The sequence below is a fragment of the Anolis carolinensis genome, chromosome 4 (genome assembly GCF_035594765.1).
Source record: "Anolis carolinensis isolate JA03-04 chromosome 4, rAnoCar3.1.pri, whole genome shotgun sequence".
Classification (NCBI taxonomy): Eukaryota; Metazoa; Chordata; class Lepidosauria; order Squamata; family Dactyloidae; genus Anolis; species Anolis carolinensis.
In genome coordinates this window covers 95,899,330-95,957,935 of record NC_085844.1, presented here as the reverse complement: position 1 = coordinate 95,957,935, position 58,606 = coordinate 95,899,330, and the positions used below count along the sequence as shown (strand labels likewise).

Sequence of the window (58,606 nt, the reverse complement as noted above, 5' to 3'; positions counted from 1 at the left end):
GGAGATGGGATGCAAGTCTAAACAAAAAAAAATCGGGCCAACTAACACCTCCCAACAAAGGATTCCCGCAGGCAGGATTTGAAGCTGCAAGATCATTCAATACTAATCAAGGTAGCCAATTCCAACATTCACACTTGCCTCTAACAGACAAAAGTTCTTTCTCCCACCCTGGACATTCCACAGATATATAAACCCCACTTGCCTAGTTTCCAACAAACCTCACAACCTCTGAGGATGTCTGCTATAGATGTGGGGGAAACGTCACGAGAGAATGCTTCTGGAACATGGCGACACAGCCCAGAAAATTCACAGCAACCCCCAAAAATGTGTTTGATAAATACCATGTATACATAGCCAGAAGGTAATTTTATGATGAGATAGTCAAGTTGATTTGGATTGCTGTTGTGTGCCTTCAAGTTATTTCAGACTTAGGGCGACCCTAAGTTTAAGGTTTAGGGCAGGGGGTGGGTAAATCATCATCATCATCATCATCATCATCATCATCATCATCATCATCATCATCATCATCTTTATTTATAGACTGCCCTATCTCCCCAAAGAGACTCAGGGTGGTTTCCAACATACGGCAACCATTCAATGGCTGAAGAAAACCCATTAAAACAGTATACATCAAGACAAGGCACATTAGACAATATAAACAACCTAAATGCAACTTAACAAACGAAATGATGACAAATAAAATAATGACTAAAAAATAAAAATAAAATAAAAACAAAAACATCATAAAATATAAAAATCCTGATAAAACATATTCATATATATATATATATATATATAAACTATGGGCCTCCAGTGGTGCAGAGGTTTAAACTGCTGAGCTGCTGAACTTGTTGACCGAAAGGTCAGCAATTCAAATCCAGGGAGTGGGGTGAGCTCCCCGTTAGCCCCAGCTTCTGCCAACCTAGCAGTCCGAAAACATGGAAATGTGAGTAGATCAATAAGTACTGCTCCGGCAAAAAAGTAACTGCGCTCCATGCAGTCATGCCAGCTATATGACCTTGGAGGTGTCTACGGACAACGCTGGCTCTTCGGTTTAGAAATGGAAATGAGCACCAACCCCCATAGCCGGACACGACTAGGGGAAAATCTTTACCTTTACCTATATATAAAACTGAGTACATCAAAACACCAACGCTATGGAGATTTCTGGTTCTCCAAGAGGTTATGATCTGTAAAAGGTCATGTGTAATGGATCTCGCCTACCTTACAAGGTTGGTATGTGGCCCACCTCGCAGCACTGGTGTGCAGCCATTTTGTAGGCAGGGCTAGTGGGCGGCCATTTTACAGGTCTTACTTGCAACAGCTCAGCATAGCAAGGGGGAGGAGCAGTCAAGCAGCCATTGCCATATGTGCAATCTGATTGGCTGAATGTAAATGAGAAGTTGCTTAGCAACTGGAGATAGGCGGAGCCAAAGTGACAGCCAGAGCATTCTTTTTCAGTTAAGGGCTTGGAATCCAGTCAGTGAGCAGTTAAAGTCTGAAAGTCAGTCAGTTAGGTGTGGGTTTTTGGAACTCAGTCAGTTGGGAACTGTGTTTTAAAAAGGAAGCCTCTTTGAGGAAATATAGTTAGAGCTTTTAAAAAGAAAAAGTCTAAGAACTATATTGTGAAGCCTAGAGAGTTGCTATTTCAATTCCAGAAGTGGATTTAAAGGTAAATTGTCCTGTTGGTAAAAAAAACCAAAACAATCCTCCATATCATGTCTTTCCAAAACATCCAGCCTCTGCTTAAAAAGAAGAAGGGGCCTCTATCGGACTCTGAGGAAGATTTTGGAGGGCCACATCTGGCTTGTGGGCCTTATTTTGAGAACCCATGTTCCAGATCCTTGAGCCAGCCCTGATGTAAACTCACCTCTTAAACAGTTTTGTTGGGACAGGATTCTCTGTGTTGGCTGTGTTTGGAACACTTTGGCCTATTTTAAGCAAATGTAACAATTGTGTGTGAAATCCTTCCCGTACCCTCCCACCCCCATTCTCTGTCTGAATGCCTTCAGAGAGAATATAAAATTAGGTTGCATTATGAAAATAAAGGGTTTCAAAGCCACTGAAATGCAAAGTATTCTAAAAACAATTAAAAATTAAATGAATTATACTGTCTGTGTCATGTTGCTAATTGAGTGCATTTCTTTGTTCCTTTTAAAAGAGGATGGATGTTTCTCTTCTGAATGACAACCTTCCCTTAAAGGAGAACCACAGTGACAAGAGAAAGTAGATGCCGCGGACTTGTAATCACCCGTCAGACACAATGTACCAATTTTGCCCTTTCTCCGCAGTAGGAATTGTGAGGAAATTGGACCGAATGGGTTCTGCAAATTGTTTTCCATGACAGAAGTTAATTCTAAACGAAGTATTCCCTGAAACAGGAACAGAGAAAACATTTTTACATGTCTATCATTTGTCCTTAGAGGACATGAAACAAATATGTTTTATAAAGCTTGGCACTGGTATTATTCCGTGTGGCCTCCGGCTATATGCTTTTCGTTCCCGGTTTGCAGAATTGAAGGGATAAGAAAACAGCTTCGCATTAAGAGGAACAGAGTGTACAGGTTAATCATACCATGCAGAAATCAAAATGCTGCCAAGAGAAAGAATGGTATGTGAGCAGCAAGGGAATAGAAATAAAATAAAATAAAATAACCAAGTTTTGCAGGGGAAGCAATGGGATGCTAGTTCTTCTGTTGCATTTCAGACATACATTTCTCAATGAATAATTGATGTGGCTGTATGGGGAAGTTTTTACGACTGTTGACAACAGAAAACACTTGTAAAAATTTCATCGGCTAAAAAGTTAATTCATGCACTTCTTAATCAAGAAATCCACTAATTGGGGTTGGAAGTGAGATTCTAGATGATGTTTGAATTTTTAAAAGGAAGTCAATTAAAAGCAGAACAAGACGGGAATTTAGTGAATGTAATAATGCCTTCAGATATAAAAGTCATTAGTCAATCTTTCAAGAATTCATAACTCTCTTGTTTGCCATAAAAGCAAAACAGACAAATGTATGGCACTTATGGAATCCCCGAATAACTTCTTAGCTGTATTTTTAACAAGATAACCAGGTCGTCAGTCCATTCTTTTCAAGGCCTATCTGTGATTCTCTAATCTATAATTTGTTATCTTATGATCACATAATTGGGAATAAGTCCTTTGAATTCAATTGTGTTTGCCTCTGAATAAACATGCAGTAGAGTCTCACCTATCCAACATAAATGGGTCAGCAGAACGCTAGATAAGCGAAAATGTTGAGTAATAAGGAGGGATTAAGGAAAAACCTATTAAATGTCAAATTACATTATGATTTTACAAATTAAGCACAAAAACATCATGTTTTACAACAAATGGGCAGGGCTGTGTTGTACCACTTTTGCAACAAAACAGTGGCGCAACGGGTTAAACCCTTGTGCCGGCTGGACTGCTGACTGAAGGTTGGGTTGCTGACCTGAAGGTTACCGGTTCAAATCCGGTTTGAATCCGTGAGACGGGATGAGCTCCTGTCTGTCAGCTCTAGCTTGTGGGGACATGAGAGAAGCCTCCCAGCAGGATGGTAACACATCTAGGTGTTCCCTGGGTAATGTCTCTGTAGACAGCCAATTCTCTCACACCAGAAGAGACTTGCAGGATGTTCTCAAGTCGCTTCTGACATGATAAAAAAAACATGTATACTGTCATAAACTCACTGTAGGAGAAGCGGAATATATTAAACTAGCCAACAAGAAATAAATAAAAAAACTAATCTGTTAAGTATTCCACTCAAATACAATTCAGTAATAGTATTCATTTATAATGGTTTATAGTTGTGATTACTGTTCTGTCTGATAGATTTGTCTTAACGGAGAACATGAGCTCTACACATAAAATTACATAGTCTAAATCCCATAACTGACTACTTACCACTAGCAGAATCTCTTTCAGTATGGACTTTAAAGTAGCCATCTGAGGTGCTGAACTTAGATTTAGGATACGTTTCAGCACCTTGGATTATCCAAGTAACTCTTACAGAGAAGCCACTGGCTGCAAAGGGGTGACCATAAACAAGCAGTTCCAGACATATGTAATCTGTAAACTACCTCTAAGAGTTACTGAGCTACTTATCACTTTCAAAATGATTGTGTACCCACAACTACTATTATTTCATGCAATTGTTTTGATCTTAAATGAAGGCTGTATAGTGTCCAAACTTCAGAGGTTCATTGGCGTCGAGTATGGGGTTAGCCCTAGAGTAAGGCAAGGTTGCAGGTGTAGAAGTGCAAGAATTAACAGCGAAGTGTTGAAAAACAATTATACTGACATCTGCAACAGAGTAATACACTTATTTCTCAACATGTAGACATGAGGTATGTCATGTACTTGCCTTTGCTTCAGTCTTTCCAAAACTTTAAAGGATGCTTCAGCAACCTTCACCAAGGAGTTGGCAGCGATGAAGCGAAAGAAGAGGGAACTAGAGTGTGTGTGGCGTTCGAAGCAGAACGAATCAGACCAAACACGACTGTGTTCCTACCTAAGGACATATGCCGCAGCAATAGATGCTGCAAAGAATGCTTTCTTCGCAGCTAATATTGCGTCTGCAAAAAACCGTCCGGCGGAGCTGTTTCGGGTTGTCAGAGGTTTGTTAAATCCCATCTCTCAAGATGGGATCCCTGACATCTCGGCAGCCCGCTGTGAAGCATTTGCTCGGTTTTTTGCGGACAAAGTTGCTCTGATCCGTTCTGGCTTTGACACCATATTAACGGCAGTCTCCGGGGATGTAACACGAGCATCTTCTTGTCCCATTTTGATGGATTCTTTTCAATTGGTTGAGCTCAAGGATGTGGACAAGGTGCTTGGAGAGGCGAGGGCTACCACATGCATCCTAGACCCCTGCCCATCCTGGCTGGTGAGAGAAGCCAGAGGGGGATTGGCCGAGTGGGTGAAGGTGGTGGTGAATGCCTCCCTTCGGGATGGCATTTTTCCAGCGAGCCTTAAATTGGCTGTGATCAAACCGCTGTTGAAGAAGCCATTACTGGACCCCACTCAATTGGAGAACTATCGGCCTATTTCCAATCTTCCCTTTCTGGGCAAGGTCATGGAACGTGTGGTGGCCGCGCAACTCCAGGCATTCTTGGTTGACACTGATTTTCTATATCCGGCACAGTCTGGTTTCAGGCCGGGGCATGGTACTGAGACAGCCTTGGTCGCCTTAGTCGATGATCTACGCCGCGAGCTGGACAGGGGGAGTGTGTCCCTGCTGGTTCTGCTGGACCTCTCAGCGGCCTTTGATATCGTCGATCACGGTATCCTTCTGGGGCGCCTTGCTGGGAGGGGGTTGGAGGTACTGTTCTGCAGTGGCTCCGGTCCTTCCTGGAGGGTCGATCCCAGATGGTGTCATTGGGGGACACCTGCTCGACCCCACAACCATTGACTTGTGGGGTCCCGCAGGGTTCAATACTGTCCCCCATGTTGTTCAACATATACATGAAGCCGTTGGGAGAGATCATCCGGAGTTTCAGGGTGAGGTGTCATCTGTACGCAGATGATGTCCAGCTCTGTCACTCCTTTCCACCTGTCACTAAGGAGGCTGTTCAGGTCCTGAACCGGTGTCTGGCCGCTGTGTCGGACTGGATGAGGGCTAACAAATTGAAATTGAATCCAGACAAGACAGAGGTCCTCCTGGTCAGTTGTAAAGCTGAACAGGGTATAGGGTTACAGCCTGTGTTGGACGGGGTCGCACTCCCCCTGAAGACACAGGTTTGCAGTCTGGGGGTTCTCCTGGACTCATCGCTGAGCCTGGAACCCCAGGTCTCTGCGGTGGCCAGGAGAGCCTTCGCACAACTGAGACTTGTGCGCCAGCTGCGCCCGTACCTTGGGAAGTCTGACTTGGCCACTGTGGTCCACGCTCTGGTCACATCCCGGCTGGATTACTGCAACGCGCTCTACGTGGGGCTGCCTTTGAAGACGGCCCGGAAGCTCCAATTAGTACAATGGGCGGCAGCCAGATTGTTAACTGGGGCGGCTTACAGGGAGCATACTACTCCCTTGTTAAGCCAGCTCCACTGGTTGCCGATATGCTACCGAGCCCAATTCAAAGTGCTGGTCTTGGCCTACAAAGCCCTAAACGGTTCTGGTCCAATTTACCTGTCCGAACGTATCTTCCCCTATGAGCCCACAAGAACCTTAAGATCTTCTGGAGAGGCCCTGCTCTCGGTCCCACCCGCCTCACAGGCACGGCGGGTGGGGACGAGAGACAGGGCCTTCTCGGTGGTGGCCCCCCGGCTGTGGAACTCCCTCCCCAGTGACATTCGGTAGGCCCCATCCCTTTTGGGGTTCAGAAAAAAACTGAAGACCTGGCTATGTACGCAGGCATTTGAAGAATAAGCATGTGTTGGCTTCGACTCGGTCTGAATTACGGCTCTTGTATAACGTCTGGTGGATGAATGGCATAAGCACTTTGCATTGTTTTAAACTTTTTATATTGTATTTTATGACTATTTTATGACTATTTTATGATTGTTTTAACTGTTTTAATCATTTTAGTTTATTTTATATCAGTGTAACGGCATCAATTGCCACTTGTAAGCCGCCCTGAGTCCCCTCGGGTGAGAAGGGCGGGGTATAAATAATTGAAATAAATAAATAAATAAATAACAGACTACTTAACACTGGTGTCTGCACTTCCATTTCCTCACTGCTTTGGTTCACAGAGAAGGAAGAAGGTTGTGTTGCTCAGGAATAGAATGTTCTTTAAAAGACTGATCAGTTATTTCATCTAGAACAGAGGTGAGAAAGTGTTGGCTGTTAGGCCTCAAAGATCACCAGGGTCCCCAAATTGTGGAATATCCTTTTTTGGAGGGGAGGAGATATTTTTGCCCCCAGATGTCTTCTAAGTGGTGTGGGGAGCAAATGTCTAATTTACACATTTTTCTCATCTGGGCTTCTTAAGGCCACAGAGAAGACTTCTTTGTATTAGATAATTGTTTCCAGGTTACTTCCTATTAACTATGAGGGATCTCGTAGATCGAAAATGGTGAAGGAGGCACACATATATGGCAAAATACAGAAGATGCATAGGGGAATTTTATTGGGGGTGTGGCTAAGGTCTCATCGTCATCATAGGCGATCCCTCGTGGCCGAACAACGTTGCCAATCCAGAGGAGTTGATGGCATAATCATTGCTTTAATGCTAGTGGACGCTGACATTTGTCCACCTGTCTTCCTAAGAGATTTGCAAGATTTTTCCGAGGCAACACTGATGTAATTGTTTTGTAAGTTGAACGTGACGTTTGTCGACGGTCCATGTTTTGCAGGCATATAACAGGGTTGGGAGGACAATAGCTTTATAAATAAGCATTTTGGTATCCCTACAAATGTCCCTGCTTCATTCAAACACTCTGCTTCATTCAAAAAATGTTGCACTCGCAGAGCTCAGACAGTGTTGTCAGTGTCGATGTTGACTTTTTGTGGAGAAGTGGCTGCCAAGGTAGCGGAAATGGTCAACATTTTCTAATGTTACACCATTAAGTTGTATTTCTGGCATTGCAGAAGGATTGACTGGTGCCTGCTGAAAGACCACTTTGGTTTTCTCAGTGTTCAGTGAGGGGCCAAGCTTTTTGCATGCTTCTGCAAATGTGTTTAGAATGGCTTGTAGGTCTTCTTCTGAATGAGCAGACTACACTATCACCAGCATATTGGAGTTGTATAACCGATATTGTTGTGACCTTGGTTTTGGCTTTTAGTCTGCTGAGGTTAAACAGCTTGCCATCTGTCCGATAGATGATTTCCACACCAGTAGGAAGCTTCCCATCAACAAGAGGAAGTATCATAGCACTGAAGATAAAATAAAAATTGTTGGGGCAATATCACATCCCTGTCTGACACGTGATTCCAACTTAAATGGGTTACTTTGGGAGCCATTGCTGTCCAAGACTGTTGCCATCATGTCATCATGAAGGAGCTGCAGGATGTTCACGAATTTGTCAGGGCATCTGATTTTTGGAGCATGGTCCAGAGAGTACTTCAATTCACGGTGTCAAATGCCTTTGCAAGGTCAATGGATGCCATGTACAGAGGTTGATTTTGTTCCCTGCATTTTATTTGTCTGTAGTGCAACAAACAGGCATGAAAGTATAGGTGATTGTGGTTAAGGCCATTATAATAATCTAACTAGGATTATGCATGATCAATTCTCAGTTTATTTTGGGGTATTTCTTCCCCTGAGAAACACAACGTGCAAATGTGCATTTTTTGAAAGTGCTGTTAGGCACCATTATGCCAAACACCATTCATCTTCCTTCAAAGCGTGACCCCCAACCCAATGTAGGATGGCCAGATGAACTGAAAGAGGACCCTATTCTCCCATATTTCTAGTTCTCCCGGAAGACCATGCACACAGAGGTCTATCTGTATCAGTTTCCCCTTTCCCCAAATTAATTCAACAATATGTGTAATATGTATAATGGCTGGAGAAACTGGGGGCATTATTTGAATTTCTACTATTTCAATTTGAGTAACTAAGAACAGAGGCAATTAAAATAAATGGACAAACGTGTTTTCAGACTCTCAAAACCCTGTTAAAGAGGGGAGATTTTTTTCACTTTGATAAATGTTAGTGAAATGCAGTAAGGATTTTGGATTCTGATCTCAAGAGCACATGGCAATTTTTCATCCAAACATCGTAGGACTGTGTAGAAGTAGGAAATATGGATGTTTGTCTAATAAGAAACAAGTCATTTATCCATCATCTATCTACTTATCCATCTATCCTAGCAACTTATAGTAGAAAATATAAAGTCTAGTACTGAATGTAACTAGGAAAGACATGTTTCCTGCTGAATCAGGCTTGGCTTACTTATTAATAGAGTAGGTTTAGGAACTAGCAATTTATGAGTGCCTAGGCACAGCTTTTTGTGTAGAAAACCAGCTTGGTGGGTTAATACATTCACCTATAAATAAAAGCAGTGACAGCTCTCCTGTCAGTACAGGCTGATGTACGGTTCCTTTTTTTTGCCATTATAGCCTTGTGAATGTGGGAAAATTAATTTAAGTGGTAGTTAATTTCTAATGAATTCCATTCAACCGGTTAATATGGTCCCTTGATGTTATGGTAACCTTCATGGATCATTGCATTATGCAAATATATTCTACTTTATTCTGGTTTAATACAACGAAAAACAGATTGTTGAGTTTTGTCAAACCATGCACAAATACAAATATATACATGCAGAGGGGAAAAAATTAAATCACTGTAAGCTAAGTTATTTAATATGCTTAATAGCTAATGACACTTCTTTAAACTAATCCCAAAAGGAGAAAATTCTTCATTTTTCAGGCGACCACAATTCGTTTATCAGTGAAGTATTTTGCCATTACTTTTACTCTGTGCAAGAATTGAACTACTCCTAAAAGCATCTAGAACAATTTCCCCTTAGAACCTTAATAGCATGAATCTAAGCATGTTTGCTCAGGACACTGCAGTGAGTTTAATGGGATTCAGTTCCAAAAATGTACATCAATTCAGAATAAGTCAGTCTGGAAAAATCAAGTGCCTCAGTCATTATGAAGTTCTTTTGTGTTGGGTTCTTAAGAAGGAGAGCAGACTGTGGCAAAATATGGAGTTCTAGATTACTTATCATATCAGAAGTGAATTGAGGATACAGTTATAATACAGTATTTAAGAACACAAAGTTAAAAACTTGGCATTATACAAGATTTCCTTTAACTAGGAGCTGGCCACTTGGAGTGCCTCTAGTGTCACTGTGGGAAGGTCCTCCATTGCGTATGTGGCAGGGCTCCGGTTGCATTGTAGTATGTGGTCTGTGGTTTGCTCTTCTCCACACCCGCATGTCGTGGACTCCACTTTGTATCCCCATTTCTTAAGATGGGCTCTGCATCTTGTGGTCTGTTCAGCACCTTCCAAGTCACCCAATCTTATGTGTGCCCAGGGGGGAGTTTCTCATCTGGTATCAGCCATGGCTTGAGGTTCCGGGTTTTAGCCTGCCACTTTTGGACTCTCACTTACAGAGGTGTTACTGTATTTCTGTGGATCTTAGGAAGCTGTTTCTTGATTTAAGGCATTGGCATACTGGCTGATATGCAAACAGATGATGGGCTGGAGATGTCACTGCCATGGTCCTTTCATTACTGGCTGCTACCTCCCGATGGATGTCAGGTGGTGCAATACCGGCTAAACAGTACAATTTCTCCAGGGATGTAGGGCATAGACATCCTGTGACAGTGTGGCATGTCTCATTAAGGGCCATATCCACTGTTTTAAAGTGCATGCGTATTCTGGAGTACTGGATGAAAACTACTGATTCTGTTAAGTCTTGTTTTTTTCCTTCAGAAAGCTCTGGAAGTGGCATACATAGGATTCACATGCAATCCCCATCCCATAATTGATTACATTAAAATTTACCTTTTTCATGGTCTCAGAATGTGTATTATGATACTCATAAAGGCTTCTTGGAGGTCTTTGGTGACTGTCATAATGCACATCCATGTCATCTATACAGACAGAAAGATATGAATAAGAATCGATCTCTCTGACCAGATTGGAGTGATTGCCTTTTCCACCAACCAGCCTATGTGTACATAGGTTTAAAACCACCACCTGAATTTGTTATCAGATGCACACCTATACATTCTGCCCACCTGGAAATAATATTTCTAGTTCTGTAAGATATTTAATATGCACAACAAAAGGAAGGAACCCAAGGCTTTTTTTTTTTGCCATGCATGGAAACGGCTGGGGCCAGGTGTCTGGAAAGGAGTCATCTGTCAGTTAGCTAACCTCAGCGTATCCCCTACTGATCCAGTCAGACAGAGCTCCCCAAGCAGTAAGGTTCAGACAGATTTTCCCCTCACCTGTCATTATTAAAGAGACATTGTCCTTACTTCAGCAACTAGAGCGCTGTTCCTTATGCACTCGGCTGCCGTTGAAGCCTTACACTCATTAATATACATAAGCTGCAGGATTCTTTCAGTTGACCTAGTTACATATCCACCTGTTGGAGGGCAGAAAGTTGGAGTGGGAGGGAAAAACCCCTTCCTTGGAACAAGCACATACCACATTGATCTCATTATACTAAGACATAGTATTGATTAGGGGTTGGCAACCCAAATCAATACAGTGGGATTGTCAATATCATTGCAATTAATCTTTCAATTAAAATACACCAAAAACAGAGCCGCACTTGTGGTAAGAAAAGCCACTTCCCATTTATGTTAAAATACCTTTTATTTCCCTATTCCTTGGTAATGAAGGTTATCTCCCGAAAGTTTTAAAATTCATCTGAAAAACACAAAAACCGAGACTTAAGAGATTCATAGGAGATGGAATATCCACCATGGTGAAGGGACTTCCAAGAGGGATTATCAATATATCAATATCATTGCAATTATACTCAGTTCTTCACATTTGTTTCACTTATTTATTATCCTTTTTGGATTTGAGTGAAGTGTTCTAAAACTTTCTAGGTCCTCCTATGTGACTTTATAGTTAATTTCTGGTGGATGTTAACCACAGTTGAGCTGAAGGATTTAGAAATTTCCAGAGAGGTTTTTTTTCAGTTACAAAAACTTGCATTTTTATTTGGTTTTCCCACTTTTTTGTAGGCCTGTTACCCCTAACTCTGGTGAATGTGGAGACCTGACAGTCTTTTGTCATTTTCAAAGCAAATACCAAAAACAACTTTAAAATTATTCCTACTTTGTATCTTTGCCAATTTTGCTATTCCCCTGTCCCCAAGGTGAAGAATCCCCCTCAATCTCTATGCAAATTGTATATTTCTGTATTTCAACTGATGTAATTACCTTGCATTTACTTTATTGTACTGGCCTATTTCCATCTACCTGGTAGTGGGAATATTGCCCTACATTTTTCTGGAGCCTACATTTCTTCTCTTTTTTGCCTAGCACCTTGAATGCTACATTCGAAATTTTGTTGCTGCTAGGCTCTCTTGCAAACACTGTATTCCAGAACACCAGTATTTGTTATATGGTTGTCAGGTAACTAAATGTTCCAATGTTTCTTAGATTTGGGTTGCATCAAAGTAAATACAAGGAAACTGGAGACACATCCTAACTATGATGCATTGTAACCAAGACTCCCATACCATGGACAACTTATATTTCCATGGACAGAATCTGAGCTAGCTCATGACTATCTTCTGCACATACATTCAGTGTCTCCTCCTTTTCACCCTGTTGAGTGCAATCTACGTTTGTAATTTGAACACACTGAAGTAAGTTGGGACATAGAGGAAATGTAAGAGGAGGAAATGGGACATTTCAAAAGCAACTGAAAAAAGTGGGACGACAGAACCGATTGGGATTTTCCTTGCTAAATTGGGGCAGGCTGAGGCTATGTGATCCAGGATTGCAGGTAGGTTTCTTTTTCCAGTCCCACCTGGAAATGTCAGGAACTGAGGAGCTTTTGCATGCCAGCAGACTACAACAGAACTCCATTTCCACTTAGCCATCTTCTTTCTTTTGTAAGCACTTTACTGCTAAGATCAACTGGGAATGTCTTATTGACTATAACAACTACATTTCTGGTTCAAATAGCAACAGCATGGAAACCTCTTAGAAGTCCCTCCACCATTGTGGAGATTCCATCTCCTACGAATCACTTAAGTCTCAGTTTTTGTACTTTTCAGATGAGTTTTAAAACTTTCAAGAGATAACCTTCATCACCAAGGATTAGGGAAATAAAGAGTATTTTAACATAAATGGGAAGTTGCTATTCTTACCACAAGTGCAGCTCTATTTTCTGGTGTATTTTAATTGAAAGATTGACACAAGGAGTGCTTCCGTAACTGGTTAAAGCCTGTCTTGTGCCAGACATCTCTATGCCAACTTAAAGGCCTAGATTCTGAGATATTAATGATTCATTAATAGAGGGTACTGGGGTTAATGTTAAGGTCAATATGTTCTACTGCCAAATCTATTCATCCTTATTCAACATTTTTTTCATTTAGGACTTAGCTCTAAATGCTGTAGTGGTAAATATGTGCTCAAAAGAGACTTCTTCACAAAAATAATGCAAAAGTAACACCACAAAATGTAATACAAAATATGGTTTTATTGCCATGATTGGATTGCATAAGCATACAATATAAAGATGCAAATGATTAAACTCTTGACAGATTCTAGTTTTTAATGATCTAACAAAATGTCTGACCTCTTTTTGGAAAGTTCATTTCACTCCTTCAAGCAGGTGAACAGCATAAACCCAAATCCCATTATTACAGGAAAACAATATTGAAGGTTATTATATACAAACTATTTTGGGATTTTGCTTTGTCAATCCATTCATTATTATTTATTGATTTAGAGATTTTTAACCCCACTCATCAGCTACAAAGTCATTCAAAGCGGCTTAAATTTTTTTACATTTTCCCTCAGGCTTACAATGTAAATTATTATGTAAATATTACATAACATATGATTTGTATGTATCTTGCCGGCTGCCTCCTTCCCACTTAATAGTGTTTCACTCCACTGAAAATATAATGCTATACAATCAACTTGAAATGTAAAACCTACTCATTTCAATGGGAGGTACCCCCAGGTAATAGATAAGGTGTGCAGATCACTTTTCAATTTTCAGCCTCAGGAGTTATAGGAAATAAATGGCATTAAACTTTGCTAAAAGTACCTCTTCCTTTTCTAAAGCCATAATCTTAATATAGAAAGAATCTTTGTAATTGTCCTGTGTATCAAGATCGAACTCCCAGACCTGATTACTGGGCAAGTGCAAGCCATGCCTATGACTTTGGACACCAGGGTTCAAATCCCTACTTGGTCATGGAAACCTACTGGGTGACATTGAGAAAGACAGTCTCTCTGCCTTAGAGGAAACGAAACGCAAACCTGTCTGAACCTCTTAGCTCTATGAAGAGCTAAAAACCACTGGGATAGGTTTTTCTTAAGATCAGCAAAAGTTGCAAGCAATTTAGAAGACGTACAACCGTAATAAAGGGGGGGGGGGGAGGTTAACATTACATGGAGACCTTCATTTCTGTTCTTACAGAAGCAGGCACAACCAAAGTAGAAATATCACTTCCCCTCCCTCTTTATGCCTCCTTTTCTACTCTCACATACAACCATGGACCCCCATCTATTCATTAACTCTTCCACCTGCTTTCCTGCACATCATGATTTTTTTTTTCTTTTATGACTTCTACCAGTACAATGGCTAGTTGGACATTCACTTGGTCTCTGGTTCTGCGTTCTTGATCCAAAATGCTTGCATTTAAAGCACTTGGCACACAAGTGAGAGAAAGTATATCTCAAGGGTCTCAGGCAGCCCTATCAGACTACAAATTCAGAACACCTCACTGCTGTGTGCAGGTAGGACAATTTCACCATGTTATTTGGGGAGGGCCTGAACTTTTTAAAGCCTAGGGCAGGTCTTCATTTAAACAGTATGTGAACAGGAAGCTGATTTATGGTTTACTTCCGGGTAAATATAGGACTCTCCTGAGGCTAAATAATTCAAGAGAAGATTTGGGGACACAGGGTGTTTGTGTGTGACCAGTCTAAGGTTTTGTAGGGTGACATCGGCACAATCTCAGCAGTTATCCGCTATATAGCCTAGTGGGCAATCATCCTAACATATTGTTAATTTCAGATGCACTATTTTTGCAATTCTACTAAAAATAAAACAGAAAGATTACAGCCCAGATCTAACAGAGATGGTTTAAAAGGAACAGGTGTGAACATTTGGATCTTGAACCAAAATTCGGAGGCAAAAAGTGTTTAACTCTCGCTGAACCATATCATTTAATGTTGATTCAGAGCACATTACTTGATCATTGAGATGAATAAGCAACAGTTTCTAATATGGTTTTGATTATGGTAATGGCACCTTAAAAGGTTTTTTGAAAACAGAGTAACTGATAAGGTCTGACTACATACAAAATACAGTTCTTGGAATAAGTAACACTTCAAAACTGAATGATTTTTTCATTTCTATTTTGTTAATAATGGGGTTTATACAGAAAATGTCTTTTCCAGGCAAGTTTTATCATAATGTTCCTCTGTGAGAAGCAGTGCAACTTCTTTATTCCATGAACTAGCAGGGTTACAACTTCCTCTGCTTATGCCGAGGGTGAGTCTTACAGTATACATACATGCGCCCACGCCTGCGGACAAAGAAGCAGTCCTTGCAGCGCCTTTTGAGGACACCCTTGGTTTTCATGCCAGCAACAGGTTGAAAGTTGAGAGCAGGGCAACCTGTGAAAACAGGAGTCAGATCCATGCTCTGTGGCTTGATGGCACAGAGCAATGGGCTAACAAGCTTTGAGCGTCCCAGTAGCCAAGAAGAGAAGAAGCAGGAGGATGGATGGCCATTCAGGAGCCGGACTGACTTGACTGCAGAGGTCATTGCATTCCGCAAGAGCAGAGCTGCCATTGTGTTGAATCTTAGAAAAGGAGAAAAGATAATATTGATATTGGGGCTGTGCAATCAATGAAAAAAATGTTTCAATATTACTAAATTGGGGAGGGGGTGAATTGTTTTTGAGGGTGTTTCTGAAATTATGGACCTACATTTTTTTGTAATTATAACCAAGTAATGAATTTTTCATTACTTTTTTCGTTAAGTAATTGAGCAAGTGGGGAAACTTCAGGGGCTCATTTCTCCGTCATTTTAAAAACTGTCATGATGAAACTTGCTATAATTGTATCACGCATTTTCTACTGTTAGCCCACCAAGTATTCAAACGTTACACTCATCCACTAATTTTTGGGGACTTTTTGATTTTTTTTACAAACAATACCTAAAAAAAAAACTACAAGAGTTACTTACTTCAATTTTAATACAATGCACAAGATAACCAGGGCATCAGTCCCCAGAAGTTTCAGAAAGATTCACACATCTACTGATTTTTTGGGATTTTTAGAAATTTAGACAAAAAACATTTATGTCTATATGACATACAAGAATATCAATTTAGCACAGATTTATACTTTTACTTACTTACTTTAGCCCTCTTTGCAGATACAATAATTTTATTTATTATTATTAGACTGATTCTAAACAGCTGCCTGCTAAAGCCCTCATTGGGTCTTTCTGATGTTGATCACGGCATTATGGGAAATGTTAGGGTGGGGCCTTTTGAATTCTCTGCCACAGGGGTCCTCGCCTCCCCAAACTACATTTCCCAGAATGCTGTGTTCTCAGTCTCCCGCCCAGCGCAGGTAGCTGCCCTTACTTATGGTGACCGGCAAGCAGCCTTGGTCTAGCAATTTGCCTCTTTGGTTTTACCAAAGTTGCTTAATGCTTATACTGAAAATTAAACTCACTTTGGGAGACTTCTGAATGTTACAGAATCTTAACAAAAATGGTTGGTGAGTGCTTTCTTAAAATTTTCTCCCCCCTTTCCTGCATGTTTCTTAACAGTGATTCGTTTCAACAAATCTAACGAATTACTAACGACTTACGAGGACTAACAATAGTTTTGCACAGCCCTAATTGATATCCAATTCAACACCAAAAACAGTGTAGTCCGAACAATCACAATTCAAACTCTTTGCATTTCCACCTGAAAATAAATCCTACTAAGTCTTACTTTTGAAGAAGTAAGTGTAGCATCAGAGAGTAAAGTTGAAGTGAGACACCTGGGGATACTATAAATCCTAATGAACCCAGCACATGCACACTATGCAGAAGTCAATTCAGCATTTCCCACATTATTATTATTATTAAACTTTATTTGTACCCCGCTAGCATCTCCCGAAGGACTTGATGCGGCTTACAAAGGCCAAGGCCTCAACACACAATATAACAATACAAAACAAAAGGCAAATTAAAAACAATTAAAACAGTATAAACAACAAGCAATAAACAATACGCTAAAACACAATAAAACTGGGCCGGGCCAGAGTAATGGGTACAAGATTAAAAGTGCTGATGTGACAGGTGATATATAAGGCTTCTAGGGCAAGTGCAGAGTGCAATATACGATCTTAGTTCTAATAAAGTGCTCGGGATAACACTTATAATAATACTGTAAATAAGTATGATAAAACTGAATATATACATCATATTTCCCTATTCCCCCCCCCCCCCTTACAATTTACCCTGATTAGCCCCACATATGTGTCTGGCCACAGTAGTCCATGCTCTTGTTACATCTTGAATAGGTTACTGCAACGCACTCTACATGGGGTTGCCTTTGAAGACTGTTTGAAAGCTTCAAGTAGTCCAACGGGCGGTAATCAGACTGCTCACTGGAATGATGTTCAGGAAGCATACAACCCCTGTTATGTCAGCTGCACTGGCTGCCAGTCTGCTACCAAGCACAATTCAAAGTGTTGGCTTTAGCCTATAAAGCTCTAAACAGTTCTGGCCCACCTTACCTGTCTGAATGTATCTCCCCCTATGAATCAGCTTGGGCATTGGGATCTGCCGGGGAGGCCCTGCTCTCTCTGTCCTGCCTCCTTCGCAGGGGCGACTGGTGGAAACGAGGGACAGGGCCTTCTCAGGGCCTCTCGGCTATGGAACTCCCTCCCCAGAAACATTAGATCGGCTTCCTCCCTCCTGGTTTTCAGAAAGAAAGTCAAAACCTGGCTGTGGAACCAGGTGTTTGGGGAATAGCACAACCACAGTGAAATATATATCCACGGAGCTGATATAAACGAAGCAGGTTGGACTATGACTGCGAGATCAGGTGCAATGCTTTTAAAACTTTTTAATTGTATTTATAGGTTTTAATTTTATTTTAAGTTTAATCTGTTGTGTATTTGTATGTTTTTATGTTTAATGTGGCATGGAGTAATTGCCAAAACTGGAAGCCGCTCTGTGTCTCCTTCGGGGTGAGATAGAGCAGGGTAGAAATACAGTAAATAAATAAATATGTGGATCTCAGATGTATTGCTTTGCTTTCAGTGGTTCTCAACCTGTGGGTCCCCAGATGTTTTGGACTTCAACTTCAGGAAATCCTAACAGCTGGTAAACTAGCTGGGATTTCTGGGATTTGTAAGCCAAAACACATGGGGACTCACAGGTTGAGAACCACTACAGAGCTGGGGTATAAATAAATAAAATAACAACAACAGTCATTACAGTATCTACCTTGTTTATCTTATGGACTACGTTTTATTTTATGATTGTATGCTACTTCGAGTCCCTTTTTGGGAGATGGGGTGGGGTAAAAATCAAGTTGTCTATTATTATTATTATTATTAACAGTAATGAAGTAATGAGTCAGTAGCCCATGGACCATTACTTGAAAAGTAAGGCAATCTAGTGGCCCTTCCACACAGCCATATAACTTAGGCCCCTGCCACACAGCTGAATAAAACCCCACATTATCTTTTTTGAACTGGGATATATGGAGGTGGAATCTGATATTCCAGTTCAGAGCAGATATTGTGGGTTATCCTGCCTTGATATTCTGGGTTATATGGCTGTGTGGAAAGGAACCTAAAATATCAAGGCAGATAATCCACAATAGCTGTTTTGAACTGGATTATCTGAGTTCCCACTGACATATATTCCAGTTCAATGTGGATTTTATACAGCTGTGTGGAAGGGGCCTCGCTTCCCCCACATTCTGGGGTGTTTGATCACAACCTCCCACCGGAATGATGGTATTTGTAGTCCTACACATCAGCATAAGAGGCTCAGATGGGGCCGTGAGGCACTTTACATTAACCAACGAGGAGGTAGTCGGAAGCGCATGCGCAGTATTTAAGAGGCGCATGAATAGGAGCGCATGCGCGAAGTAGGCCGCTGAACTTTCTCACAGAAACGGCTTCACGTTTTGTACGTAAATTCCCCTTCAAACCAGACAGCCTGCTCTCGAAGCATCAACTGTATAGTCCTGAAGCAGGTAAAATAAAAGCAACTCCACTGACCTTCCACAAATCCCGCAAGAGGAGACGCTTGGGTGGCGGCAAACCACAGAACGTCGTCTTCCCTGAACACGCTGACGTCGCCACTCCGAGTGACGTCAGAGGCAACTGTTTTGGGCGGGGCTTTGCTTTGGCGAACAGCAGCAGTTTGCGCGGGCGCACTGGCCTGTGTTGTGCTACTGAGGGAAGTCGACCAAAAAAAAAATATGGCGGCGGCCGCTCTGTCCTTGCGAGGGGTGCTTCGGGCGGGTTTCTCGGCGACGAGGAGGACCAGCCTTGCGTCGAGGAGGAGCTACGCATCGTCCGTTTCCCCGACCGGCGAGAAAGTTACGCACACGGGACAGGTGAATACACATGGTTTGGGGTGTCCTTGGAGGCCCTCCCTGCTTTCTCCCCTTGCCTTTTCCTCTCCTCCATCTCTCCCACCAGACCTTAAGCAGCTTAAGACTCTTAAGCGGTTGAGGGGGAAAAGGAAAGGGCCTGGGGCTGTTAGGAATGGTGGGAGTTGAAGTCCAAAACCCCTGGAGGGCCGAAGTTTGTCCGTGTCTGCTCCAGACTCTCTGTTTCTTTCCTGCAAATGCTCTCTTGGGTTGCAGTATGCCTGCTGCCCATTCATCTGTTATTAAGGCACTCAAGTATACAATCTCTCAGTTTGCAAACTTGCCAGTCTATCTAGTTAAACAAAAAATACAAAAGATGTTTTCACTGAAAGCACAGAATTGGGTACTTTCCTGTGATAAGCATGTCGAAATACCAGATTTGATGCCAGGTGAGTCTTTGGGCCCTTCCACACAATCATATAACCCAGAACATCAAGGCAGACAATCCACATTTACTTTTGAACTGGATTATATGGCAGTGTAGATTAAGGGCCCTTCCACACAGCCATGTAACCCAGAATATCAAGGCAGACAATCCACAATAGCTGCTTTGGACTGGATTATATGGCAGTATAGATTAAGGCCCTTCCACACAGCTATATAATCCAGAATATTAAGGCAGACAATCCACAATATCTGCTTTGAACTGGGTTATCTGAGCCCACACTGCCAGATAATCCAGTTCAGTGTGGGTTTTATACACATTTTATTCTTTGGAAGGCCATTCTTCTTATGGGAAGTCATACCTGACATTGGATCTACACTGCCATATAATCCAGTTTCTGAATCCAGATTGCCTACTTCAAACCGGATTATATGAGTCTACGCTGCCATATAATCCAGTTCAAAGCAGATCACTATAATTATAAATAATAAATGTTTATTTATATCCTGCTTTTTTTCCTAACGGAATCCAAAGCAGCTCACAATACAATAGAAATCAAAGCACATTTAACATAAAATACAAGACAAAAATCCCACAAAGCATAATAACATCCAGAAATAAGATATAAATAAATATTAAGCATTTAAAACATTTAAAACCAATTGCAATTATTGTGGAGACTCATCAATGAAATAGTATATTTTGTTAAGCTCAGTGCAAATTGACCTTGCTGTCATTAGCAATTGAATTTATTCGTCAATAGCTTGTTTGAACAGGTAGGGGCTTCAACTGGTTCTTGAAAGATAACAGGGAAGGGGCAGTTTGAATCTCAATTGGGAGGGAGTTCTAAAAGGCCAGGGCATCTACGGAGAAGGCCCTCACTCTTGTTGCCACCAACCGTCTGGAGGCGGCAACAAGAGAAGGGTATCTCTGAAAGATCTTGATGATCGGGCAAGTTGATAAGAGGCAATGCAGTCAGATAGATAAGTTGGGCCTGAACCGTCACTATGTAACAATATGTGAAAAAACGTTACGTTCCTGATTTGAAAGTGTGATGTCTTGTTTAATTGTGTGGCGCTGTACTTACTTTGAAAGTAGCTATTTAGAAGATCTTGGAGTCTTTGTGGACAACAAGTTGAACATGAGGAAACAGTGTGATATAGCAGCTTAAAAAGCCAATGGGATCCAGAGGGCTATCGTGTCTAGATCAGACATAGGCAAACTTCGGCCCTACAGGTATTTTAGACTTCAACTCACAGAAATCCCAGCCAGTTTACAGGCTGTTAGGAATTGTGGGATTTGAAGTCCAAAACACCTGGAGGGCTGAAGTTTGCCCATGCCTGGTCTAGATCGAGGGAAGTCATGGTGCCCCTCTATTGTGCTTTGGTTAGACTTCACCTGGAATATTGCGCCCAATTCTGGACACCACAGTTCAAAAGGGATAATGATAAGCTGGAAGGTGTCCAGAGGAGAGCGGCTAAAATGATCAGAGGTCTCGAGGCCATGGATTCCTATGAGGAACGTCTTAAAGAACTGGGCATGTTTAGCCTGCAGAAGGAAAGGTTGAGAGGAGACATGATAGCCATGCATAAATATGTGAAAAGATGCCAAGGAAGAGGGAGCAGGCTTGTTTTCTGCTGCCCTGGGATCTGGTTCAAATTACAGGAAAGAAGATTCCAACTGAAGATTAGGAAGAACTTCTTGACCCCATGAGCTGTTCAACAGTGGAACTCTCTGCCTCAAAGTGTGGTGGAAGCTCCTTCCTTGGAAACTTTTAAACAGAGGCTGGATGGTCATCTGTCAGGGATACTTTGATTATGCATTTCCTACATGGCAGAGGGTTGGACTACATGGCCCATATAGTCTCTTCCAACTCTGATTCCATGATTCTGTTATACTCCAGAAATTTGTTTTTTGTGGCTTTCACAAACTATGTTGAATTGATTGTGACTCTGTAGATAATGTTCATTGAAACATGGTTGGAACATGGTAAGAACAATACAAAATAAATGGCAGAAAGAAGGCCCACTCACAAATCAAACAATACAGAATATAATGAAGGGGGTGAAGAAAATTAAAATGGAGAAGTATAAGGAACTGGAAAGAATTTTTAGACTAAATGGTAATATAACAACAACACTTTATAACCCATCCTGTCTCCCCAGGGAGACTCAGGTACAGGACCCCGCCCCAATTATCATATTTAACAAAGGGATTAAGTCCAAAGTGTTAGCATTGTGTAATAGAGAGATGGTATTTCCACATGTGGTAGGAATGCCCAAAGGTAATTTCCTTCTGGGAAAAAGATAAAGAAAATGATGGAGAAAATATTCAAAGTTCCATTACAGGTAGATAATGGGAGTAATGGGTGATACCAGAATTAAAACAAAAGAACAAGATTTGTTCAAAAGTATGATTCGGGCAGGACAAGCAGTAATTGCATGGGGGTGGAAAGACAAAAAAGTGGTTGATTTAAAAAAAATGGAATAGCTATCTATATGATCAGATCCAATTTCAAATTATAGCAAATATAAAATAAATGAATAAAGAACAAATGGATGACGTATATAGAATGGGTAAAAATAGGAGGAAGCCAACACAAGCATCTTACATAAATTAAGAAAACTATAGGCACGGTTAAAGAAAATAGTATAGAATAAATATGTGTTCGGAGGGATGGAGGAGGGGTGGACAACACAAATAGCTTCAGTATTTAAAAAATAGTTAAATGTTAATTTTTAAAAAGGATATATATAAGAAGACAGGTTAACAGCCTGTTGAATGAAAGTGAAATGTATCATATAACATGTGTACAATTGTTAGGGCTGTTATGTATAATACATTGATAATTTGTAGAACTATATGAAATAAGATACATATATTAAAACAGATAATATTCATTGGAAAACAAGAGCAAAATGTGTGCAGAATGTCCTTAAAAACAAAGTTTTTTTCAGTTTAATAAACTTTCCCATGTTTTTCTGATAGAACAAATTAGGAAATGGCATTTATATAACCCAGGAATGAAAATTTTGTTAACATCGTGCAATCAAGATTCAGAAACTAGATGATAAGCCAGTGTAGATAGGGCCTGAGAAGATCCCTACTCACATTATTGTGTAACTGATTTCATAAAAAGGGAACCTTTGAGGAAATGGATTGCCCATTCAGCTAGCCAGCTTTGTTGAACTTAGTGAAATGCTTAGGAGATGGGGTTAAGTACAGCAGAACATCTGAACAACCATTGAATAAGCTGGCTAGGGCTTCTGGGAGTTGGAGGCCCCAACTGCTGGAGGGTCCAGTTTGAGGATGCCTGTTTTAGGCAATTCTAGAAATATGAGGTATTCAGAGACATAGCTGTGTTTGTGCAATCCAGCATAAAAAATTCCAAAGGTATCCTGTAGCACCTTTCAGAGTAAAGAAACTATTTCTAGCATAAACTTTCATAGACTTCTGTCCGTTTCATCAGTTACATTTTGAAATATGACTTACGGGAAGTCTTGTAAAGAAAAAAAATCCCCCCTCCCACACAAAACCCCCCCAACTTGTCCTAACTAATATGGAAATACTAAAAAGATGGTGAAGGGAAAAATCCTGATAATTTTCATCTTGCTTTTGTCGTGAAATTGTATGAATTTCTTAGAAAATTATTTTTAATGTTTCAGCATAGCAGCCTCATTGCTTTAAGATGCAAATGATAGAAGCTCTTTATTTACTATTGTTCTACTTCTTCCACATTTTATCCCCCCCCTCTATTTCTTTGGCAATTTGCTAACAAGCAAATATATGTTTAGGGAATTCAAGTTGATACCAAAGTTGTTGAAACAAGTGTGGGATTTTTGTTGACCAGTGTTATCATTTATATTAGTACCAAAGTTATTTTGTGATAATCATGAGATCTCTGGATATAGTAATACAAATAGTTGTATATAAATAAATGCATATTTGTTATTATCATTTGTGTTAAAATTAAATTACACTTTTTTCTTACTCTGCCAATATATCAAACAATAATGTTTTGTCTCCTGCTTTGCACATTTTCTGAAATAATATTAAGAAACAGGTCCATACAGGTTTAAGTCTCATAAGTAAAATAGGCGTTGAATGTTTTAATATTTTTAGGAAACACTTCAAGTCACAGTATTCAATAACAAAACTTGATATGAATCCAGTTTTTCCATAAATTAGGGGTCTGAAGTCATCTTGGCCTATTGTTTATGATGGCTTCTGCTGTAAATAGGAGTGTCCAGGTGACCATGGCTTTCCATCCAGTCTTTGTTTAATGTGACAGCTTTAACTTGGTTTTTCCTTAGCACAAGTACAGATCATGGCTTATTACTGGCTGGAGGAGAGATGAGAGTTCTAGGCTTACAAATTACTCTACATGAAAAGTGTGCAGTTTGTGGACCATATGTTATCACACATAAAGTGTTACTAGTTGTCTTTCAGCTACTGCTGCTGCATTTCTCGCTCAGTTTTGATTCAATTTGCTACTCTGGCTGATAATTGTTGATACCAGGTTTGTTTAGTTGCATCTACTGGCAGGAGGAGCTAAGTGGGCACGGCCAAGCAATATGTGTCAGTGTACTGACCTTTTCATGATAAGTCACAGCTGTTTCCAATTCTGGATAATTGTGATGTCTAGAAATTCAAATATTTCTAATAAAAAGAAAGGAAAACAGATACATAGAATCTTGACATTTGGTATTTCAAATTGCCTCTAACACAATCTGTTTCTTCATAAAGCAATGCATATTTGTATCATTGCTGTTTATTTGGAAATACACTAATTTTGACACAAAAGCAATGTGCCATATGTTTAAATGTCTATCAGGAAGCAAAAGAACATCAGCCTTTCTGTAATAACTTGTAATATAAATCTTTACTCTCATTAAGAGCCTAATCGCTAGTTACAAATCTGTCTTCAATACTGAGTCTTTCAGGCAAAATAGTAAAATCAATTTATAGTAATTAGATAGGACATACTTTATAACATATTCAGACACACAAGTAATCAGTCTATAAAATCATTTAATAAACAGGCAGCTACAAAAGGTGTGGTGAACTTTGGTAAACGAAGTTGAAGAATTTCCCTGAGTTATACATTTGTCTTAACCTACAAGGTTAATGATACCAGTAGTATGGACTCTGGTAATTTTTTCCCTCTTCACTCAGGTGAAATTGATTTTCTCCCAAATGTAGCACTATGTCTTCAGTAGAATATGTTAATGTATCCTTCCTATCACAAACTGAATATACTGGTATTTCATTGTCTCTGAACTATTTCTCCCTTGCTCCATGGCCTTGAGATATATAGAAATGTAGTTTCTAACTCTGCTTATATTTTCTTACCCATTTACTTGCCCCCTGTAACAACCTGAAAACAAAACTGAAGGCTGTGTTCTTATGTGATCAATATATTTCTGATTTTATTTCAGGTTTATGAAGAATATGATTACAGGCAGGTTCGGTTTGTTGGACGACAGAAAGAGGTAGAATCATTGTTAGGAACCATTTGTCTTCTTGACTTCTTCCTGATATTGACAAAATGTACATTCAGTATAATGTTTTAAAAAGTATTGTATTTTAACAAACAGAAATAAAAAAATGTGTTGAAGAACTTGGACTGAAACCAGTTTTATTCCCCCTAATCACAATTCAAATTACATTTTCATTATATGACATGGACCACATATTTCAGCTGAAGTATTTTGCAAATAATCAGTAGAATAACTTCATTTTGAAACTTTTCCCTCTGTCATAGAAAATCATCTTAATACTTCTGAAATATTTGAAATGTGTAGCCAAAATTGAGCAGATGAATGTGTTGAAGTAAAATTAATTGGTATTCTATTTAAATCAATTGGCCTTGTTCACACTAGACATAGTAGTATACTAGAGCTCACTAGTATGCTTAAACTTTACATCTGTTGTGAACCATCTTAAAAGGCAATGCCAGCTGCATGATATTCTGCATGGGTATAATTTTCTTGTACAATAGATGTCATATTTAAATTGGGTTGATCAGAATCTACAGTGTGGTGCCTGGTGCTCTACTGATACAAGGGGAGTTCCCGCTGCAGTTCCCAGAGCCACTTGACAATTTTGACTCATTATTATAACAACATACTCAATAAACACTGTGGAGAAATAGTAGTACTGTGCTTGCAATAATTGTATTTAATCATAACTAGACACCTTCATCTTAAGCAGGCATTGGATCAATTGTAATTCAGCAATATTACGCCCATTTTCCTTCTGAAGTGTTGGGTTTGCCCTCATAGCTTTGTCCATTGGGTCAATAGTGTGTTACACTGGTGTCAGTAAAACTAGAAGTGGGGGGCACTTCCCAAGCAGCTTTTGTACAGTCTTGAGTGCACAAAGGAGCTGCAATGGGAGGATAAATCCCTTCATATGCTTCTGTCTGAATAATTATGCTTTTGTTGTGCTGAAATTATGCCTTACTACAGCTCTCATATGCTAGGGCTATGGATACTACAATGGCCCCTGTAGTGGGGTAAAGGGACCCACAGCATTTAATCAGTCAAGAAAGGGAAGAAGAACTCAGAATTCCAGTAAGAATTTTAAGTCTTGCATGGATATAATCTTGGAGCCAGCCAATCAGTTAGTACTGATCTGTTTTAGTTAGATGATTTTGCAATATCTGTAGTAGCAAAAGCCATGATTTGTGCCTCTATGCATATGCATCTATGCTGTTGGGTGTCATTTCTATTTTATTATTATAGGTCAATGAGAATTTTGCAATTGATTTAATTGCTGAGCAGCCTGTGAGTGAAGTTGAAACCAGAATTGTATCCTGTGATGGTGGAGGAGGAGCTCTGGGACATCCTAAAGTGTATATAAATTTGGTAATGTAATTAATTATTGGTGCATGTTTCTGTTTTGTGTTGTCTATTATCCCGAGTATTTAATTTTGTAAAGTTGTGGAGACTTAATTTTGGGTCAGGTTTTAATGATGGACTAAATGAGTGGGTTTTTTAAATATGTTTTTTATTGTAGATACTAGCGAAACAACAACAAAATCCATCAACATACACATCCAATCACATATTCTCGGTAACATTACACTTGTTAGTTCCACTTTTATCTCCCATTTATGTCCAGTAGTTTTTTGCCCCTCCCCCCTCCCCCTACCTCTGGGAACAGTACTTTCTTCCATTCAGATATTATTTTAATTGATCAATCGTAAGTAGAGAATGATTCAATTCTTTATATTTTCTTTGTCCTTTGACTTTATCTATCAATCTTCCCCATTTCAGCTCCCAATTCTTTTTGATTCGGCCTGATATATATTTAGTTCTCCTTTCAAGGATATAATCCTGAAGCATAAAATCAGCTAGGTATTCATACCATTTTTTAACTTCCCACTTTGTTTGCTCTTTCCAACCTAAGGCAACTGTTGCTTGAGCGGCAACTAACATGTATTTTATAATTTCCCCCCCAGTCCTTAGTAATTTTGTTTTTATCTAATTTCTGGATGAAGAATTCTTTATTTTTCAAAATCAATTTATGTCCTGTTAAATCTTCAATTTCCTTCTTTACCTTGTTATGAAATTTTTGTACTTCATCACATTCCCACCACATATGAATATAAGATCCAGTTTTCCCACATCTGTGCCAACACAATTTTGTGGTTGATTTAGTTATATGAGCTAATTGGATTGGGGTTCTATACCATTTAGTGACTAAATGAGTGGTTGAGAGAGACACTTGTATAGGCATTTTAAAGATAAAAGTGTGTGGTATCTTTCTGTGTTGTATCCATGGTTGATACTTAATGTAGTTTCGGCCATTAATGTCAGTCTTTATTCTCTTTGTTTTGCTTTAATTATTGCTTGTTAGAGTATCTCACCTGTAAATTCAAATGTTTTATGGGGTGTATTATTGAATAGATCGCTTTCTTTTAATTGTATGTATCTTGTTAGCACATCAGATGGAAGCACTTTGCTGATCTGAAGTCTTGTCACTTTTTATGGTTTAATTGCCTCTTCAAATTGGAATGGGAAAGTGAAGACTAATTGATTTAAAAAGATAGAATTGATAGTCAGGGGTGACTGCTAGACAGATAACTGGCAATTGTTAGAGCTGTTGGATAGGATCAGTATATTCCACGAATAGCCTTAGTCCCTTTGGAATAGATAACCAGTGTCACTCTTCGTTCAAATCAAAACTGGTATAATTCAAAGAATTACTTTGTTTTGCATATTCAGATGAAGATGGACTGTCTTCCAGCCCTCACCTCCCTCTTTACTTAATGTTTTGAAATCCAGAAATACTTTAAATTGAAAGGAAATAATTAGAACTACCCCCACCCACATAATTTGATTGTCATTTTCCTGTTGAATCTGGACTGTTTGAATAGGAGGTGTATCTAGTAATAATTTTTAGTAAGTCTATAGCAACCACTCAGTGAGATCCATTTATCATTTTTGCAGCACATTTCTGTCCCCAGAAGCAGACATTGCCGTGTTCACAGTGTGCGTGCCTCAAAATGCACCTTCTATTAGGCCTAATGGAACCCCCTTACTCAGCAACAAACATGGAAAAATAAAGCTGTGTGCCACCTTTCTATTTTTCATATGCAAACAGAATTGTTGAATGTAGCCAAAGTATTTGTTTGTACAAGTTTGTACAAGTGTACTTATTTTTTCCCTTTCACCTCTTTCCTGTTTACAGGACAAAGACACAAAGACGGGAACATGTGGTTACTGTGGACTTCAGTTTAAGCAGAAGCACCATCACTGAAATGCTTTTCTTACTGTGTCCTTCAGAACTGTTAACTTTCTATCTTATAATATTAAATATGTATTTTAAAGGGCATTGTGAGTTGTATCTGTTTTTAATCCAATATTGTTCCTTTGGAAGTCCATAACTGCTAAAAGTTCTCTCTGGTGAAGGATGGATCAACTTATAATCATAACAAAATAAGTATGGTAACAAAACGGAGATGAAGATAATTTCATTTGCACACTTTTGATCAGAAGCTTTTTGCAACCTGTTTTTATTTGTAATTTAATACTATGAATCTTGAAACAGGTTTTTAAAATATTAACTTTACCCTTCTATTTCAACAAAGATTGGAGTCAAGGCTCACTGAAATCAGTCATCATCAAGCTACAGTGCATTAAGATGGCTTGTTAAAATTAAAATTAACTACAGTTTAAGGCTCAATCATATGAGGGTTGAATGAAAAGTAATGCCTCCACCTTAGTTACTAGGGTTTCGATGGGAATATTTTAATAAATCAAATGCAGAAATAATCCTTATAATGTGCTCTTTAACTACCACAATTCACTTTTCCACATAATCACCAGACAATTGGATATATTTCTGCCAACGATGAACAAGTTTTCTGAAGCCGTCATGGAAGAATTCGACACTCTGTTTCCGCAACCAGTGTCTCATAGTACCCATCGTGCACAGATCTTCCAATAGTCAAGCAAAGCAATAATGTGACCCACACGTTGTTGTGAAATGCCGATTATGCTTGAAATTTCTCTTTGAGTGATACGACGATCATTCTGAATCAATCTGTCAACCTTTTGTTTGTGAAACTCGGTGGTTGCTGTCACAGGACATCCAATTCTTTGTCACACAAGTCAGATGTTCTCACCTCAGCATCTTTAAACGTACTCGCCCAACGACGCACAGTACTCACATCAACACAATCACCATAAACAGCTTGCATTCTCTGATGAATCTCCTTTGGGGTGACATCTGCTGTCAAGAATTCAGTGACTGCATGTTGCTTTAGTCGCATTGACCGACCGTCTGCGCAGGGTTCCATATTTTGTGCTTTATTAACACAACCGTTCAATGCTAAGGCTTCTCGCCAAATAGAACTGTAGAGGAGAGTCTACTGAACAAGCCAGTACCTGCTGCATGCCAGTACTGCCATCTGTTGAGAAGTTACAAAGGTGGAGGCATTACTTTTCATTCAACCCTCATACTAAGCGATCTGTGGAAGGAGAGGAAAGGATGCATAGATCATTTAACTATAAATTGTGTAGTATCTGAATAGTACCATTAAATGAACTTATCTCACATTCTTGAGGTTGGGATCCCTGTGAAACATTTCTAGTAGTATCTGTTCTTTTGAGTATTTACAAATAGAGCTTCAAATTTCCTACTTAATTAAACCATTTTCGAAATCAATTTATGTGACCAACAACAGGGCATTGTGAATTGTGTGTGTTAATCCAATATTGTTCCTTTGGAATTCTGTAATTGCCAAAGAGTTAATTAGGACTATTATTATTTCTTATAAATTTCTTTCAAGCAGGCTTGTTTACCAGCCGTGGTCTTCTCGCTGAAGAGACACTAACAAGCTTTTGGTCTGCAGTGTTGCCAGGAAAAAAACTTGAAAAATTATTGGGGAGAAGATATTGAGAAATAATTTTTCAAGTCAGAAATTTTATTTATTGGTGTATTGCAGTTTTTAAGGAGGCCATATAAAGGATAACTTCAAAGTTATTGCAAATTGTGATCCTGTATGCACTGTGAGGCTTTACGTATTTGAGCTGTAGGGGATTTTAAATATTTTATATGATTATATTTATAGAGCACTTTATGGCAACCTTAATCAGTTTTCACTACTTTCTATAATTTAACTGAAATAGGAACCTTGCAACCAAGGTCCTAAAGGAACCGGAACCTACAATCTAGGAATGACACATGATACAAAACAGAAACAATGCACAAAATGGCATTGTCCCCTTGCTGCATTTGTCATGGAAACTTCCGACCAAATGTCAGAGAGCAGATTTGCTGTGTAGATACTTCACAAACTGACTTCCAAAGAAAATCTTGTAACTCCAGTTGTCTTACTGCTTTACATTACAGTTTGAATATTTCACCCCTGTCCCATGTATGTTGTAATTATGTGTACCAGACAACACTGCTTATATTCATAAATGTTTTGTGAGATGCAGAGGGGGTGGAAGTAAGGATGAAAAGAATATTCAAAATGGTGGGAAAACATGTTTATGAAACTTTATGGGGAGAATCCTAAACTGACAAAAATCTTTACATTTTGGGCCTTATTCTATGCAGAATTTGTTTACTACATGTTGTATGGAGAAGAAGGTATTTCTCTATAGCAGGGGTTCTCAGACTTTTTCAGCCATGGAGCCCTTTTTGAAGCAAAAGCTTTTCGTGGAGTCCCAAGAAATGTATATATATTATATTATATCTTAAATAGAATGTATATAAATCAGGGGTATGATTTTAACTTGACTTCTTGGTTGTTAATTGTTAGTAGTTGTCTATAGGTGATGAACTTTTCGCTGGGGATTTCTCTTCTGTGGTTTGCTTCATGTGGAGAGTACTACATAGGAGTTTTTATATACAGTCTGTTTTTATACTTCTCCCATGTTTTTATCAATGTTGCCCTTATAAAGTGGTTTTTAAAGCTTTTTTCTACCTTTATTTTTCCCTTCCATAAGTAGCTGTGCCACCCCCGTCGTAGGTCTTCCCCTTCTAAAGCTAGAATTTTCTTCTTCTCTAGGGAGGCCCAGTCTTTCACCTAGGTCAATGTGGCCGCCTCATAATATAATTGCAGATCCGGGAGGGCTAAACCTCCTCTTTTCTTAGCGTCTTTTAAATTTTGGATTTTTATTTTTGCTTTTTTATTTCTCCATATAAACTTTTTTATATCTTTCTCACTCTGTAAACATCATTTTTGATCTAATAATTGGGATGGTCTGAAACAAGTATAAAACTTCTGGTAAAATGTTCATTTTAACCACTTCTATTCTGCCGAGCAGAGAGAGGTTTAGGTTGTCCCATCGTTTCAGTTTCTCCTTTATCTCTGGCACTGTTTGCATTTGTGCCTTGAATATTTCACTTTTGAAAAACTCCCACCCATCCTTAACTCCCTTGTCTTTTAATATTGGCATCCATGGAATGCTGCTCAGTATTTCCTTCAGTTTTTGGAAGTCAGCTCTCTTAAAGTATAGAATGCGTGTTTAACTTGTCTTAGTTTCAGCCTCCCTTTGTATGGTGAACTGCAGGAGCACATGGTCACTTGCCCCTAAGGATCCGACCACTTAAACTGCATTGATCAGGTCCTCCACGTTTGTTAAGATGAGATCTAGAGTAGCCCATCCCCTTGTTACCTCTTTTACCTTAAATTGTCTGCAAGGCAATTGAGGAATTTGTTGGCATTTGTATTCTTGGCCGAGTTTGTTTTCCAGCAGATATCGAGATAGTTGATATCACCCATGACTACTATATCTCTTCTTTGTTTGGTCAACTGTTGACAGAAGACTTCATCAAGTTCTTCATCCTGGCTCGGAGGTCTGTAGTAGACACGCACAATGAAATCTTTTTAAGTCCGGGTTCCCTTGATTCTTATCCGGATGCTTTCAAGCTGGCTTCCCGGATTGCAATCTTGCATCTCTTCCCCTCCTCTTCCCTTTGTTCTATATCTGTGAAAGAGGTTATAGCCCTCAATGGCTACATTCCAGTGATGGGAGTCATCCCACCAGGTTTCAGTGATGCCTGTGACATTGTGTGGTGTTGTGGTAGCGGTATAATTGGCTCCTACATGAATCAACATGAGGGGTGGAGGGTGATGGAGCTCTAGGAGCCAGGTGAGACTCTGAGTGATATGGTGTATTTTTGCCCCCCAGGATGCAGCATATTTCTTGAGTCATCCCATCCGGTCTTTAAATGATGGCTTCTGTTCCTCTAAGGAGGGAGTCACCTACTACCAGGACCTATTTCCTTTGAGGATTGACCGGGACCTTATTGTGCAAGATAGTGTGTAGGTCCACTGAAAAGTGCTCCTGTTGAAGTGAATTGTGTAGGTGTAAAGTGTTGTCCTCCTCCTTGACATCCCCAGTGCATTCATCAATGACAATCCATTGAGATGCGGGCCGTATGAGTCAGCCCAGGGATGAATGGACTCTGTGGTGGCCACACGATGCATCAGGTCTCCTGTTTCAGGATACTCCATAGCAGTGGTTCTCAACCTGTGGGTCCCCAGGTGTTTTGGCCTACAACTCCCAGAAATCCCAGCCAGTTTACCAGCTGTTAGGATTTCTGGGAGTTGAAGGCCAAAACATCTGGGGACCCACAGGTTGAGAACCACTGCTCCAGAGCTTCCCTGAAGCTCCAGAATCCATCTTTATTTAGGGCCAGTGTAAATAGTTAGGCTGCTTCCTAAGCAGCCATGGTTGTTCACATTACCATCCTGCTTTCCTTGGACACAGGGAAAGGGAATGACACTTCCTTTGCCTCTGTCATTGTGAATGGTGTGGTGTCCACTGGGCATGAAAATGGTGCTGCTCACTGCTTGGTGCCTGTAATGATAATAACTGGAGCAATTAGGTGATTGGAAAAGGTGGTGGTGGTGGGGGGAGAAGAATTGTTCCCTCCTTCCCCCCACCCTTATCGAATAACCTTGTTTTTTGTTCTGTCTATTTTCATTGCAGGCACTATGCCGTCACACCCAGGCACCTTTTAAAGCTTTGAGTTGTGCTTCTTCCTTTGCCCAGGTGAACTGCGGGGCCTTACTTAGCTCTGGAAATCCCAGTAACCAAAGGCACTTCAAGTTGAACAATCAAACAAAATTTTATTTTCACAGAGTCCTTGGTAGACTTGGCACACGTAATTAAGGTTGCAAGTATAAACAGTCAACTTATAAAACCTTGCAGATGTTCCTTTCTTGCTTTTCCCCTTTAGTTACTGGGTTAACTTCACCAAAGGCGAAGAGATCCTGAGATCCTCTTTACCCTAGCCCTGAGCTGCTATCAAAAAGAGCAGGTCTATTACTATATAAGCTCAAAGCTAGTTTTTGAGGCGAAGTTGGTAGGGCTTTTTCCAGTGGCAAAGAAATCCGGAGATGTTCTCTGCCCCAGTGCCAAGCTACTATTTGTAGAAAGAACAGGTCTTTCCCTATCTATGCTTGGCACTGGTTTTAAAGGCAAGTCAGTACTTACGATGCCTTTGTCAGAGTTGGCCTGGCTTGGCCACACAAGCACATCTAAGTTACTTTTCTTTCTGTCTAGAAGGCAGAAGAGGCTTCTCAAAATGGAGCCTTCTTTCCCCAGGAAAAGGGGCGGTCTCCAGAACGAACTGATACATTTGCAGGCTGCAAGCAGCAAAGACTTTGCTGAGCTGGCTACAAACTCTGCTAATAGCCTAACTATCAGACTTCTGCAGAATCTGCAGCATCCCTGGAGCAAATGCAAACAGGTGCTATTTTCTACAGCTATGGAAAAATGCAAACCAAACCTCTGGGGGACGGAACAGGCACCTAGCAGTGATGAGTGCCATTTTTGTGGCCAGAAAGCACAACAAATCCTAGAAAGTAAGGGGCAAAGTAAAGGTGGTGGTTTTGTGGTGGTGAACCTTCTCCATTGCCACTGGGCCATGCAGACGCCATGCAGCTGCCAGGTCAGCATGAGGACATGCAGTGTGGCCATGGCAATGCTGATCCAGAGTACCCCACTCAAGATCAACACTGTTTGTGGCCTCACTTACAGCCCCTCATTTTATCAATGAGAAGAATCTGTCTTGTGCCTGCTCATTTTCCCCCACTGAAAGATGTGATGTCAGGTTGCTAGTGCATCTCCAGCCTGGGTATTAAAAAGTAGACTTCACTGATAATCTGGGAAGCCTGATAATCTGGGATAAAAACATAACAAAGCGGGGACAAATGGAATCAAACAAGACCAGGTCTTGTAGATATCAGCATATGTGAAACAAGCTGATATGTTTTATGGGTCCTTCAACAGCCTTAGTGCTTTCTGTTAGGCCTTATTATTTCAGGCACCAATGCCTACCAGGAACTAGGCTATTTGCACCCTACTGAGGCCCCTTCCACACAGCTGTATAAAATCCACATTGAACTGGATTGTATGGCTGGATTGTAATCCAGTCCAAATCAGATATTGTGGATTATCTGCCTTGATATTCAGTGTTATATGGCTGTGTGGAAGGGCCCTGAAAAGGATGTAGAAGAGAAGGGGTATATACGGGCGTAGTTGGAGGAGAAGGAGAAGAAGAAGAAGAAGAAGAAGAAGAGGAGGAGGAAGAGGAAGAAGAATGCTACATAGAGGGAATGCTGACAGGTGACATGGAGTATGTACCAGTGTGTAAAATCCCCTAGAAATGCATGTTCAAGTAGATGAAAGAATTCTCATGGCGAGAGAAATCAGTCCCACCAAGGAAACTACAGTGAGGACAGGATGTCCCTCGAGTGTGAGGGAATGAAGCTCTCAAGCTTGACATTGTGGAACCATCCAAGCAAGGAATGTGTTCCATTGAGGAAGTGTTTTTCCCTCCTGAAATCCACCGATTATAATAAATCTATGCTAAACCAAAGCGATTGCCGTCTGGTGCACTTAGATGTCCCGGATTGCAAATGCAATGGACGCATCATCTTGAGCAATTAAGTTCAGAACTTTTCAGTGGCGAACAACTACCTCAAGATGAGGGACTCGTGTGATGACAGATAGCTAGAGCATTTATATTTGATAGGGACTCTTTAGTCATGCTAAACTGAGTTTGATTCCTGAGAGGGTAATCTCAGTGTTACAGGACTAATTTATTAGACATGGTTAGATTTACAATTTCATTTTTGTGCTACTATAAGAAATGATAAGGTTTAAACTAATTATGTTTCATTGGCTCATCTTCCCTCCCCCTCTTCAACCCCCCTTGAAACACTGTAAAATTCATAAAGGGAGTCAGAAACACTTTTTGAACAATTTAATTTTTGTGGAGTTGATGAGATTTTTAAATTGTCGTGTCTCATGACATATTATCTACAATGTCAGTTCCTTTCCTCCCTGAGCTACAGTGCCAGGAACAGATACAACCCTAAAAAACAGGTCCTCGCAAACTCATTCAGCAGTGAACTTGGTTGCCTCTACTGTTCAGGCTACTGTGTTTTATTAATCATATAGCCCCCACTTCTGAGTAGTGTAACTTCTTAGGCTGAGAAGTTTTCTCTACCTCAGTGATAATTAAAGTCATCTGGATTTGTTTGAAAAGTATCATTATCACCATCATCTAACATACATCTTGCCTTTCCCTAATACTGGGATTCAAGGCAGCTTATGGAATATTAGAACAAATATAGATCAAAATGCTTACAACGACACCAGAAAATATATAACAGTTGTTGTATTTTAACATATTAAACACAGACAAAATAAGCTTCTCCTGCTTTTTCAGAAAAAAAAATCAGATTCCATTTTAATGTTAGAATTTATATTCCAAATTTGTGCAATGTCCAAACGTGAAAGTTTGTATAACTGTGGCTGTGGAGAAGTGACCAGGTTTGTTTCATACACTTCAGGTTTCATTCACTTCTGACTTCAGGCAAATCTATCACTGGGCTTTCTGAAGCTAAGAGTGTGTGACTTGCCTGAGGTCACTCAATGGATTTTCATGGCCTGGTTCTCCAGAGTTGTAGTCCAACAATCAAACCACTACACCATATTGGCACCATAGTGACCCTATTTCCCTTACATTCTAATTTATTCTGCTAGCCACATTGCACTCCTCTCTCCATCCCTTTCTCCGTTGCACTCCTGCTCCAGTTTCCTATTCTCCCTCTTTCATTCATCCCCATTCAGCTGTAGACCATCCATTTAGTCATGCTACTGAAGTGCCTGGGCTGGGTCGCTTTGGCAGGTCTGGTGGTCAGTTCTGGATTTCACTGTGGACTCTATCTCCCCTATGATTATGGCAATGCAACATCAAGATGGCAACTAGAGGTGTGCAATTCAGCCAAAAGGCATGCCGTTTCGGGATCCATTTTTGGCGAACCCCTCACTCTGTTTACCCAGAAGTTACTTGAATTGGGAAGAGTGTTACTGTTTTCATTCGGCAAAGTTTCGGCCCATTGCCTACAATGGGAAACTTTAAAGGCTCAATATTCAGTAATTTTAAGGCCTATCTTCATGAAACCTACCTCAGTTTTAGAACCCATTTACAACTGCATTCGTGCCAAGTTTCAGAACAATTCACCAATCTACTGGTTTTTTAGAATTATTTTAAATTTTTACCATATGATTTTTTAAAAATAAGACAAACCGCAAGAGAGGGTTCTGGGAATTGTAGACACTGGTTGTCATTCTCAGCCAATCAGAGCATGGATACAACCAGGCTTTTTATTGGCTGAGAAACAGAGAGAGAGAATAGCTTCAACTCTCATCATGCTCTGTGAAGAACTTAGAGACATTTCAATGCCCTTCCCATGTAGGTGCTGCTGAGAAAGTGATTTCTTTGGAAGAGGAGCCTGGGGAACTTTGCCATTGCCAGGGAGAGAAAAAAAAAAGGCTGCAGGATCTTCTCCAGGAGCCCCGCCACAGACCCCTGTCTCAGGTATAATGTAGACTTAACTCCATCCTCTCCAGTAGCCATTGAATCTGCCTCTCTTGATCCGTCCCCCCCCCCCCCCCCCAGTTTTTGGGGGATTACACAAAATGGACAATCGAAAATTACAAATCACTTTCCGTGAAACTGATTCAGGCCCAAGTCTAATGGCAACCAGAAGATTTATTTTCTGGTTGCCATCACTTGTGAAGTTAATAAAGCTGCATCTAAAGTATAGCAAGCACAATTAACAACAAACAAACAGGCGCATTGCTGTGTTACTGAAATTCAGTGACTTGCTGATGAACCACATATGTCTCCAATATTAATCTTAAAGCTTCATCTTAATGTCACTATTTGTTTGCTAAATCTGTCTATAAAAGGCTAAATTCAATTCCTAGGCCCACATAAAGCAGCCCCATTGAATCGAGCAAAAACCTTTGGCTCAGGTTTAGCTTTGGCTGGGATTTTGACTTACCACATTTATCATATTTCATCGCATAATAGTATCACATTTCCCCACCTTTTCATTAAAGGGGGATCTGACTATTAGGTGAGGAAAAACTGCCTTTACACTCCTGTTTCTGTTTTTTTTTTAATAAAATGCTTTATCTTCAAAATGGGGGAGGAGAGGAGGAGAAAGAGAGATGATCCAGCCTCAAACAAACAGCATCATTTCTATTTGTTTGCTTTTTAAAACTGCAGATCTATTTGGGGCTGATTTTCCTTTCCTTCCTTCTTTCTCTGAATGCAAGGCCATTTAAAAACTATAAAATGAAAGTCTCTGAAACTTCACTTTTCTTTCCTTTCTCCTTCCTCCTTCCCCTCTTGAAGTTGGATCATCACTCCTTCCTCCTTTCTCCAAAGAATTTCATTCTAGGTTTTGTAAACTGCCTTGCCTTGGAAGAAGGAGAAAGGAGGGAGGAGAGCAGAGACCTCAATGTTATTGTTTTAAACTGCCTACCCTGAAAGAGAAAAACAAAAATACCATTTATGGCATGCCAAAAATGGGGTGCAACTATTCTGCAGTGGTGACTATTATATGATGAAATATAGTATTTATTATTTAAGTCAGTAATGAAAACTGTGCAGCCCATGGATCTCATGAGGTCTTGATGGGCTTTGTGAACTTTGAAATCTCCCTTCACTGTCTAAATTCCCTACAATGTCCGCACTCCCCCACCTCCAAAGACATGCAACTAAAATGTCTTAGTTTTGTCTGGAAAAAAAACCCTTGCCTTTGAAATGCTGTCTCGGTGGTTACTTACTCTGGACAAACCAGAACCCTTTGTAGAATCATAGAAGTTCAAGAGATCACAAGGGCCATTCAGTCTGACCCCCTGCCATGCTGGAACACACAAAGATGATTCTCCTAAAGATGATTGGCAGTAACTTGAAGTTATTTTTGTCACCCAAACTGCTGTCAGAGGGGCAGCTTTCTAGAGCAACAGAGAAGACTATGTGTTCGGAGATGTGCCAACCTTTTCCCTAAGTGTAGCTTGTTGTCACCTTGATTCTCATTTCTCTTCAAATCTCCTGTAGCAATTATGTATCTGGTCTGCTTAAATCTGTCCAGCCCTTGGATGAAATGATGAGTCCATCCTATCATTCCTGTCCTACTTCTGCTGTGAGTCCTAAGCTACTCACATGTCTAACTGGGCTTGCAAGATCTGTCTTGTAACCTAACTCTCCTTAGATTCTCCAGCATAAGCCTCAGTTTGGAAGGCTTCATACTTCTCCATAAGTCTACTTCTATGTTCAACAAGCTCCACCTGATCCAGTTCGTTGCATTCCGTAGCTGTAACTAAGTGTTGCAAAGCAATCCTATCCTAGTTGACCATACCCATAAGGACTGGGCTGGCTCGGCCCCTTGTCTCTGAGACACCACCCTTTTTGCATCTCATCACCTGAACTTTGCCAATCCCATGTCTGTCACTCAGTGCTGACAACTAAATGCTGCCAATGTGATTGAAACATGCTTCTAAGAAAGATACTTAATACTTACAATTGAGTACCAAATAGTTTCCTTTGCAGCAAAGCTGGGGCAAGCTTTATTCAAGTCATTGGTTTAAGTGAAGTGATAATAACGGCTATTTTTACCCACACCTCTCGTTTGTATTCTTTTTTCTTTCTTGTGCATGAGCCACAGTAATGACTTTCTTATTACCTGCAGATAGGCAAACATTCCTCTTTGTCTGGGTTGCGGGTCTTTGGGTTTGTCACTAGCAGGCCTCTTAGCTTGCTGATCCCCACTCATTAATGTGGTAGCTTATCCTCCTTCAAATGTCTCTGCACTCTGTCACCGACACTTATTTGTTCTCCAGCCATCAAAGTGTATTAAAATTAACCGCAGTCATCACATGCGAAGACAATCGCCATACTTAGACACTGAGATAGTTATACACCCTCAGCAGGAAACTTGCAATCAAATTCAAACGAAAGGTCACATTTGCAATAAGTAAAGGAGAATATGGGTAATTGGTTATGGAATTGGCTAATACCTTGAAAGGCAGTATGATGGGCTTGAAACCTTTGAGTTCAGGTAATTAAAATGAAACTCTGTTATAGCCTTCAAAAGTAAAAGAACAGTATATACTGTAAAATAATACTCTTAAAACAGAGCTTCTATGGTTTTAACTTTTTTCAGAAAAGCTATCTAAACAAAAAAAGTGCTGTGGATGAATTTGGGAGCAAAGAGGCACTTGAATACAGTTATTTAACTTTGTGTTTGTGTGAGGTTTCTTTTACAAAATTAAATTTGCTTGCAAGTGTCAGTACTGAGATCTCAGAGGAAAGAAAGTGAGTGAGTTATAGGGATCTTTCAGTTTCGCACAAACACACACATAATATACACATTTCAAGAATCACAGTTCTGTAATATTGACCAGAATTCTTGAATAACCAAGATCATTTTAACTCAGATCATTGTCACCACAGCTTCTGATCGGTCTGTGTTTTGAATAGAGGTGCCATCTCTTTCAAGTTCTTTGCATTTTTGGAGCTACATACTTGAAATCTTAATACTGCATGATCTCAGCCTTTGAGTATAGTATTATTGGAGCCCCCGGTGACACACTGGATTAAACCATTGAGCCGGCAGGACTGATGACTTGAAGGTTGGGTTGCTGACCTGAAGGTTGCTGGTTCAACTCCAAACTGAGGAGAGCGTGGGTGGGCTCCTTCTATTAGCTGAAGCTCCATGCGGGGACATGAGGAAAGTCTCCCACAAAGATGCTAAAAATATCAAAACATCCGGGCATCCCCTGGGCAACGTCCTTGCAGATAGCCAATTCTCTCACACCAGAAGCGACTTGCAGTTTCTCAAGTCAGCCTGACACACAAAAAAGCATAGTATTGAACACCATCACCTTCTTAAGAATGTATTAGAATATAATATTCTAAAATGCCATTTTTGATGCAGCTTACTTTTGTTTCCAGGAAAAACAAAGAAGGCAGAAGCGGAAATGTTTTGCTAAATCATTTGAATTGTGTTGGCTAATCACTCTAATAAAACACACACAGACTGGTAGTGACGAATTGCACTTTCTGGGATCCTGAACAAACCTATCAGAAGTGCTGCTTGTTTTTAAGTCTCTTATGTGTGTTCTTGCACTTTCTCCATCCATCCATTTCTATATCTCAGCCCATTAGCTGTAGCCCATTCATTGTTGCATCATAGCTATATTAACAAAAATAAAAAACAGCAAAAACACAACTTATCTTTTTCCAAACTCTTCTTGATTACACATCTATCTATACAGATAATAAAAGTGAAAAATATGTATGTATGTGTTTGGCTGGGGTGTCCACTTACACAGACAAGCTCCTGCCTCCACAAACACTATAGGAGACACCAAAGGCCCTCCCTCCAATGACATTGCAGGTTATAGAGAGCGCCATAAACATGTCCAAGAGCCCTGCCAGTGTCCTCCTCAAACATCATACTGCCCACCACCCAAGTGAAGGCTTTCATACGGGGACAATTTCATCCTAGATTTTCTGTTTTTCCTCCACCACAGACATCCTATTGCTTCTTACTCTCTCCATTGGTGTGCAATTTGCATGACGCCACCCACTGCCTCTCCCATAGCCCTTCCCTATTCTTTTCTATGCCACACAGCAAACAGAGGAATTGTTCAGCAACTGAACGTACTAGAAAGGTTTGGGAAGAATTCCCCATGATTTACAGGAGTTGTAGGTTCTTTGATATATAGTTCACCTGAAATCTAAGAGCACTCTGAACTCCACCAACAAAGGACCTGGACCACACTTGGCACACAGAACCCTCATGATCATCTGAACCTACTGGAGGGGTTTGAGGGGACTGATTCACCATAGTGGGAGTTGTAGTTTACCCTACATCCAGAGAGCACACTGAACCCCACTGATGATGCATGTAGCGCAAACTTGCCCAACATAACAAACTTTAATGATGGAGGTTTTTTTTAGTTAACTTGGCATTATGTGAGTTGTAGTTCACCCACAACCTTATGCATTTTTGTACAATTAAAATGGACTTTTTCAAATAACTTGTTCAATGCCGGGTACCCAAATTAGTTTCTTTCTAAAGCAGACATAGGCAATAGGTAGATTGTAATGCAATAATAGATGATTTGCAATAGGTAGATAAGGTTCTCTGGCTTCCCATTAGCCACAGCCTGACAGTAGCCTAAATTAGATAGGCTATTGAAATGAGGGATGTTTGAGGTAGCAGAGAAAGAGAAGAGGCTGAAACCTCCTGAAAACCAAGTAGGGAAGACAAGACAGGGCAAGAACATGTGGGTAAATCTGAAGCAAATTTAAAGTATTTTTCCTCTTTTTCCCTATCTCTGTTGCACACATTTATCTATTCTTCTAGAGTCTCTCAAAAAGCAGTTGGGCAGAATTTTTTCTTTATAAAAAGACATATAAAAAGCCCCAGTGAGTAAGATCGCATCCAGAGGGGCTTTTGCGAGGGCAAATAACATTTCCACCGACATACAGAACAGAGAATTGCCCGGAAGTCAACATTCTGAACATGTGTCAGTCAGAGCCACAAGCCCTAGTTCATCAAAACACAGAGCCCAGCAGAAAGGCTACAAAACTAGAACTTTTTGGGGGGCTGGTTTTAGGGCCCGGACAAGAATGCCGAAGGCACTTTCAACACAAAGGATGAATACCTCTCCAGTTAGGGCCACTATTAATACAAACGGGGAAGATAGAGCCACAGAAGAGGGTCATTCCAAAAACCCAGCGGCTGGGGCTCATTCCCTCGGTGCAACGGAACACTTGCACGTCCTAAACGATGTTTAGGAGACTTCGCATTTACTCCATCTCCGCTGTGCCCACAGGCTGGTGCTCAAAATCATACCCCCTCGGGCCTTGCGTCATTCCCTTTTCTGGAGGTGGTTCGAACATCAGGCACCTAACTGACACTACAGACGAACCCAGAACTGGGAGGACGATCCCAGTAATCATCGGGAGAGGGATATATGAGAATGATAGCATGCTGGTCTCTAAAAAGAGACAAAGTCAGCGACAGATTCGGCCTTCATCTGTCCTATGTGATATTCCCAAGTATGATAACAGTGGTCCTAGGTCAAGTGCCAGAGTGAGATTGAGTCGATTGGAAACTCGTTCTCTTTCCAACTTGCATTCCATCCCTAGGCATACGGCCGAGAAGGTGCTACCAACGCCCCTCCTGTCCCTGCTATTATTCAATGCTAGGTCTATTGTCAACAAAACTGCTACCCTCTCTGACTTTATTCTCGATCAAGCAGTGGACCTGGTTTGTATTACAGAGACCTGGATCCGTGAGGGTGATAACATTCCCTCACATGAACGGACACCTCCAGGCTTCCAGATATTTCAACAGCCACGGAGTGGGGGTCGGGGTGGAGGGGTAGCAATACTCTCCCGTGATTATTTTACAATCAAAGCTATTCCAACTCCAAAGATAGCCGGTATTGAGTGTGTTGGTGTGGTCCTGGCTAGCAGGGAATCCCTAGCCATTCCTGTAGTTTACCGCACGCCTGGGTCTCCGGGAGAGAGTCTGCTAAATTTATTAGATCTTGTGGCAGACTGGGTCCTGAAGTTCCCCAGACTTATTGTTCTGGGTGACTTTAATGTACATGTCGAGGCACTGCCATCTTCATCTGTGACTAAGGACCTAGTACCAACCTTTGAAGCTCTGGGGCTCTCACTACTCAAGACTCGCCCTACTCATCGGGCCGGCCACACCTTGGACCTGATTTTTAATATCGGAGTACAAACATCTCTATCTGCGGTAATTGATGTTCCCTGGTCTGATCACGCTGTCCTGAAGGCCCGGATTGAGATTCCATCTCCTCCTCCCCATCTTGCCACACCAATCTTTGCTCGGCCTAGGAGACTCATGGAACCTGCTAGGTTCTTGAATGCCCTTAAGGGCCTGGGAACTGCGTGCGTCACTCTCAATGAGCTAGTCAACACCTGGAATGTCAGTTTGTTGGCTGCCTTGGATGAGATTGCCCCCAGACGCCTCCTTCGCCCTCACCGGAATCGCTCCCCCTGGTACACTAATGAGCTACGGACGATGAAGCAAGCATGAAAGCGGCTGGAACATCGGTGGCGTCAGAAGCCCGACGAGGTGTCACTGTCCGCGTTCAAGGCTTTTTGCAGGTCCTACGAATCAGCCGTCAAGGATGCTAAAAAATCTTACAATTCCTCCTTAATAGCCTCTGCTAGATTGCGCCCAGCTCAAGTATTCAAAATCGTTCGTGCTTTGACCAGTCCGGCTCCCTTAGTCCAAAACCCAGCAACCACGGCTCTTACAGCAGAGGCATTACAGAAGTTTTTCACTGATAAAATCACCGTGCTTCGGCAGGAACTGCCCCCTACAGCTGATACCTTAAGTGAGCTTGAGACTTTGTGGCCGCTTAGTGGGCCTATCTTTGACCGATTTACTCCGCTTGACAAGGAAGATGTCGCTAGAATCCTGGCTGTTGCAAAACCAACCACCTGTTCCCTTGATCCGTGTCCCTCCTGGCTGGTGAAGAGCTGCCTGGAAGGTCTACTCGATCCGTTGAGTAATATCATCAATGGCTCTCTTGAACAGGGGGTCTTCCCGGACATCCTAAAAGAGGCAAGGGTTCGTCCCTTGCTAAAGAAGTCTAGCTTGGATCCCATGACCCTTGCCAACTATCGTCCTGTCTCCAACCTCCCATTCTTGGGTAAGATGATAGAGCGGGCTGTGCTGGGACAATTGCAACAATTTCTGGATGATACAGCCAGCCTGGACCCTTTCCAGTCAGGCTTCCGCCCTGGCCATGGGACGGAGACAGTCCTGGTTGCCATTACAGATGAACTTCGTCGCCAGTCTGATAGCGGCGGATCAGCGCTACTGGTACTTCTCGACCTTACCGCAGCGTTTGACACCGTTGACTACGATCTAATGATTCACCGTCTCGCCATGTCCGGAGTTCGCGGTCAGGCCCTCAATTGGTTCAACTCATTTCTGCAAAACCAGAGCCAATGCGTGGAGTATATGGATCAAGTCTCTGACAGATCTCCCCTCCTATGTGGGGTACCCCAAGGTGCAATTCTCTCCCCTCTTCTCTTCAACATCTACGTTAGACCCCTTGCTAGCTTGGTTCGGAGTTTTGGCCTAGACTGCTATCAATATGCAGACGACACCCAACTCCTTCTGCGCTTGGAACCTGGAGCAATGTCAATACCAGAAAATTTCACCTTATGTCTGGAGGCTCTGTCGAACTGGCTACGTACTAGTAGACTGAAGGTGAACCCGGCAAAGACTGAGATTCTCTGGCATGGCCGTTCAACTGGTCTGACCCACTTGCTACCCACCTTCGATGGTGCTGCCCTATCTCCTTCGCCCACCGTTAAGAGCCTGGGTGTCGTTTTAGATTCGCAGCTGACAATGGAAGCTCAGGTCGCTGCTGCCAGCAAACAGGCCTTTTTCCATCTATGACAAGCGAGGCAACTGGCACCCTATCTATCTGATGAGGCTCTGGCAACAGTCATCCATGCCACGGTCACATCTAGGCTGGACTATTGCAACGCCCTGTATGTTGGGCTTCCGATGTCCACGACCCGAAAGCTCCGTATTGTTCAGAATGCAGCAGCCAGGCTACTCACAAGAACACCCATGAAATGCCACATAACACCAGTGCTGCAGCATCTGCATTGGCTTCCAACTGATTACCGTGGTCTATATAAAATGCTAGTCCTGACTTTTAAAACTCTTTACGGCCAGGGCCCATCGTATCTTAGGGACCATCTCTCCTTCTCCCATCATCGGAGGTCGCAACGACAATCCCAACGAGACTTACTCTATGTACCGGGTCCTAGAGAAGTGCACTTGGAAAGGACCAGGCGCAGAGCTTTTTCTGTTTCTACCCCTGCCTTATGGAATGCCTTGCCGCCCTATATGAGAGCCATGCGTGAGTTGGGGCCTTTTACCCTAGCACTCAAGACATGGCTCTTTACTAGAGCTTTTAATCTATTTTAATATTTTTTAATCAATATTTGTATGTATGTATTTTTATCCTTTACAATTTTATCTTGTAAATCGCCTAGAGCATCGTGGATGGAGGGCGATTAATAAGTAATTAAATGATGATGATGATGATGATGATGATGATGATGATGATGATGATATAAACCAGCACTGAACAATGTGATCCTTCTTTTCCTGCAACAGATAGTGAGGAAGAACCTTTTATTTATGGCACTCTGGAAATGGACTGGGTAAAGGGGAGATACATTTGGATATAACTAATGAGGGATACGCAAAGTGTGAATTTAGAGCCACGTACAGCCTCAAAGTCTGTGTTCGTGGCCCTCAATTACTCCAGATTCCCTGTATGGCCCTTCTGGTTCTATCCAGATTGATAAACTGCCTCTTCAGGAAGCCTTCAGGAGCAGCCATTGAAATTTTCAATAGTAAACAAGGACCTGCTCCATTATTATGTATTTTTCAAAACCAGAAGTAGACTTCAAAACATTGTATTTCTTGCTATTTGTTGCTCCATGTGGCCCCCACAGATAGAATGCTAATCTCTATATCGAATACATTTACACTGATCCAAGTAAAATTTAACCTGTTTTTTTCCAAGCTCTGATAGTGACTTCTCGTAATTTGTTGAGCATTGGGGGAGAAGTGGAGAAATGAACTTGACCATAAAATTAACTTGTTGATTCCAAACTCTTGTTCTTGTGATAATGTTACTTGCTGAGTAACTGAAGGTATGCATTTTTTCCATGAAACGCTTTTCATTATATGAAAAATCATCAGTATTTGCAATTAATTCAGTTTGCAATGAACTGAAGTTGATTGAGACAAATCTAGCCAAGAACAGACAAACAAATATAACCAAGTTTCACACATTTGTGTTCTTCTCCATTTATTAAATGAACCCACGGAAGCTATTGATTCATTTTAATTTATTTTTAGTCTAGCTATCTATTAATTAAAATATTAATTTAACTTGCCCCATATCCAAAGATCTCGGAGTGTCTTACAATAAGATCAACTTAAGACAATAATTTGAAAACTCTAAAAGATTTTAATTTAAAACCAGTTAAAACAACTTTGAACAATATAAAGTAGCTATAAAACATGTGCAATTTAGATAAAATCAATTTGGCCTGAAGGCTTTAATTGAAAAATCAGGTTTTAACTTAGCCCCAAAATGAGTCTAATATCAATGCCAATTAGGCTTCTAGAGGGGAAAAAATTCCACAAATCGGGAATCTTCCCTCAGGACCCAAGTTGATTTACAAAAAACTAAAACAACACAACTGGGAGGCAAAGAGACCTAAAATATAGGCAGGGAAATGGGACTCACAGGACTACTAAGTTTAATAGAACCCTCATGTTTGGTTTGGTTTGGTTTTCAAATGTTTTTGAATTTTTTATCGTGTCAGAAGCAAATTGAGGCATGTCGTTTCTGGTGTGAGAGGATCGGCGGTCTTCAAAGACGTTGCCCAGGGGATGCCAGATGTGTTACCATCCTGCTTACTCTCATGTCCCCAAATGAATCTAGGGCTGACAGATGGGATCTCATACTGTCTCGCAGATTTGAACCACCAACTTTCAGGTCAGCAGTTCACCAGACACAAGGATTTAACCCAGCGGTTCTCAACCTGGGGTCCCCGGATGTTTTTGGCCTTCAACTCCCAGAAACTCTAAAAGCTGGTAAACTGGCTGAGATTTCTGGGAGTTGTAGGCTAAAAACATCTGGGGACCCCAGGTTCAGAACCACTGGCTTAACCCATTGCGCCACCGCAGCCCCTCTTTTGAAACTAAGGTTTTTGTAATCTGCCCGGAGTACCTTCTCCACCAATTGGAGTGGGGAGGAAGGTGCAAAAAACAATCAGTCCTCATTTGGAAAATACATTCATTTCAGATACTCCACTCTATGATTTCTGGTCTGTCTTTCTTGAGGGTTAACGAGTCTTGTGGATTAATGAGTCGGAAATCGGAAATGAGTTAGCATCTTGTGCATCATAGATTACTTAGTTTCCTTAATCCTAATATAAAATGTGTTTTGCTTCCATTACTGCTTTTCAATACTTCTAATTTCATATTATGTGTTTTCTAAAAAGGATTTTTCAGTCTGAAAGCTTACCTGTTTAGAATTATATCATATGCCCTGAGGCAGCTAGGGAGGGAACTGTTGGAAACATTAGAAAGTCGACAACACCAAACGCATAATACTTTCTTTGCATATTAAAAAAGTACATTTTATCATAATATTTAATTATTCTTATTTCTCTGCTGCATACTATTACTTGCACTGGACCATAAAACCTACTCTAATAACACTAATTTGTCTTCCATTATAGATTGCTCTATTAACTTTAACAAATCGGTTCTCCACAGGCACTGATTGATAGATACATTGTTCCCAACCTCGTTTTCTTCCTTATAAACAATTATCTACATACAGCATTGTGTGTGTCTCTCTTTTTGTCTTACATTGGGGAAGCAGAGTTCTTCACCTAATTCCTAACTATTTACGCTGATACAGATGCTTGGAAATGCTACAGCAACATCATGTTTTTGACAATGTGCTGGTTAGAATGCCCTTAAGTACTCATGTGATATTGAAGGCCAGTGTAATTTTGGATGAAGCTGATAGCCTTGAGGCTTCTTCATACAATCACCAAAGTCCAATAGATTACCTGAATTGAACTATCTCGGATTACAGGGGATTGTTAGAGGAGATGTATGTGCTTGATCTAGCATGAAAAATTGATATCAGCTCAGATAAATGATGCAGTCATGAACTAGGAAGTACTATTGACCCATCACATTTGTGTATTAAACATTCATGGATTTGATTATTTGTGGATTACAGTGTTCCCTCACTTATTGCGGGGGTTACGTTCCAGGACCAAGTGAAAATCCGCGAAGTAGGGTTGCTATATTTGTGTTGTTTATAAGTAGCGTCTCTGTCCCTTCCTTGTGCTCTCACCACTGCTACTACCTTGTGAGGTGAAAACAAAGCTGCTTCAGCCTCCTTTTCTTTCCCTTCGGCTTCTCCTTCCTTCCTTCCTTAGGCTTCTTCTTAGGAAGGAAGTAGAAAGAGGGATTTATAATATTATTTTATGATTTATACTATTATTTTAGTGTTTATTAAAAAACCGCAAAACAGCAAGTCTGTGAAAAGCTAACCGCTAAATAGTGAGGGAACACTGTACTGTGAGATCTTCAATCATGTTGTAAGTCTTAGCTAGAAGAGATCTACTGGATCAGTGGGATTTGCTTATGTGTTGACTCCAACCAACAATATATTCAATGGGTTGGCTCTAGATGGGACTAGCCAACAGAATGTCAGCTGTAGTCTTGAAACCACCCGAGAGTTTTTTTTTGTCCCACCCCCCTCTCCCCACAACACCCTAACTTGGTTGTAGCCCAAAAATGTAGCATCTGGTATTTGATGGAGATGGAGGGGGAAATCACACCAGTTTCAATGCCCAATTTAATAGGGATTCTTGAATCCTATTGTTTGGTCCCACATCTAGTAGACCTATTGAATCAATTGTTGAATGGTAAATCAATATATAGGTAAATCCAATTGACTCAATGGGTTTGTTCTACTTGGGAGTAACAACAGAATTTAGGCAAGTGATTCTCAACCTGTGGGTCCTCAGGTATTTTGGCCTACAACTCTCAGAAATCCCAGCCAGTTTTCCAGATGGTAGGATTTCTGGAAGTTGAAGGCCAAAACATCTGGGGACCCACAGGCTGAGAACCACTGATTTAGGACATACAATGCTGATTCTATTGAGCAAGTTGGGGAGATGGGAATGTGTATTCTGACTACATATATTGTTGTTTTCCATCTTGCTGCAAATTAAGCATTATGGTGTTTTTTTTTCATGTCAGGAGTGACTTGAGAAACTGCAAGTCATTTCTGGTATGAGAGAATTGGCCATCTGCGAGAACATTGTCCAGGGGACGCCTGGATGTTTTGATGTTTTATCATCTTGTGGAAGTCTTCTCTCATGTCCCACATAGGTAACTAAAGCTGACAAACAGGAGCTCATCCTTTTGCCCAGATTCGAACCGCCAACCTTTCAGTCAGCAGTTCTGCCAGCACAAGAGTTTAACCCATTGTTCCACCAGGGCCTCCAAGTATTATGGTGAAACCAACTCTATGCTTTGACTCTGTTGTAGGATGTGGAAAAACAGGATGAAAGAGAATAAGTTATACATATTTAGGTTTTAGTTCAAAATTACTCCTAGATAGAGGACTGTCACTATCACAGATCAAAAGACACTGCACATCAACTTTAACAACTTTTTTTTCCAGGTCAGACAAAAAGATGATGCAGTGACAAAACATGGGAAGATTACAATGGAAAATGACCCTTGGTAAAATTCTGAGAAGGAAGCAAGGCAATTTCAAGATAAAACTATATCTGAAAATAGATTGAATTGTTTTGAAAGAGTCAGGAGAGTAACCAGGAGGAAGAAAGATGCTGTTCCTGAGAACAGAGGCCTTAAAAATGAATTGCATACATATATAAATAGGAGGTAGTGGCTATTGGTGATGTCTGTGTTAGTGAGGTTGTGAATCTGTGCTGGATTTAAACTTTAAAGGAACTATCCAAGATACTTAACTGTTTTTAGGGGTAGAGCTCAGTACCTCGGAGAGCTGCTTTAAAATGCAGGGTAAATCCAGGATAAATTCATTGCCTGTCTGATATGGCAGCATTCAGCTGCCACTGGAGAATTGATGGAATTTAAGAGTTTGTGAGATCATAAGCTGAAATGTTCCTTTATTAGACTTCAGTGCAAAGTGGCTGAATAAAAGCAGTCAAGGTTCAGAAAAAGAAAAGAAAAAGAGCAATGGGGAAAAATTTACTGCCTCCATGTTATGAATGGACCTAAACTCCGTTGCCAAGAAAATATTTATTTTTCCATTCATTTTCTAGGTTTCTGTTAAATTACTCACTTAAATGCCAGAACCAGAGATTGCTGCGCTTTCTACACACCAAAAAGCAATTTGTGATTCTGAGCAGAAGCCTCTTTGAACCGAAGAAGCTTTCACAGCTATAATTAAAAGAGAAGCGGGTTTGTCAAAAAGACCTATTTTCTGTGGATATAAACATCTTACATTATTTTCTGGACACACACATTCTCTCTGTTAGAAAAACTGTGTGGCTTATGAAGTTGTTGTTTTTGCTGTGATTTTAAACACAATGGAAGGGTGAGGAAAAGGTCAGCAATAACTCTGCTGTTGCATTTACACTGGGAAGGGGAGGAAAAAAGCCCCAGCATCCTATTGATCAATAATAAAATGGAAAAAGCACAACTATTAGCTTTTAACTTGATCTTCTCTGACCTTTCCCCTGCCATGTTGGTTTTCTTCTTAAATGTTATGTCTGTTGTTTCAAAGGTTTGTCCCATTTAGTCTTTTATTTAATTAACACATGATCTTCTCAACCAGATCTAATGTTCAAACAAGAAATTCACTTTTATCCCCTTGTTGAACCATTGTTTGGCTCACACCCTACATACTATAAGCTTGGTAACAACAGTTACAAATCATAAGTGTTCTGAATGAATCACTGTGCTTAAAATGACATGGAAGGTTGCAGGGAGTCGGGAAGTGCCTGCTGTTTAGAGATATAAAAGTGTACATGTGAAGTACAAACCCTTGGGTTTCAACCTCCTGTTTGTTACAACGCATGAACAGTTTTCACAGACACAGTACATATGTTGTCTTTTTCTCTTTCAGTCTGAATCTTGCTTTCTCCCTTCATGTTGAGACCCTGTTAAAAAAGGCAGAATTGGAGTTGCTGTTGTTAATTGCCATCCAGTTAGGCTTGACTTATAAAAATGACTTAGTTAAGGGGCCCATAAGATATCCTGACTGGAATTCAGTATCGCAATTATGGATTCATATTCAGAAATGCTATTGTTTCCACAACTGTAAAAGTCTCCCAGTCAACAGCTATCATATATTGTGAGTGGCAGAGGTTTGTTCCCCTGTTCGTTGAGGTAGAGATGCTTCCATCCCATCACTCATCTCTGGAGTATGGAATAATTGTAAGAGGGATTCTGCTCCTGATTGTTCAGTTACAGGGGAGGGATGGAAATATCGGTCTGCAGCAGTCAACAAGAGAACATATATTTGTTTCTTACAGCAGCTGGTGGCTATTAAAGGAAGATGGAGGGGGGACGGTTCAGAAGATGTTTGCTGACACAATATCTCAATCTACGTTATTAACAGCTCAGCCAAGTATTTGGGATCAATAGCTGGAAAGCAAGTTCCTTCTTTTTGAGTTTTTGTTACATGAGAGTCTACCTAAATCTCTGCAAGCATTGTGCTTTGTAACCCTTCTGTTGATTGGCAATGTTGTGCTGCCAATTAGTTTCCAGGCAAAGTACAAGGTGTTGAATTTGACCTTTAAAGCCCTACATGGTTTGGGTCCATGTTACCTAAAGAATCACCTTCTCCTGGACAATCTGCCCCAAACACTTAGGTCCTTAGGTCCTCAGCAAGAACCTGACTGGTGACCACCACCCAGAGGACCTTTTCATCGGCTGCCCCAAGATTCTGGAATGACCTGCCAGCAGAGCTGCGACAGCTAAATCAACTGTTGGAATTTAAAAACCATCTAAAGACACATCTCTTCTGACAGGCCTACTCAGACAGTTTTTAACTATGAATCTTAAACTCATGTCCTTTGTTTGATGTCTGTTTATGTATGTTATAGAAATTCAGGTTTAATCTTCTATAGAAATATGTATATTTATTGAATTTTTGCAATGTTCGTGTTTTTTAATTGTGTTGTAACCCACCTTGAGCCATGGGGAGAGGTGGATAAAAAATAAAATTATTATTATTATTATTATTATTATTATTATTATTATTATTATTATTCCCTGTCCTCTGGGATGATCAGCCATCCTATGTCCTTACCGCTTATATGATCATCTTTCCCCTACTTTCTCCCACTTTTTTAGTTTGGAGTCGGGTAATATCCAATTCCTGATGACAGGTTTGGGCTCCATGTGCTGTGGAAATGGAACCCCACGTAGTCACAACAGAAGTGCTCTTACATCATGTGATGGCCTCCATGGGACTCCCATGGGTCTCCATTTCTGAAGCACATGGAGCTCTAAACCTGTAAGTTGAGGTCCATAGTTTGGATTACTACCGCTGAATGGAATAAAGTCAAGTCATATTCTAGAGACAGGAGGAGTTATCCAATAAAAGTCTGTCATTCGACCAAGAAGTCATTTTGATAGATGAGACCAAAGAGCAAGTTGAAGCTAGAGTTAAGCATCACATTTTGTCAGGAATTTGTCAGCCAGATTTTTGGCTATGAACATTCAGAAAAGTCATAAGTTTTTACAGAGAAAATGATACAAAATACTCTAGGGCAAACACAATCCATTTTGTAATTCTGGATACCACTATGTGCTAAAGTCAAACATTTTCAAGTTAAAATTGTATTTTAAACTGGAAATATTTTATGACGTTGACATTGGAGCCAAGGAGATCTAAGCCTGATCTATCCAGCACCACCATGAATGAATAGTGTGGTGTTTTGGATTTGTTCCTTTTCATTTGATTTTGTAGTAGAATTTATATTAGGTACCATATATACTCAAAGATAAACCAAGTTTTTCAGCCCTTTTTGTGAGCGGAAAAAGCCTCCCCCGGCTTATATTCAGGTCAAGGTCAAGTCGGAAGCGGAGCCTGGAGGCCTTTGCTTGCAATATATGATATATCTATCTCTCATCTTACCCTCCCTTATCAGTATTTACTTTTCCATTCCCTCGCTCTTAACCAAGGGAATGTTTTAAAAAGGGAAAGAAGCACTTGCAAGTCAGGAAGAAGAATATATATATATATATATATATATATATATATATATATATCTTATAAAAGCATTTTCCCTGAAATATTTGTTAATCTTTGCTACAGATATATAAGCATTTTCCCCTGCAAGCCTTTGTAATCCCTATGTATCTTTATATTTGTATCTCTCTATCTATCTATCTATCTCCATTAATTTTATATATGAATTTCCCCCTCATATGTTTGCAAGTCTTTGCAAATCCTATATACATATAGATATCTAGAGATTTCCATGTACCTGTATATCCTTATCTATATGTATACATTATTTTATATATGAATTTTTGCCTCACATGTTTGCAAGTCTTTGCAAATCCTATACAAATATAATTATCTATATACAGAAGAGATGTCTAGATAGATATGAATATAGATATATAGGGCATGTAAATATTGCAGGGGAAATGCACACACACACATACACATAGAGATTTCTAGATAGATATAAACATAAATATATAGGGCCTACAAATATTGCAGGAGGAAAATGCACATATATAGAGAGAGAGGATTTGAAAACATTTCAGGGGAAAATGCATATGTGAAATTAGTATATATAATTATAGATCTATATCTAGCTCTGCATTATTTATGTAGGCATTGAACGTTTTTTGCTGCCTACCAAAAAGGGCTGGACCCACAGTAAATGCTACAGCTTGAAAAACTGTAATTCAGGTCTTCACCTGGGCTATCAATGAGACTTGAAAGAGGACCACTGAAATAGAGGACTTTGACATAGTCAGAGGACCACTGAAATGAAGGCTCCTCAATATTTCCAAAGCTCATGTTTTCCTTATTCTCAAAGGGACTTACTTGTTCTTCATTCATGAGTGATCACTTGTGGCTGAGTATAATTGCCTTCCAGAGGTCTTGGTAGTGGATCAATAAACAACAATGAAGGCCTATTCTGGATCCACATAGTCTTTCACTTTGAGGCCATAGATTTCCAGATGGAAGGCAGTCACAATAAGGGTTTATTGATACTCCTTCCTCTTGGCGTGTTCCTTCCTTTCGCCCTGTATTCGTGCCTCTACAAAATCCATGGCAGCACTGGTAACCTTGTTTTTACAATTTTACTGAGCATGTATGAAATCCATGCAACTTCATTCACCAGAATTGGGGTTCAAAACCACCACAGGTCCCTGTTTTAACCCTTTACTCTTAATGGAATCAGAACTTAGACAATGGAGAACAACCCCTTATAATAATAATAACTTTATTCTTGTATCCCACCACCATCTCCCCGGAGGGACTCGGGGTGGATTACCCAGGGATGAGCCCAACAACAACAACATAACTTAAGTAAAACAATAGTTAAAACAGTGAACCAATAATTGAAACAATAACAATAAAATGTAAATATCACATAACAATCTTAAAAACTTAGGATCGATTGCACATACAACAGAGAGTGACTAGTGCAAAAATCTGAGGGCTCTTGGACAATCAACTGACCCAGGGATTTCTGAGTTTGAAAAAGTCAGTGGCACCCCAAGGGCTTGCAGTATGCAAATGTGATATTTAGAACAATTCATGACCTGTGTGTTAAAAATGAGCAGATTGCCACTGAATTTATATTGATTGGAGAACTGGCTAGTGGGAGAAGACTGCTGAAACCTCTCTACTTTTTAGTTGCCACCTTCTTTCAATCTTCATCTTTTTATCCCTTGAGTGAAACATCAGGTTGGCCTGAGACAATTGCTACTAACAGAGAGCCTTTTTATGAGAGACATGTGGATATGAAATGTATTTGTTAGCTATGACATTTATTTGTTAGAAGAACCAAGTCTAAGATTAATTGACAAAGTGCTTTGTTCTTTTGCTAGCCCCCTTCCTCCATCTTGATTCCCCACAATGTACCAGAGTGATTCTATGTCAGGTAGATTTAAAGCTTCATTTACACTTTGGCTTGCAGCTGAAAATCTAGATTGCTTATGGCCTCTACCAGAGGCCTGGAGTCATGGTAGATGGCGTCTTGGGATGTCTAATATTCATGGCTTGGTCTAACTTCAATTTCTGTTTGATATAATTTAGGAATACATTGTATTTGAAGACATCAGCTGTACAGTATTCATATTACTAACTAGCAAGATGTGCCTCTGGCAAGATACCTGCCTTAACATCACCTGCGGGGGAAGAAGCCAAGCATAATCTCTTAGCAGTTCATAATGTCCATATTCAACAAGGTGGTGTCATGACATTACTACATAGGATAGCCAGTGAAGTGTGCATTGGGACTGATGTACAATATGTACTAATGCACAGTGCAAAATGCTCACTAATGAGAATCGGTGCTTTCTAGTGAGGATTGGTACACTCGTACCAGTGTCCCATTACACATCTTCCTCTTTGTAATTCACTAACAGGTTTTTTTTCTTAAAAACACCTTTGCTGCATAGTTAAGTATACATAAAATTATGTGCATAAATTATGTTTATATTATTGATATTTTCACAACACAACGTTAAAAACGTTGCCTTTCTTTTATGTATTGAAATACAGATCTTTCCATAATTAGATGATCCTTTATAAATGCAAACCTTTGGGCCACTAATATATTTGTAGAGCATTATCAACCGACTTCTGGCTTGGCTGAATGGTTCCAGTTTTTCTTTGTTTGTGTTTTCAAACTGAGAGACGTGGTCAAGGTTTCACGACACCTTGAATATCAAGCCATAAAAAATCCCCTTTACCAATCGTAAATGCATAAATGCAATCATGCATACCTTTTTGAGTTATGAGGCGGCTGCACAGTTGGCAGGCTGGCTTGATGCTTTCTTGACAGGTTAGGTTAAAGGATTAAGTCTATCCTGTCTTCACTTTGCCCTGGTTCTGACATACTCTAAAAAAAGTTCCTGGCTGGCTTCATGCTTAGTGTGACCTCTACATCTCCTCAGAGTGACAACACTTCCCTTCTTGCTCTCCAAAGGTCAAAGCAGATAACTTGTTGAGCCTCCCAGATACTTCTTTATCAGTGGCTTTTTCTTCCTGGCATTACACATTGAAATGAATGCATAAAGCCCTGGAAGCAAGAGAAAAGGAAGCCTAGTCTAGTCAATGCTATGCACTTTTAAGACCACTAATTTGAATGGGGAGAAGGGAAACAAGTGTTGTTTAACCCTCCATAGGATTCATGCTAGCCACTGATTCTCTGATAAGGGGATAAGATAAAGGCTTTTTATGTCAAAGCCTCCATTGCTCTTTGCCCTAGGTCAAAAAGGGATTATTTCTTCATTTTATTTATACTCCAACTTTGTCTCAATATGGAAACCAAGGTGGCTTTCCATATAGGTTAAAGCAAAACAGTTAAAATAATGTTTATATATTACATCGATTTTCCATCTTTTTTTTGCTGAGAGAACCAAGGCAGTTTACAAAATTTAAAATAAAAACTTAGCTAAAATGTACTATTGCAAAAGTTTAAACCCTGCTAAACATCAATGTATTGTTGAAGGCTCTCACGGCTAGAATCACTGAGATGGGGTTGTGTGGTTTTCGGGCTGCATGGCCGTTTTCTAGGAGCATTTTCTCCTGAAGTTTTGCCTGCATCTGTGGCTGGCATCTTCAGAGGATCTGTTAAACATCAATTCTATTAAAAACAGTTTTGAAATACAATTTTAAAATTATTAGAATTTTTTAAAAAAATATACTGTACCAGTACAAAAGCATTTAGCAATCAATCAAATTAAAATACTGATTTAAAACAGTAAAGAACACACTTCCACATTTTACATATTTTAAAACCAGCATAACCATTGCCCAACCATTTATCCCAGCCAGTTAAAAGACTTCTAGAATTTGCTTGGTTCTGCACTTACAATTCTTGGACCCTTTTTATACAGGTCCATATTCAAATAGGAGCCACATTTCTCTAATGCTGTCCCAGATGGTTCCATACTGTCTGTATGGCTATGTGTATGTAAGAGCAGTAATTGATTTTATTGAATATATGCTTTTATCATGTTTTTACCTTGGTATCCATATTTTAACGTTTGAGTTGTGCATTTACGTGTTGTAAGCTGCTTCGGGTCCACTTGCGGAGAAAGGCAGGGTACAAATATCTTAAATAAATAAATAAAGTAGCATAGGTATGCAATGGGTTATGTGATTCTTTTCACACTTATATTTATCATCCTGGCAGGAAAAGGGTCTAAATGCCCCAAAAGGCACCAGATCCTGTCTGAGCTTGGAAGCTAAGCAAAGTCAGGTTTGAGCTTTACTTGGATGGAGGTCCTCCAGGGTCCCCCCTTTCTCTTACATTATCTTTTCCATGTACTTGGATCTTTAGAGGAGTCTTTTCTCCAATACCCATGTTGCCTAGGGATGAAGTTGACTATAGTCTAACACCTGGAGGGAGCCAAATTGGAAAAGATAACCTAAATCTGACTATAAGTCACTCAGCTACTCTTGGACAATGTTTAGAGTATCAACCATGCCAGCTGGGAGGATTCTGCAAATGAACATCCAAAATAATACCTTTTCCAAGTTATTGGGGAGGAGAAGAAAGGCTGGGCTTAGGTATAGCCAGAGCTGCTCTCTGAGCTGTTCTCCCAGTATGCGGTGGCTGCTTAATTCCTAGATCAGAACAGCAAGACAAAAACACTTTAAGGGTCATGATGCTGCCCATTGTCCTAAATATGAGCTGCCCTGACTCAAAGTTTTGCTCTTGTTCTGGAAAACAGTAGTCGGAAAGTCTCTTTGCTATTGCTCTAATTCCTACACAAAAGGCAGAAATAGTTGGTGACTTCACTATCAGTATTTTACAGGCACCATCAAAGGTGCTGAACATATTTGGGTTATGGGTGAGTGTGTTATCTATCTCCTGTAAAGTTTGGACTAAAAACTAGACCAGATTCTCTGACCCATTTATATGGAAGTCACCACTGAGTAGTTGTGTATTGAACCAGGGTTCAACATGGAGATATTTGGACTATTACGCAGGAGATACAATTGTGATATTTCCCATCTTTATTCAGGCTTCCTAGTTGCTATTATCAGAGATGGAGTGGTAAAAGACACTGATTTTCTTATCAACATATTATTGTGACTTTTCTCTGTTGTTTTGCAAGGCTTTTGGGAGCAACTTGCTCCTGAAATGTCAATTGAGACCCATTTATTTTACACCTGGTGGAGGTAACAACTACTAGAACTGATTTTTTTTGCTAGCATTTTTGGACTTTTCATGGAAATGTTGCTAAAGGGGCTGTCATAATGAGTTCCTGCACTTTAGACACTTCAGCTTTCTTTGACTTCTCCCACAACCATGTTATCA

The 58,606-nt window shown here is 40.3% G+C and overlaps 1 protein-coding gene, 1 long non-coding RNA gene and 1 other non-coding gene across 3 annotated transcripts; 2 read left to right on the top strand and 1 right to left on the bottom strand.

The window, feature by feature from the left end:
* The first annotated feature begins 1,509 nt into the window (after positions 1-1,509).
* LOC134299026 (uncharacterized) lies at positions 1,510-2,465 on the top strand. The gene is made up of 2 exons (XR_010006184.1): positions 1,510-1,672; positions 2,162-2,465. It is a non-coding gene; the product is annotated as an uncharacterized LOC134299026 (long non-coding RNA).
* Positions 2,466-13,053: 10,588 nt separating this feature from the next.
* On the bottom strand, positions 13,054-18,963 carry LOC100559722 (uncharacterized). The gene is made up of 2 exons (XR_001730202.2): positions 18,857-18,963; positions 13,054-15,417 (listed from the first exon to the last, which is right to left on the bottom strand). It is a non-coding gene; the product is annotated as an uncharacterized LOC100559722 (transcript).
* Positions 18,964-19,059: 96 nt separating this feature from the next.
* On the top strand, positions 19,060-28,459 carry ndufs6 (NADH:ubiquinone oxidoreductase subunit S6). The gene is made up of 4 exons (XM_003219832.4): positions 19,060-19,197; positions 25,057-25,110; positions 26,365-26,487; positions 28,316-28,459. Exons 1-4 carry the CDS (start codon positions 19,060-19,062, stop codon positions 28,382-28,384), a joined length of 384 nt encoding a protein of 127 aa, XP_003219880.1. The 3' UTR covers positions 28,385-28,459.
* The last annotated feature ends 30,147 nt before the right edge of the window (positions 28,460-58,606 follow it).

Coding starts and splice junctions, on each gene's coding strand:
- ndufs6 (XM_003219832.4), top strand. CDS start 19,060: ATGGCGGCGGCCGCTCTGTCCTTGCGAGGGGTGCTTCGGGCGGGTTTC. Junction 19,198..25,056: donor AAGTTACGCACACGGGACAG/GTGAATACACAT, acceptor ATTTTATTTCAG/GTTTATGAAGAATATGATTA. Junction 26,488..28,315: donor CTAAAGTGTATATAAATTTG/GTAATGTAATTA, acceptor TCCTGTTTACAG/GACAAAGACACAAAGACGGG.